General features: G+C 66.1%; 2 protein-coding genes across 4 annotated transcripts; one reads left to right on the plus strand and one right to left on the minus strand.

Annotated features, from left to right (window-relative positions):
• The first annotated feature begins 4,556 nt into the window (after positions 1-4,556).
• On the plus strand, positions 4,557-13,364 carry LFNG (LFNG O-fucosylpeptide 3-beta-N-acetylglucosaminyltransferase). Of its 2 annotated transcripts, none has more exons than XM_060649685.3 (8): positions 4,557-5,101; positions 9,700-9,748; positions 10,236-10,335; positions 10,433-10,586; positions 10,705-10,790; positions 11,257-11,419; positions 11,860-11,945; positions 12,159-13,364. In XM_060649685.3, the coding sequence occupies exons 1-8, from the start codon at positions 4,664-4,666 to the stop codon at positions 12,223-12,225; spliced, it is 1,143 nt and encodes a 380-aa protein (XP_060505668.1). In that variant the 5' UTR covers positions 4,557-4,663; the 3' UTR covers positions 12,226-13,364. The 2 variants fall into 2 exon arrangements, with proteins under 2 accessions (XP_060505668.1, XP_060505667.1); XM_060649684.3 differs by having other exon boundaries at positions 4,558-5,101; positions 11,254-11,419.
• A 6,395-nt stretch (positions 13,365-19,759) lies between these two features.
• On the minus strand, positions 19,760-52,309 carry TTYH3 (tweety family member 3). 2 transcript variants are annotated; one of them, XM_078440071.2, is made up of 15 exons: positions 51,952-52,309; positions 37,898-38,067; positions 37,638-37,749; positions 37,278-37,498; positions 36,913-37,008; positions 35,688-35,760; positions 35,326-35,401; positions 33,166-33,221; positions 32,424-32,516; positions 30,036-30,128; positions 27,593-27,729; positions 25,684-25,857; positions 25,093-25,168; positions 24,346-24,422; positions 19,760-22,912 (listed from the first exon to the last, which is right to left on the minus strand). In XM_078440071.2, exons 1-15 carry the CDS (start codon positions 52,072-52,074, stop codon positions 22,897-22,899), a joined length of 1,593 nt encoding a protein of 530 aa, XP_078296197.1. In that variant the 5' UTR covers positions 52,075-52,309; the 3' UTR covers positions 19,760-22,896. The 2 variants fall into 2 exon arrangements, with proteins under 2 accessions (XP_078296197.1, XP_078296198.1); XM_078440072.2 differs by lacking the exon at positions 24,346-24,422 and having other exon boundaries at positions 51,952-52,307.
• Positions 52,310-52,704: the final 395 nt, after the last annotated feature.

Raw genomic sequence — 52,704 nt, forward strand, 5'->3', positions numbered from 1 at the left:
CACAGTGTTTCTGCCCTCTGGTAGCCCACATCCGGCACCTTCCCAGTCATCCCCACGACCTCTCTCTGCCTTTTTGCCTTTCCGTCCATCTGTCTCTCCTTTCCCTTCCTCATCTGTCCAGCCAGTGTTTGTTTACTGAGCACCTGCTTTGTGGCAGGCACTGCTGAGGAACTCAGCATGGCCCCTGACCTCCCAGGCTAGCTGGGGAGGCAGGCAGGGAAACGGGCAGTTATTATCTCGTGGAGTCAGGACCAGGACGGGGGCAGGTGCCACAGGGGCCGAGGGAGGACTACCTGGGAGAGGTGGCACCCGGCTGGCCTTGAAGGGTGTCCCCTGAAGCCTTACTCAGCCACCTAGGCCAAGTCACCAGGCCACTGTGACCACTCCAGGCCCCAGAGTTCAGGCCAATGGGCCATGTCGCCAGGGCTCATTGTTTCTCTACGCCTGCAGAGTACCAGCCAAGGGTGGGCGGGGAAGGGAAGGCACCGGCCATATCCCTATTACAAAGTCAAGTGAAATCCCGAGATCTGCAGAGGGAGGGAACTGGCCCAAGACCACACAAAGCGAGGCCTGGGGGTGAGGGGTTCCGGGCAGGGCGGGCGTGCGGGCGGGCCGGGCCAGGCTGGTCTGGGGGCTCTATTCACAGCTGTAGACTGTTCATTCTTCCCGTGGGGGCAGCGCCCACCCCAGCTGCAGTAATGGGAATCAGCTGCTGCTGCCCGCTGTGCCCCCTCCCTCCTGCCGTGGAGCCGGCTGCACCGGGCTCCGGAGCCAACCCTCCCCTCCTGCCAGCGGGACTCCCTGTCCAGAAGCTTCCGGGCTGGGGCTTCTGTGACCGTGCCACTCATTGCCTGCTAGGGGCACCTTGGCATCCAGAAGGTTCCCTTCTTGCCAGTTATCCTCTGATGCCCTCACGGCAGCGCGGGGGCAGCGTCCTCACGTCTGCCTGTCCAGGAGCCCCAACTCCATCTTCCTGCCACCAGCTCACGGTGGGGTTGGGACAGGGCCTTCCCTGTTGCAGTGACACGCAGCCTGCCTGCCTCAGATGACTTCCTGCGAGCTAACGGGGCCACTCGCTATGTCTCCTGGATCTTCCCAGGAAAGAAACAATCCAGGGGAAGCCGGCCCCAAGGACCCCGGGAGCCTGTGGAGAAGGGGTTTCCAGTAGCTGGTGGGACAGACCCCCATCCACGGGAGGCCCCGGGCTGAGCCCCAGCAGAGAAAGGAGGCTGAGTTCAGGTGGGGACACAATACTGCCTCTGAGCCTGATGTGGGGGCAGAGTAGAGCCCCGCGGGGCTCTGTGGTCAGGTGGGCCCGCTTTCCGAGGCCACCGCTCTAAATTTCAGGGGCGGCTCTGAGGTCATTCAGCCACGTGGCTGCCCGGGGCCCCAGGCTGGCGGAGACACCACGCTGAGTGGAGGTCTGCTGCCCAGGAGGCACACAGACCCAACGTCCCCAGGCAAGAGAGCCAGGCTGCTCGCTTGTCTGACCTTCCGCCCGGAAGCACCTTATAAAACGGAGGGTAGCGTTATCCTCATGTTATGGGTGGGGAAACTGAGGTTCAGAGAAGGAACATCCCGGGTCCAGGTCTAAAGGTGAGAAGGGGCCCCTGTGGGTTTGCAAGGCCAGCAGTCTGGCTCCAGAGGGCAACCCCCCACCCCCGGGGTGAGTTTGTGCCTGTGCCCAGAGCAGAGCCCTGGTCCAGCCTCCACTCCCAGCCCCCTCCCCCCGGGACCTTAACGCCCCAAGGGGCTTCCCGGCAACCTGGTCAGCACCCCCATCCCTTCTCGAGCTCCCCATTTCCTGTCCTCAGCCCAGCACCCCCACTTCCCCTGCGGCTGTTTGGCTCAGTGGGTCCCTGGTAGGAGCCCGTGGGCCTAGGTCAGGGGCAGGGAGGGGTGCACCTCAGGCTGGGGAAGGGGCGGGGGCAGCTGAGCAGGCCACCCCCCTACAGTTTTTAGACCTCAAGGAGTCACCACGAAATTCCATTCTCCTGACAGCAAAGAAACTGAATCACTCTTGCCAAAGCCCACGGCCCCCACAAGAATGCTATAAGGCTTTGTCCTGCTGTTCCCAGACGGCAGCCGCACCCGGGGGCCCCCCACGCCCCAGCCTGGCTGCGGAGAGGCGCAGGAAACTCCCTCTAGCCCCTGCCAGGCTGGACCAGCTCCTCTCAGTAACCGCGTCTCCTGCCCACCCCCCCGCGTCCTTGCCTTCTGTACAATGGGTACACTGCTCCTGCTGTCTGGTGTGTCCCAGGGCACCAGTCGGAGAAAGCAGGGGTGCTCTGGGGTGCGGGCAGGCAGTGCTATCTCCTCGGCGGGGGGCCACAGGACCTTGTCTGGTGGGAGTATGGGCTGACGTGGCCGTGTGCTGTTCTCTCTCTTCTCTTGCAGAACACTCAGCATCTAGTGGGTATCGCTAAGTATAGAAGCCACTGACCTGAATCCCGGGCACGGCTCACGCAAAGATATGAGGGCTCAGTGGTGCTTGGGCTGTTGGGGAATGGGGAGGATTGCAGGGTGCGGCAAGAAACGGGGCTGGGAATGAGTTCCCAGGGGAGTAGACAGCAGACCAGGATTTGAACTCAGAGGCAATGGGGAGCCGTGGAAGATTCTGATCCATTTGGGGGGGCGGGGAGGGGGAGGGCTAGATCTGTCTGGTCACTGAGTAGAGAATACATAGAGCAGGTAGGGAAGGGAGACCAGGGTGGAGACTGCCCAAGACTTCCTGAGGAGAGATGAGGGGAGTGGAGGGGGCTCCTTCTCAAAATAGCCCAGATATGGGGTCCGTGGGAGTTGGTGGTGAGGCAAGGGCACAGGCACTTCAGACCTGAGGCTGGGCTGGGCTGGGCTGCGGCTCAGCTGACTGTTTGGGGGCAGCCCATGCAGCCATAGGGCCCTTTCCTCCCCTGCCCACCCGGCCTCGCCTCTCGGCTGCCTAGAGGCTCCAAGGCTGGGCTCCGGCTGATGGGGGCGGGGTTTATGGCAGGAGGTGACACCACGGGAGACTTGTCACTTGGGCACAGCCAGCACCATCTGCTCAGGCAACTGTCTGCCTGAGGTGGCGCCTGCTAATTACCTGGGGGGGCGGGGGCAGGAAGAGGCCTGGGAACCACTATCTCACTATCTCCCATCACACGCCATGACACGGGGGCTAGGGCTAGGGCCCCAGAGCTCTGGGAGCAAATGGGCCACAGCCCCCCGGGGGCATTTACCCAGCAAATCCTTAGCGAGCACCCCCTGCGCTCCAGGCCTGTTGGCGACACTCAGGCGGAGGAAGAGGCACGGGCACCCACAGCGCCACCGCAGGCAGGGGGCTAAGCTCTGCGGAAGTAACTGGCCAGCGGGCAGAGTGAGCTGTGACCCGAGCGGGCAGGGGCTGTGGCCCCGGTGGTCGCAGAGGGCCTCCTGAGGAGGGGGTGCCAGAGCCGAGGAGGGACGGGACGGGAAGGAGGCGCAGCCAAGCGGAGAGCCGCCCCCAGCTGAGCTTCCGGAAGATGCTGAGGGCAGAGAACTCGGACCCAGCTCCCGCGCCAGGGGGCCCCTCGGCCACTTCCGGGCCCCTCGCCCCTCGCCGTCAGCCCGGGCTGCTGGCGCGCATTCCTGCCGCCCCTGCTCGTGCGGTGGGCCGGCCCGACCCGTGGGAAGGCCTGGGGGCGGGGGCCGCCGTGTGCCGGGGGAGGCGGGGCGGGGGCACAGCTGGGCCACATCTGGCCGGATCGGAGAGGGACCAAATGGGACAAAAAGCAGCCTTTCATCCCGCGAGGGGAGGGGCGACCTCAGTTCCTTCTCGCCACAGGGCGCCTGGAGGATTTGGGGAACAACCCCACCACCCCCGCCGTCGGGCTGGGACTTGAGGAAATTACCTCGGGTTGGGGGGGGGCGGGGTGGAGCTGAAGGTGGAATTTGATACAGGTGCTTTCTCGCTGCAACCTCGTGGCCCTACCTGCGGCTCGGGCGGCTAAGCCCCTCCTCGGTACTAATAACCGCTGCCCGGGGCAGAGAGGACTTAGACCTTAGTCCGCCCGCACGCCGCCCCACGTTCTCGGCACGCAGCACCCCAAGCGCAGGACGCCGGGCTCGGGGAGGGGCAGCGCCCAGCGAGGAAGTCCGGACGGCTCCGGCGGGACTACCGAGCCCGAAGCCCCCGTGCCAGAACCCCGGTCACCGCGCTGAGGGCGCGCCCTTCCGCGTGCCAGACGCCCCGTGCAGCCCCCGCCGGCGCTGGCCAGCCTGCTTTCCCCTTCGGGGCCACCGGGGCGGGCCCGGCCCCAAGCCCCACGCCCCTCGGCTGCCCGCGGGGGACGACCCGGGCGGGGCGGGGCGTGCACGTGCTCACAAGGGGCGGGGGCGGCGGCGCCCGGCGGGCCTTTCCCAGACCCCCGCCGCGGCCCCACGTGGGCGCTGAGCGTCTCGGGGGGCGACCGGCGCGAGGTCCCGCCCCGGGGCCCGGGAGCCAGTGAGCGCGCGGCGGGGGGCGGGGCCTCGAGGGGCCACGCCCCCCCCGGAGGGCGGAGTCCGGCGGGGAGGTTTAAGAGCGTGGGGCGCGGGCAGTGGACAGCCCAACGCGCCGCGGGACCCGGGATCCTGCGCGTCGGTCCGCGGGGCGGGGCAGGGCAGGGCGCACCGGGCAGGGCGCGCCGGGGGCCGCCACCCCACCATGCTCAAGCGCTGCGGCCGACGCCTGCTGCTGGCGCTGGCGGGCGCGCTGCTCGCCTGCCTGCTGGTGCTCACGGCGGACCCGCCCCCGCCCCCGGTGCCCGCCGAGCGCGGCCGGCGAGCGCTGCGCAGCCTGGCGGGCCCCGCGGGGGCGGCCCCGGCTCGCGGGCTGGAGGCGGCGGCGGCGGCGGCGGCTCCCGCTGCGCTCGCCCGCGAGGTGCACAGTCTGTCCGAGTACTTCAGCCTGCTGACCCGCGCGCGCAGAGACGCGGGCCCGCCGCCCGGGGGCGCCCCCCGCTCCGCCGACGGCCACCCGCCGCCCCCAGCGGAGCCGCTGGCGCCCCACGACGTCTTCATCGCGGTCAAGACCACCAGAAAGTTTCACCGCGCGCGCCTCGACCTGCTGCTGGAGACCTGGATCTCGCGCCACAAGCAGATGGTGAGCCCCCCACGCCTGGGAGGGGTAGGGGTGCCGTCTTGCGCAGCTGGTGGCAGTATCCGAAGGGCGCCAGGCTGCACTCTGTCCAGCCACCTGGGGTATCTGGGGTGGTGACACCAACCCGTCCCTTTCCAGACCAGTCTCCTTGATGGGGTCACTCTCCCCATAGAGTTGTGGAAGCGTCAGATGGGGACGCTACTCCATCCAACTTCCAGAGTCTTGGATGGTATGCGTTGACCCTACACCAGCTGCCAGTGCTTGGGGTTTGGTGCCCTGCGATGCTTCTTAAGCCCTTCTCCTCCCCAAACTTTGGAGCGCATTAGTAAGGTGCTGCTGTCTCCACACCACCCCAAGGCAGATTCTGAGTGGGGCATCCGCCCTGGGCTCAGACCCTTCCCTGGAGAGGACGACGCTTTCGTTAGTGATGGGGTCAGGGTTAGAACCACCTCTGGCGCCCCGCATAGGGCTGGGAGAGTCTTTGCTGTGGAATGAAGACAAGTCTTTGCTAAAGATGATCTGCGTTTGGGGTGGGTGTGAGTGAGTCCTGGAGAATGTATCTGGAAAGAGAGCACCGGGTTTTGGGGGCCTGTGCGGAGACCCTCTCCCCACAGCGTAGGAATCTTTGGAGCCCGGAACCTTGTGCTTTACTGCACCCTAGTTGAGCACCAGCTTCCTCCACACATAATAAAGACACACCCCACTTTGAAAATCTCCCTCGGGGCTGCAGCAGGACGGTTGGGTTGGGGCGGGACGGGGCAGTGCGGGCCCTGCCGGAGGGCGGGAGGGGCAGCGGGGGAACGCCCCTGGGCTGGGAGATTCAAGGGACTAAGTGGGCATTTGGGGTAAAGTTGAGGGACCCTTGCCTGGGACGAGGGCTCAGAGAAGACCCCACACCTGTTCCTCCCTGTTGGAACCTCAAGGCCTGGGATCTTCTGGGGTGGCTGAGCCCTGTTCGGGGACAGGGTTCTGGTGAGGCCGTGATGGGGGCCGGGGTGGGGGGAAGGGTCCTCTCTGGTCCCAGCGTGGCGAGGGGGGCCCTGGGAGTCCCGTGGCAGCCTCCTGGGAAAGCAGCATCCCCTTTCCCAGGGGCTCAGCGGGCCGGCGGGAGGGGGCGGCGGGGGCCGCGGGTTTTGTTTGGCCGCCGGGCCGTTAGGATTCCCAGCGCCCGGCGGCTCTCACGCCGGCCGCTTGGGCAAGGTAACAAAGCCCCTTTCTCCAGCGGAGAAAGGCACCCGGCCTCTTGTGTGCAGCTATGCGCTCCATGGGAACCGCCACTGGCGCGCTGGCCACTCAGGTTGCCTGGCGATGAGGGGGCCTGCGGGCCCCCCCATCCCTGACTGACAGCCCTTGTGGGGCACCATCCCCGAGCCAGGCACCCTACCCCCAGGACTCGGCCTTCCTGCCGTGTGACCTTTGGCAGCATTCGGCCCCCTCTGGCCCGCCCCCGGGTTCTGAGCTCTGCTCGTCTTGGACTTTGGGGGCTTTCTCCAGCAGAGGGGATGTGGTCAGGGGGTCTCAGGTACCAGTCCCAGCGGGGGTGATCTTGGGCAAGGCCCAGGGCCTTTGTGACCCTCAGTCTCCTCATCTCTGAAATGGGGCAACCATCGTCCTTCCAGTATGGTGTTGTGAAAGAGGGCGGCCAAACCTGGAGGCGGAGGGAATGAGCCCAGCAGGTCCTCAGGAATCGGGGCGGGGGGCGGCGTCACTGCCCTGGGCCCTGACGTCCCTGTTTAAGGGCCGCTCAGTTTCCTCTTTGACGGCTGACCCCAACCAGGAGAGGCTGAATCTGCCCCCCCACCCCCGCCCCGGCATCAGTTCTTGTGGCACAGCGAGCGAGAGTTCCTCACCTCCCCCTGTGGGGGAGGGGGGTCCTCGAAACCGTCACAGCTGAGGGTCCTCCTCTCCCGGTCCTGTGCATGGTGATTCAGACCCACTTTGATGTGGAACACCCGAAGAAGTCAGGGCTTTGGTGGCGGAAACCCCGAAAGGCTGTGCAAGCTGAGAGTGGGCATCTGACTCACATGGAGGGTTGGGAGACTTCCTGGAGGAGGTGCCATTTGAGCTAGACTGAGAGCACAAGCATGGGGTATGTGTAAAACACTTCCCGCAATTGGAGTGATAGTGGGGGGTTGGGAGGGGATGGCGGTCAGCAGGGACCACACTACCACAGTCCCTGAAGTCCAGGACGAGGGGCTGGACCTTTGGCCCCCACGTTCCTCCCCCACCCCTCCGAGGAGTGGGCCAGGCTGCCGCGGCTGCCACCACAGCGGCCACAATTGCTGGGGGAGAGCTTGGCATCCTGTGTTTCTTTGAATCGCAGCTCCAGGAACAATGCCGCTTCCTGTGGGTGTCCCCCCCGCCCGCGCTGGGCCAGCCCTGCCGCCCCTGCTGCCCCCCTCTTCCTCCTTCAGCCCCATCGTAGGGAAGTGGGGAGGTGGCCCGGAGGGGGGTGGTCTCAGTCCCTGGGAGGCACTTTGGGCTAGATTAGCACCACCTCTGCCCCCTGGGTGTGACCACAGACTGGAGGCTGCCCCTCTCTGGTCCTCAGTTTCCCCACTGTCCACCCAGGTAGTACAGTGTCTACCTCTCAGGGCCGTTATGGAGACCAAAGAAAGGAGTCAGTCTCCGTGCTTTGCTCTGGGTACATACGTGTGAGTTCTCGTTGTGCCCATTTGACAGAGGGGGAAACTGAGGCTCTGAGCCACCAGGCAGCCTGTCCGTGGCTTTCTCTGCTGGTTGCTCTGATGCTGGGAGACCGGAGGCCTGGCACCCTCACATCCCCCACAGCCCCACCCTTCCCCGAACTCCTCTTCAGGCCGCCCGCCTTGCTCTCCCCGAAGCTGAACAAAGGTGACTTTAATCTCCGTAGCCTTGGGCTGGGTTTTTAGGGCACCACCAAAGCGCGGGAGAACAGGCCTCGCTTGATCTCATTAAGAAAGCATTTTCCTTTTAATCCAGCGACGGCAGTGCGCGTCTGCACTGGCCGGCCTGGGCCTCCCACAGCATTCCTGGGCTGAGATGCTGGGGAGTGGGTGGGGGGCTGGGTGCGAGTCTGTGCGTGCGGGCCGCCTTGGGGTGCCTGCAGGGCCCTGGAAGGAGGGGGTGCGTGCGTGGAGAGGACATACCTGGGGCCTGCCCCTTCTCCAGCTCTAAGCCGGTGCTCAGCAGCTCATGGCCTCACCTGAGTGTGTGCCCGGGTCTGGGGTCAGGCTGGGCAAGGGGCTGGAGCCATCCAAAAGAGGGTGGGGACCCCAGGTGGGACCCCCGGTTCCTGGGTGTCTGCTGTGCTCCGAGCCTCCGCATGCCAGAGCCTCCCTAGGACCCATAAAAGGAAACTGAGGTCTGGTGGGCACGGAGGTGGGGGGTCTCCCGCCGCCTGTGCTCAGAGCCCACCCCCCCCCCCCCCACTTTGGCCACGGGCCCCAGGCTTTGCACTCAGCCATGCCCGGGTGCGCTGGGCGGCACGCGCTGGGCGGGCCAGGCAGAGGAAGGAACATTCCTCCCCGTGTGCTGACGGGCCCAGGCGGGTGCCGGCAGCTCCTGGCCCCGCCCCGCTGCCCGCCCCCTTCCTCGGAGCGCTCCTGGCAGGGGTGGCCCAGTGCTGGCACAGGTGGAGCCTTGATGTGGCCTTGGGCAAGGCCCGTCTGCCAGCCTGGATTTCCTTGCCGGGGCTGCGGGGGGGGGGGGGGGGGGCACATAGTGGGGAGGAGGGGAGCTGCTGGGGGTACTGCTCTGTGGGCTGGGGCACAGGCGGTTTCCTGCCTCAACCCTGCTGACCGTCGGAGTCTCCAGAGAACAGCGGTGGCTTCTTTGGCTCAGAGAAGGTGACCTGCCCGGCCAGTCACACCGCTCGGGGCGAGAGGGGCCAGGCTTCAAGGCCCGGCCCAGAGGACCGCAGTGCTGTGGCCGCACCCCTGCCCGTCGGACCTCTCGCCCAGCCCGGCCCAGTTAAACAGGCCAGCTGTATGGTAATGGGCAGCACGGCCACTCCCGCTTAACGCGGCCGAGTTAAGGCCAGCCCGGCGCCCCTCGCCGCGCGGCCCAGGACAAAGCTGGCGGACAATGCCTGGTGATTCATCCTCCCTCCGGGCCCTTTGTCCGCCAGGGCTTGGCGGCCGTCCAGCAGAGGCCTTTGTCCCTGACTGATTGAGACTTGGCTTCCCGAAGCCGACCTCCTCCGCCTGTCCCCCCACCACGGCCCTCTACCCCCTCCCACAGGCTAGGCACTGTGTCAATAAGGGTGTGTGCCCCGCCAGGTGTGTGGGGTGGGTGGGGAGCCGGTTACCTGGTGGGTGGGCGGGGCGCCCCACCTGGCTCGTGCCGGCACAGCCGCTGGGTGACCTTGGGCCCAGCTGTCGACGGGGATGGTGGGGGGGGGTGTCTGCACGAGTCCCAGCCCTCCTTCTACTTAGGATGGGCACTTGAGACCCACTCCGTGCACCTGGGGAAACTGAGGCCCACAGAAGGGCGGAGAGTGGGTGTGGCTGAGCTCTAGCTGCTGAAGCCCCACGGTGCCCAGGCCTGGACGCCCCCCACAGTGGCCCCGGGGGCGGAGGAGACACAGAACTGCCTATTCAAGACCACGTTTCTCCTTCCAGACGTTTATTTTCACCGACGGGGAGGATGAAGCCCTGGCCAGGCGCACCGGTGAGCCCCGGGCTTGGGGGGGAGGCGTGGGGGGCTCCACGCCTGGGAGGAACGCTTCCCTCCCCTCCGGAGAGGTCACCAAGGCCACGGGCCAGGGAGGGCAGTTTACTCAACTGGTTTGCTCAAGGCTCCGCCCTGCCACTCGGGGGCCCCCCCCCCCACCCAATTCTCATGCAAATGAGGCCCTTTCAGCTCCCGGGGCCCTTTGAGCTGATGTGGCGGCAACAGGTGGCCGGTGCTGGGAAAAAGCCGCCTGAATGGGCAGGGGCGGGATCGGGTTGTCCCGGAGGGGGTGGGGCTGGGGGGGGGGGCGGGCGTGATCTCCAGGCCTTGAGCCTTGTGCGGGGCGGAGGGAGGGGGCCGCTGCAAGGTACAGCTTGAACCCGGGGCGCCCTGGGAGAGTCACCCACTCTGTCCCTCTCTGCTGTGGCCGCCATCCTCCCCGAGCCAGCTCGGACCCGCTTACAGCCCCCTGCCTTGTTCACAGGCAACGTGGTGAACACCAACTGCTCGGCTGCCCACAGCCGCCAGGCCCTGTCCTGCAAGATGGCCGTGGAGTTTGACCACTTCATGGAATCCGGGAGGAAGTGAGTGTTGGCCCCGGTCCCTCAGGTGCCTGCTCCGGAGGTCCTCCCCCCAGCGATGCTCTCTCTTCCTCTCTCTACCGGCCCTGCTTCTCTCCAGGTGGTTTTGTCACGTGGATGATGACAACTACGTCAACGTCAGGGCTTTGCTGCGGCTGCTGGCCAGCTACCCGCACACCCAGGACGTTTACATTGGCAAGCCCAGTCTGGACAGGCCCATCCAGGCCACCGAGAGGGTCAGCGAGAACACGATGGTGAGCGTTCCCCACCCCCCTGCCCCCCACGCACGCCTGAGCGGAGTGGGGAGGAGGCCAGAGGTGTCCCTGTGGCCTGGGGTGAGGGTCTCACGGTCCCCTGCGTTCCCTCCTGCAGCGTCCCGTCCACTTCTGGTTTGCCACCGGTGGGGCTGGCTTCTGCATCAGCCGGGGGCTGGCCCTGAAGATGAGCCCGTGGGCCAGGTGGGTGCCCTGGGACACAGGTGAGGCCGCCCTCGGTCCCAAAGACCCCCCCTGGCTTGCTTTGGTTCACCTTCCCAGCTGCGGGTGCCCCAACCTGACCGGCGCAGGCAGGCCGCGTCACGTGCCCCACCACCGGTCCCCTCCCGCCTGCCAGGCACGAGGGCCGGTGTGAGCACCGGCCCCAGGCACCGTCGGGCGGGACTCCTTTCCTCACCCAGTCGCCCCCGGACTCAGAATTGTCAGGCTGGCGCAGAGGAGGGTGCCGGGCTGGCACGCGAGCCTGTGAGCAACGCAGACGGGGTCTGTACCCTGCTCCACAGGGGCGTGTCCCCCTCCCCTTGGAGCTGGCTCCTTCCTTCTGTGCTGGGTGCTGCCCGGCAGGATCCTGCCGGGCTCCCGGTGGGCGGCTGGCTCCCGCCTCACCTCAGCTCGTCCCCTCTCGTCCTCTCCTCCCTTTCTGCAGCAGGGGCCACTTCATGAACACGGCAGAGCGCATCCGCTTGCCGGACGACTGCACCATCGGCTACATCGTGGAGGCCCTCCTGGGGGTGCCCCTCATCCGCAGCGGGCTCTTCCACTCCCACCTGGAGAACCTGCAGCAGGTGCCGGCCTCGGAGCTCCACGAGCAGGTGCGCCGCCCGCCGCCCGGCCACGAGCGAAGGGGCAAGCGGGCAGGGGACGGAAGCGGGGGGAGGAGGGAGTGCCGGGTGGAGGAGCCATGGTACATAGGGAAGCCGGGAAGGGCCGCCGCTGGGATACCCAGACCCCCCACCGGCGGGACCCCGCTCACATCCCGTGCGACACCCCCACTCTGTGCCGTCTGGGGCTTTTCCTGCACCAGCAGACGACTCTGCTGGCTCTCGCCGAAGCCCCCGCCCTGGACCTCGCTCCCGGCTTGTGCAGAGCAGGTGGGGTGGTTGCAGCTTGACTCACAGACCTTCCTTCTTGGTCCGGGGGAGGCCAGAAGGCGAGGCTGTCCTGGCGCTCCGAACCGAAACGGCCTCGGCTGTGGACAAAGCCGGGGGCGCGGGGGCCGCTCCCGGCTTCACTCTGCCCCTTCCCCCCACAGGTGACCCTCAGCTACGGCATGTTTGAAAATAAGCGGAACGCCATCCACGTGAAGGGGCCCTTCTCCGTGGAGGCCGACCCGTCCAGGTGAGGAAACTGAGGCCCAGAGAGAGAGCTGGTGACCGACGTAGGGTCCCCTAGGGGGTCTGCCAGCGCGGGTGTGGTTGAGCGGCTTGACTCCCAAGAGGGCGCCCCGACGCCCTGCTCATGCCGCGGGGCCCCTCCTGGTGCCGCGGCTCGGAAGATGGGCGCTCGGCACGCCCTCCCCGCACGGACCGGCCCCCTGCTCTGTCCCCACAGGTTCCGCTCCATCCACTGCCACCTGTACCCAGACACGCCCTGGTGTCCTCGCACCAGCATCTTCTAGCCACCACGGCTGAGACCCCGTCCTCGGGCGCCCCTGGTATCCAAAGGGCCCGGGGACCCGTGTTGTGCCGCCCTGGCCTTGGCGTTCGAGGCTCCCCGGGGCTGTGCCTACGTCTGTGTGTGTGCCGTGCGCCGGTCCGTGGAGCAGACTGCTGGGCGGTCCTGTTCTGCCAGGGAGCGGGCAAAAGGGCCACTTGTCTGCGCTCCCACGCGCCTCGGGTCAGCGGGCTCCAGAGCCCCATCCCGGAAGCACGTGCCTGCATCGGAGGTGGCTCCGAGGGCAGTTTTCTTACCATCTCGGAGTCTTAGGGCAACACGGGGATTGGGGGCTGCTCTGCGTGGACGTGCAGGCTCTGTGCTGGGGCACCTGCGCCCTGAGATCCTGGCCCCTCCTCGGAGCCCCCGGGACAACTGAGTGTTGCTCAGTGCAGGGAAGCCGGGTGCTGTAGGGGGCGTCCCGAGCCCCCTTCTCCCACTGAGCTCTGGCCCAGGCACCGGGAAGCAGAGAAACGGCACCTGCCTCCAGCCACTCCCATTAAGCCCCTAGTGGCCGTGTGGCTAGGGGAACAGTGGCTCCCCTCCCGGCCGTCCTGGGTGGGGAGTCTCTCCAGCCCTCTCTGGTGTCTTCTCTTTGTCTCTTCCCACGATGGGGAGACAGAGCTGAGCATTTTATCTCCTCTTTGAAGCAGAGAGAAAGTCGCCCATAGTGGGTGTGTCTGTAAATATTGTGACAGTATTTTTTTACTGTGCTTGTTCCTCATAAGGGGGTGGGTAAAAAGTAGGGTGTTTTGTCGTTTTTTTTGGGGGGGGGCAGGTGTTATTTTATCTTTTCTGTGGATCAGAAAAACCAGAAGCCAAACGTGAGATATCTTTGTCGTTAAAGCTGATGGAAATGTCTAACACTGCACGTATTTATATGTCCCGGGCTCTGGACTCTCCTCCCCCACCTCGTGCATAGTACCTGTCTCCCGCAGGCCCAGCTTGGTGCACCTGGCCCGTGGGATGGGTTTTGTCTTCTGTTTTTCCTTCTGCAAAGACATAGGTAGGAAAGCGACAGATAATGGGAAAGTTCTCAGGGAATTGAAGGGTGGTTGCTATGGTGACGTCCTTTGCTGTGAATAAAAGTGCTCTTTGGGGCAACCCCAGGGGCTCCTGGTTTTCCTGGAAGTTGGGCCTGAGGTGCAGGTCTGTCTGAGGTGGCTCCAGGGGACTGGGGGCTCAGGTACTCATGTGGGGGAGGTGGAAAGAAGGGAATCTGAACAGCTCCTTGCAGGTGCCTGAGAGGCGTGGCCAGCCCTGGGCCCCGTGGATGTGGTGGTGGGGGTGGTGGCTGGGTCCACAGGTCTCATCCAGAGGAGCAGCCCTAAGGCTTTGCAGCTGCAGCCTGTGTTGGCCTGGCTCTAGGGGCTGCAGGGAGCCCAGCCCTCCCTGCACGAGGGCTGGGGGCTTGTTGTGGCCCAGCTCGGACCTCCTTATCTGGCTTCATCCCCATCACAAACCCAGAGACCACGTCCTTGTCCCATTTTGCAGATGGGCGAACTAAGGCTCAGAGCCAGTGACAGCCAAGGTTAGGTAACTGAACTGGGCCGGCAGGGTGGTAGAGACCTCAAACTCAGAGGCCCGGTGGGCCTTGGATCCCGGCCTCCCCTTGTGCCGGGCACCCCACACTCGATAATCTGGGAGCTGGGCCCCCGTGCCCCCCGGACAGGCCGCAGGAGGCTGGGCCAGGATGTCCCCGGGCCTTGTTTCCTACAACGACCAGCTCCCCGATGACCACTGCCCTTTCTTCCTCAAATCCGGTGGAGGGGGGCAGGAGTGGGCAGGGGCTGGTCCAGCCTCAGCTGCAGCTTCCCTCCCCAGTCCCCAGCAGCCTGGGGACGCCCTTGCGCCCTCTTCCTCTTGCTGAGCCCCAGCTGCCTCCGCCCCTCGACTCCAGTTCCCAGACTTCCACGCTCCCCACTCTGCTCCAAGCTTCGCCTTCTCAACATATCAGAATAAAAAGCGTTTGCAAAGTGCTTCCTTTCCCCACCCCTGACCTCCCGGGGGCGGATGCCGGTCCTGTCCCCACTGGACACATGCCCACATACATAGCACCCCCAAATGGAGGGGGTGGCCAGGGATGTCCCCGTTTCTCACAACCCCCTTGCTGGTGGCTACTCTGGCCTGGAGGCGACTGGCCGGGGCCTGACCCCACCTTGCCCTGGCATTGGGGATCAGCCTCCCCTGAGCTGGTGGGGCCCTAGGGCATGGGTGTGTCCGTGCAGCCGCTGCGGGGGCAGGCGGAGCCTGCCACAGAGCTGGTCCAGGCCCTCCCTGAGCCTTGGCCTTCATCTGAGACCGGGGAGCCCCCGTGCTCTGGGTCTGGGAGGTGGCGCAGAGGGCACGGCCCGGGCCTTCCCTCTTCTCGGGGAGAAGCTGAGGGAGGAGGAAGTTCTTGCTCCCCAGAAGGGGAAGCGGGTCTGGGAGGGGGCCTTACAGGAACCGGCAGCCTGATTTCTTCCACGTGCTGCCCTCCTGGGTGTGGGGAAGGGGCCTTCCCCCAAGGAAGGAGTCAGGGAGCGGAGGATAACCTGAGCAGGGTGGCCTGCCTGGCCGGGCTAGTTACCCCCCCTCCCCTGCACCTCCTGAAGTGCCCGTCATTTGTGGGCTTTCAGAATCCGAGGTAAAACTGCCACCCCCGTGCTCCCCACCCCCACCCCCTCCAGCTTCCGCGCTTCTACGCTGCCAGGCGGCAAGCCCTGAGCCGGGTCTGGGAGGAGCCGAGAAGGGTGCGGGGTGCGGGTGGGGCCCCTCCCTGCTCAGTTTAAACAAACTTCCCTTCACCTGGGGCCATCACGGCCAACTTCCCAAAGAGACGCGTGAGAGCTGTGGTCAGGTGCTGGAGACGGAAGGCCTTGCAGAGGTGCGGTGGGGAGAGCAGGCAGGCAGGCGGTCTGGGTCTCGCACGGCCTGGGCAGAGGTGCGGAGGCAGGACTGATCAGGATGCCTGGAACCTGGGAGGGAGGATGGCAGGGGGCTGGGTCTCCACGGCCCTTCCCCACGCCCCTGCAGGCCACCGGGGCTCGCCCTGAGGCTCCCTTCCTTGCTGGCAGCTTCGGCCAGTCCCGCCCTCTCTGGGCCTGGGGTGGGTGGGGGGCAGGTGGGGGGCAGAGGGGAATGAGCAGAGCCAGCCCCGTTCTTTGTCAGACCTGCCAGTCTTGCCGCTGCCTCAGGCCCATCCGCCCAGCCCCAGCCCCGGCCTTGCCAAGCCCTTTCTGAGCCCAGGGCAGGACACAGACACTTGGTACATCACTAGGAGGGACCCAGGGACCTGGGGCTGCTCCTGTCTCACCCCTGGAGGTGGTCCAGTTTACGTGAGGGTACTGAGTGGGGAGTGCAGAGCTGTGGCTGCCCCCCACCCCCGGGCACATGCCCCTTAGCAGCCCTGCCCAGGCTTCTGGGACCCCCCCCCCCCCCACCACCAAATCTGTGTGCAACCCATCTCAGTCCCTGGGTGCCAGCTGGTGGTGAGCGCTGGGGGTTTCTCTCCCTGCCCAAATTGACCTTTCCCAGGACCCACCAGCATCCCGGTGCACAGCCCCGTTCTGGCCCTTAGAGGCTCACAGCACGAACCTGACCGTTGTTACTGATATCTGGTTCACGTAATTGTGTAAGGTCAAGAAGCAAGCTTAAGCAGCTGCTGCAGGTCACTCCTGCTGCCGTCCTGTCCCCTGGGTCCGACACGGGGCTGGCCACCGCATGTCCTCGTGGCTCGTCCCCGTGGGACCTGTGGGCCCTCCACTCAGAGCCCCAGGGAGCCCCAGACAAGCAGCGGGCCGTGAGGGGAAATTGCTGGGAACGCAGAATGTCCCGGGCTCCCGCCCTACGGCTCGGGTCCCCCGAGGGCCCGGCGCCCCCTGCTGGGCGTCTGCCTCACTCCTGGAGATGCTCTCCCCACTTAGACCCTTCTGCATCACGGGATCAGGACTCCTGCTGTCCCCGCCCTCTGTGGGTGTCCCCTCGTTCCTGGAAATGTGGGCTCCTGGCTCACAGGCTAGCTCTCCTGTCCTGGCTCCTGTGTCCACTCCTGGTTACTTCCGTGTCCGTGATCCTTCCCACGCCCTTGGCCTCCCCTCCCCTCCCCTCCCCCTGCGTCCCCACTGCATGGTCACTCACTCCCCAGACCGTGCCTGCCCCACGACCGCACTCTGCCTCCACCTGCTGCCTGTCCCTCTGCTCAGTCCCTCCGGCCCTCCTGAACCCCCCAGCCCCCTCACACCTCACAGGCTTGTCCTCTCCTGGCTGGACCCTTTGAACTCACCTTCACCTCCCTTGGCTTCTTGTTTTCACACCCTCTCCCAGCCAGGCCTCCAGCGGCCACCCTCCTGCAGCCTGTCCCCCCGCACCTGGGCAGCTCCCCGAACTCTGGGGAGTCTCACCCTGAGTTCCAGATGGAGCCTTGGCTCCCTGGGAAGCCCCCTGCCCCGACTTCGCCCCTGCCTGCTCTCCGGCTCTCCTACTTCTCCCCCTCCCCGGCCCCCAACCACTTCCTTCAGCCTCCCTCCTTCATGAGACCCACCCCACCCGGCCCCCAACACTGCCCACAACGCCACTCTGACCTCGGGGCCAGCAGGGGGCTCCACTGTGACCTAGGCCCCACCCTTCTTGGGGACTCAGGAACACCACTCCACCGATGCACACCGGCCCCTCTTCCCCCGCTGCAGCCAAACCCCGTGCCAGGCTTCCAACGCGCCCTTACCTTAAAACATCCTAATCTTCAAACACGCACACTCCTCCGGGCCACGCCCCCCACGCGTGCGCCTCTGGGCCACGCCCCCTCCAGCCGGGGCACCGTTTCCTGCTTTGCAGCTAAACTCCAGGAGTCGCTTCTTGCTGTCCCGAGTCCTCTCCCATGCTCTCCCGAGCCAGCTGTCAGGCTTCATCGCACTGGTTCTTGTCCAAGACTCCAGTGGTGTCCAGCTTCCTGAGTCCACCGGACTCAGTCACCTTCCAGTGCCCACGGGACCCCGTCATCGGCAGCGTGTGACGTGGTCCCTCATCTCTCCTTGACACTGTCTTCGTGTGGCTCCCACGACACTCTCTGTCCCGGGCTCCTCCTGCCCGGCTGGTTGTTCCTCCCCGCTCCCAGACCCCAAACAGGGGTCCTGCCGTCTCCTCTTCCGCACCCACTCCCTGGGGGATGTCATCCAGACTCCTGGCTTTAAACACAGTACCCAAGCCAAAGACTCCAACTGGTCATCGCCGCCCAGTGCTCTCTCCCGATTCCCAGACTCACTGTTCCACCACCTCCCCCCACCTCCCCGGGTGCCTGCTCCCTCCCCGGCCCCCCCACCTCAGTGTATGATAACACATCCCCGGGGACCCACCGCAGCTCAACCCAAGCCCCACACCCACACACAGGGTGCCAGGAAGTGCTGCTTGTGCTCCTTCCAGAACCGAGTCCTGTCTCACCCCTCCTCAGCTGGACATCCTCCCACCCCCACCCCCACCCCGGCCTGCCCTCGGCTCTGGCCTGCAATGTTGCCACAGCCTCCGAGCTGCTCTCCTGCTTCTGCCCTAGCCCCCATCCTGACTCAGCAGCCAGGGCCATCCTGTTAAGATAAATGTTCCGTGGCGTCAGTCTGCTCGGGTTCTCCGTGGCTTCCCCCCCCTCAGAGTCCACCTCCAAGTCCTTATGAGACCCACAGGCCCTCTGCCATCTTCTCAGCTTTGCTTCGTACCAGACCACTCTTCTTTGCCGCTCCACTGCAGTCACCCTCACCTCCTTGCGTGAACACACCAGGCATGTATCTGCCTCAGGACCTTTGCACTGGCTATTCACCCGCCCAGAGCCCTCTTTCCCCAGATATCCTCAACACTGGCTTCCCCTGGTCGGCGGAATGGTAGACCCCAAAGATGTCACATCTCAATCTCCGTAACCTATGAATATGCTACCTTCACGGCAAAGGGGACTTCGTAGATGTGAGTAAATTAAGAACCTCGAGACAGAGAGATGATTATCCTGGATTATCCAGGTGGCTCCAGTGCAATCACAGGTCCTTCTTTTTAAGAGGGAGGCAAGGAGGGTCAGGGTCAGACCGGGATCGGAAGCATCCTACACTGCTGGCTTTGAAGATGGAGGGGCCATGACCCAAGGAAGGTGGCCGCTTCTAGAACTAGGCTACCACTGTGCCCTCCCTGACATGCAGACAGGGAAAGTGAGGTCCAAGTAGGGCAGGAAGTGCCTGGACGCTTTCCCTCATGGGACTCTCTTGCCTTTTGGGTTCCTTGCCCCCACGTCCCCAGTTCTCCCTCCTTACCACACGGCACCCTGGAGGCCTCAGCTGTCTCCTCCACTGCCCTGGGTGCTCTGCGTCCCCTCTTCAGAGCTGACCAGTTCCGGGCGCCCTTCCCTAGGAGCCAGTCAAATTGGAGGCTGCTGGACCAGCCCCTCCCAGCCCCGCCCCCCAGGAGCTCCCAGCAATGCCAGGAGAGCCTGGTGTGTTCCACTGGGCCTTTGCAGGTCCCTCGCCCACCTGTGCCCCAAGCATGGGAGACATGCTTTCCTGGCCAAAAGGTGCGTCCCCCAGTTCCACGGGACACTGAGGCCCCCTGTGAGGTGGGTGGTATTACCTTTAGGGGAGGAAAGTGAGCTCACCAGCAGCCCTCCCACGTTCCCTGCCGGATTATGTGGCACCTTCCAGTGTCCATTTCTCAGCCGAGAACAAGAATGATGGTAACTTTAAGTACAAAGCAGCCAGTCCTCTTCCCAGCAAAACGAGCTTGTTTGGGAGGCGGAGGAACCAAGCTCAACACCACACACCTGAACCACAGACCCGGCTGAGAACAAGCTGCGTCGCTGGCTTATATATAGGGAAGGGGGGACCGTGCGCGTTGTGGGGGGAGGCTGTTCGGGACAGGAGCCAATTGGAGGAGAGCGGAATGGCGGCCTCTCATTGGCTGAGAAGTATGGCTTCTCATTGGCTGGGCTGTTGCTGGGCGAGGAGAAACCACCTCTGCGTGTCGTTCGTTTGGTTGGGTTGGTCGGCAGTAGTGGCCAGGGGGGCAGGGGCGGGGGCAGGGTCAGGGGCACACACCAGGGCTCCTTTCCTCCTTTTCCCACCACCATCCCACCCACCCGAGAGGAAGGACTCGGGCGAGGCCCGTGGCTGGAGATGCCCCCAGGGGAAGTGCCCTGAGCCCCATCTCCGTGGGGCTCAGGAAATGCTCCTCCAAGGGGACCCACCGTTGCTCCCACCTGGCCCCCCTCCAACACCCCTGCCCTGGGCCAGGCCTGTCACCTCTCCAGGTGGCCGGAGGGGCCTCCACACAGGCGTCCCGTCCCCCTGGGCTGCTCCAGTGCACGTCCAGACTGCAGGGTGAGGCTTTTAAGGTGTCAAGACCACCGTTTGTGCCCATCTCATGAAGCCCCACCTGGGTGGGCTCCCCGGCCACGACTGGGCCTCCCCCACCCCCTGGGGGTCTTTTGGCTCCCAGCATGTGACCACACTGCCCACAAACTCCGGCAGGAGCCCAATCAACTCAGGAAGAGAGGCTTGTTTTTTAAAATGTGTTTATTTTAAAACATGAAACCCAAGCTGAATAGAAACCACAGAAATTACATTGACGAGATTTTTAGTTATTTGCCAAGAAAAATAAAGCCCCCAAAGAAATAAAAATCAAACCCCAAACCCAGTTAAAAAAACCAAAACCAAAAATAAAAATAAAAAACACAGCGACAGCACATACAGCCTTGGCCCTATGGAGGTCGGAGGAAGATTCTGGAGGAAGATGCCGAATGGTTCAGGCCTCAGTTCCCCCTTCCCGCTCAGGGCACTAATCACACTGGGGAGAGGGTGCAGGGCCAGGAGAGGGGCCGGGAGGGTCGGAGTCTTAACAAAATCGTATCGAATGACAGGTTATATGTAACAAAGTGGCACAGACGCAACCATCACAGCTAAATAGAACGTCCCTGCCCACCCCGCCTGCCCCCCAGCTGCGCCCCAGGGAGGCCCCCCACCCGTCTGGGGCTGGGCAGGGGTCCCGGGTAGGGAGGGGATGGTACCTGGGCTGGAATTGCATAGTGAGATGGGGTGGGTGACGTGGCAGGGGCCCCAGGGGCAGTGGATGCTGGCACGGGGAGTCCCATCAGCCAGGTGTCCCGGTCGGACCCTGCCTCCCACTTGCCCAGCCTGTCCGGGGCCTGGGAGCCAGCTGGACCCTGCTGGGGGGGGGGGGGGGGGAAGGGGCACGTCAAGGCCCCGGGGGAACCCTCCCTCCCACCTGCTACCCACTTTGTCAAGGGCCTGTGGGAAGCGAGGCCCAGTGGTGCAGGGTTGGGAAGGGATGTGGAGAAGTCACTGGGATGGGGGTGAGGAAGGGGACCCTGAACACTTGGAACGAAAGGAACCCGATGGTAGGACTTGCTCCCCTCCAGAGACTGAGGCTTGGGTGTGAGCCCCTTGGGATCACTCCTTTTCCTTTCTCCAACCTCGGCGAGTAGAAGAACGTGAGGACGTCACAGACGGGGCAGGCACTCACGCACACGACGCACGGAGGGTACTCCCAGGACAGCTGCGGTCCACAGCCTGTCCGGGCAGCGCCCGCCTCTCATGCTATGTACATTCACATTGCGGGCGGCCTCCCAGGGCCGCGGTCAGCCGACTGTGCTTCTGAGCAGCGGTGGAGAGCGGCGGCACCCGGGTGGGGCCGCCGGGGACTCCTCCCGACCCCGGGCCCGGAACGCTCTCGGCACCGGTGGAGCCCGGAGGAAAAGCTGGGCGGGTGTGCCGCGGGCGCCCAGAACAACGGCTGGGCCGGGCCCGGGGCACACCGTGCCCTGCGGTGAGGTTTGCCCATGCCCACGGGCTCAGACGCCAGGACCACCTGGGGCACCCCAGTGTTTGCCTGCTCACTTCCCTCCCTCCCCGGGTCAGGGGTTTGCCCCAGGGGCGGGGCAGATGTGGCCTGGCCTCCAGCCCACCTGCCCTTTTGGTCCCGGACACCAGCACAGAGAGAGGATGGTGGAGGAAGGGCAGGCAGCCCGTCCCCGGGCCTGTCCCGGGGCAGGGCATCGTCCCCGCTCTGGAAGGAAGAGCCCACATGTCTGTAAGCTGCTTGGCCAGCTGCCCACCTCCCACCGCAGGCCCCTGGCCCGGGCCCTCACACGTGCCTGTCGGTGGTACTCTGCTGCCCCTGGCTTGACACGCAGGCCAGAGCCTCTCCGTTTCAGGCTGGCTAGGCCAAGACTGGGACTGGCGGGGGACTTCCCATCCTGATTTGGGGGTGGCCTACCCTCCACGGCAGGAAACACAGCAAACATTGTACACTAAAGCCAAAGCACCTTAGGGAAGCCTTGTTCCCACTTCACAGGTAGGGAGACTGAGGCCGCAGGGACCTCGGTCCTACAGCCTAAGGGACATTCGTTCCCTAGGACACAGTCATCCTGGGGCAGCACCTGCCCAGGGACGGCTCTCGAGGCTCCTGGGCTGCCCGTCAGTCTACAGCCCTTTCCCCAGCAGCACCCCGAGAAGAAACGGCTACTCCAGCTTGGCTCCCAGCCGGCCTCATCTCTGGCCCGGACGCAGGGTGACACTTGCTGGCTCTGGATCGGCCAGGGGTGCCCGCGGAGGCTGGGTGAGGTTAGTGGTTAGTCCCAAGAGGGGCAGCAGGGGCCGAGGGCACGTTCACAGCCAGCTCGGGTCCAGCCCCACGGCCCGGCACGGGACACCGCGCCTGTCCTAGACAGAGAGGGAACCGAGAAGGGAGGGCTGCCCGGCCCGCGGTCCGCCTGCCCTAGGGTGACAAAGGTGGTTAGTGCAAAAACGAACCAGACAAGCTGCCAAGTCTTGGGGTGGGGGAGGGGGTTTGGCACCAAGAAGGTGGCCGGCACTGAGTGCGCGGCCGGGGCTCAGCGCGGCACCTGCCGTCCTCCCGCCGCTGTGGGGGGCTGGGCCCCGCGGGCAGGGTGGGTGCTGTGGGAGAGAGCAGTGCTGGGCCGGAGGCAGAGGAGGCTTCTGGCAGCGACAAGAGGGGCCTGTGTTCAGGTGGAGAGAAAAGGAAGAGCCCCGGGGGCTCTCCGCACAGGAGCCCGGCGGGCAGGTGCGAGCCTAGGCCCCTCCAGGTGCCAGGCACGGTGGGGGCGCCGCGCAGCCTGTGGACAGAAGCCTCGGGAGCACAGAGCTGCGGGAGGGGAGGGGCAGGCTGGGGTGTGAGCCGGAGAACGCGGCGTCCACAGGGTCGGCGTGCTGCAGGGCAGGTGGCAGGGACACAGCACCGGGGCCGGCCCAGGGAAGGGCTCTGCAAACGCAGGTCCTCAGAGGCGGACAGGCGTGGGGGGCGAGGGCCCCGCGTTGGTGGCATCGCTCACAGGCATCCAGGCGCGTGGCCCGAGGAGAGGGCGCGGGCCCGGAGTTCCTCATCTCCATGCCCCTGCGAGGAGGGGAGGGGAGGGGAGGGGAGAGGGGGGGAGGGGAGGGGAGGGGAGGGAAGGGGGGCCGCAAAGGGGCCGGCAGCGGGCCTGGCGTGCGTGCGGAGGGTCCGGCGAGTGGTCGCGGGTGGAAGCGGCAGTGCTGGCACGGGGAGGGCGGGGCGATTGGCACGCGGGTGGGCGGGCGGGCGGCCGGCCGGGCGGTCTAGAGGCCGCTGCCGCTGGAGTCGGGGCGAGGCTGGCTGGTGGCGAGGTATTTGGCTCTCATGCTGGAGGTGTACTGGAGGGAGACAAGGGGAAGAGGGGGTCAGCAGGGCAGCGGACGCAGCCACGCGAGGGCCTTGGCGAGGTGAGCCAGTAGCAACCCGAGGGCGGGACGGGAGGGCGGTGGCCCGGCTGACGGAGCCCCGGTGGGGGGCTCGGGAGTGGCCGGCAGGCTCCACGAGCGGAGGCCAGCCCCCACGCCCCAGGCTCCCCTCCCGGGCACAGGAGCGCACTCAGTCGAGGTTGCCTTCCAGGGCTGGGCTGAGGGGACACGTGGAGACTCCTGCCCCAGCGGGAGACCATCATGCAAGGGTGGAGTCAGGCTTTGAGAGCGGGTCAGGCCCTGGGAAGGAGGAGGCCCCATGGCCACTCTGCCCCATCGCCCCAGGAAAGGAGGCCCCGAATGTCACATGGGCTGTGGGGCTGCGGGCTCCTCCCAGCTCCTAGACGCAGGGACAGAGGCGCCTGGAGGGAGGGCACGGACGGCGTGTCTTGGCCGCCGCTCGTCCAACCTGAAGCGTGTGTGTGTGTGTGTGTGTGTGTGTATGTGTGTGTGCGTGCACGTGCGTGGGGGTCGCTCACGATGAGCACACACACAGGAGGCGTGTACTGCGGCCAGGCAGGGTGCAAAGGGCCACAAGCCCAAGGGGATGCGGACGAAGGCCAGGCCAAGTGCCAAGGGTTGCCGGGGTCAGGGAGCCTGCGCAGGCTGACCCCACGGCCCTGCGCTGACCCCTCCCGAGTCCCCAGATGGGGAGGGACGATGCTCCCTGGTCCCTAGAGCCCTCCTGGCACTCCAGGTGGGGAAGAAGGCGAGAGTGCCGGGCGGCTGGCCAGGACAGAGCATCACGGGGAGGAGCAGTGGGCACCAGGGAGCCGTGTCATCCCCCGGGCAAGCGGCAGGGGAGGGGGATGGCACCCCAGCCCCTGAAGGTGCCCAAGCAGGCCCGCGCAGACGTGTGGGCACGGCCGGGGACAGCTTGCGCGCTTGCCTGCATGCGCCTGTGTGCACTTCTGAACATGCACAGTGGCACCCCAAGGGCACCCCGGGGTGCCACCTCACCCGTGTTCTGCCTCCCTGAGCCCAGGCGCCAGGCGCAGGCGCACCCAGGTGCCTGGTAGATGGTCTCCTTGCTGGGAGGTGACAAGAGGGGCCGGGGCCATCTGCAGCTGGGCCGGGGGCAGGGAGGGGGCTCACTGCCCCTGAGGTGAGGGTCACGGGCCAGAGGCCGGCACGAGGTCTCTGGTTGGGCTGGGGGCTCATGAGCTCACAGGCTTGTAAGGACCCGGAGCTGGCCCGGCAGCTGCTGAGCTGCGACGGCCCTGGGGCACGTCACGTGGGCCCAGGGTCCGCGCTGGTGAGGGGGTAGCAGTGAGCCGACAGCATGAGGCGGAGAGAGGCGCAGTGGGCAGGCGGTGCAGGGCAGGGCACCTGGGGCGGGTCAGTACCTGTCACTCTGAGGGCACGGCCACCACAGCGTTCGGGCACTATCCATGGGCTTAAACTGCCAGCCTGCCAGATAGCGCTAGGAGGGCCCGGGGCAGGAGGGGTGCAGGAGAGAGAGAGAGAGAGGGCGGCCTCAACGCCGGGGTGTAGGCCCCGCCCGCAGCAGGCTGTGGGGGGCCAGAGCACGGTGCCGATGACGAGGGCTACCTGGCCCGCGAGCCCACACGGCCCCGGTCCGGGTCGAGGGCGCCCCGGCGGCTGCAGGGCAGGACGGGGCTACCGCACACGTGCCCACCTCTGAAGGCGGGTGGCCTTCGGCCTCTCTGGCCCTGTCCTCCGCAGCCCACCTCGTCCAGCAAGGCCACCGGGGCCCGTCAGTCTGCAACTTCCTTCTCTTAGGTGCCAAACCACCCTGTCCCCTCTTTTCTGTCTCAGCGAGGCCAGAGGGGACAGCGGCTGGAAGCGCCAGAGGCTGAGTCTCGGGCCGAGCTCAGAGAGTCAACGGAGGAAATGAAAGGAAGCGGGCCCGCGTGAGAAAGGAGAAGCCAGGGCCCCTCAGGGTCGAGCTGGCCCGCCAGGCGGCTGGGGCTCAGGGTACCTTCAAGGCCAGCTTGTGGGCCCACCCGGCCCGCCTCCTCCAGCCCCGGCACTGGAGGCTCCTCGCCACCCCGCCGGGCCCACACTGCCCGCGAGAGCGACATGACCGCCAAGGCAGCCGCGCAGCACCCCCGCCCCGGCCTGAGACTTACTGAGGGCGGCGGGGACTCGCGTCCGATGAGGGGCGTGTTCTCACAGCGGGGGTTCTGGAAGTTGGCATTCTGGCTCCTGCGGTGGTGAGGGGAGAGGGGCTGTGAGCGGCCGCCGGCCGAGCAGAGACCCTTCTAGAGCCAGGCAGACTCTGTGCCCACCTACCTGTGCCCCGCCCTCTCCAGCCCTGTGCGTTCTCGCCACCCTGCACGCGGCCCCCGGCAAGGGCCTGAGGCGCCCGTGACCCTGGCACAGTAACCCAGGGCTCGACCCAAGGCTGCCTCGGCCCGGCCAGAGCCCACCCGGATGCCCGCCCACCACGCGGCCGGCCCCAGGCTGTCGGCCACGGCATCCCCGCACCCTTCGCACACAGCCTCCACCTAACCGAGTAGCCTCATCGTGGCCGCGAGCCTGGTGTGCCTGGGCGACCCCGCCCAGAGCCCGGGCAGCGCCCAGGGAGGCCCCTCTGACTGCCCGGCCGGCCCCTGCTCCGGCCCTCCCAGCTTCTCCCGCAGCGGGGCACACGGAGCTCCGCACGGCCTGCGCCCCCGTCCCCGCCTACCCACCCCCCTCCGGCTCCCGGCGCAACTCACATGTACTCGGTGACCGGGGCGTTGCTGACGGTGTGGGCCGCAGCTGGGATGCTGGTCTCGCTGCCGTAGCTGCTCCCGCAGCTGTACAGGCTGGGCATGTGCACGCGGTAGAGGCTGTCGTGTGCCTGCCTGGGCCCCGGGGCCGCCTCCTCCTCCCCATCTTCGTCGGGGCCTCTGCAGGGAAGGACACCCGGCGCGGGTTCAGACCCGGACCCGAGGTGGCCAGCCGCCAGGCCCGCGTGGGGTCGGCTCGGATGCAGACACACCTCGTTCCGACCCCGGCTTGGTCAGGTACGGACTACGGGACTGTGGGCAGGTCACCCTGGCTTCATCCTCTGAGACGGGGGCGCCGAGGGCCCCGTGCCTCAGCCCGTACACCCGGATGCGGTCTGCCTATGAGCACGAGGGGCCACGGTCCCTCCCGCGGGGCAGAGAGTGGGGTGCCCGGAAGTGGGGGTGGCCTCTCTTGGCCCTGCAGGTCTCTGCCCGCATCTCTGGGTGGCCTGAGCCCACGGGGACTGTGTGTCCCCGGGAGGCCTGAGCCCAGCCCTCTTGCTCTGCTGCATGTTTCCTACCCACTGTGCCCAGGGAGCTGTAGGGTGAGGCGGGGCGGGGCGGGGCGGGGCGGGGCGAGGTGAGGCAAGGCGGGCGGCCGGGGCCAGGCCTCTGACGCACCCGCAGGCCCAGCGCGTCCTGTACGCTCCCAGACTGGACTCGAGGCGGGGCTGCCTGGTGGTGTTGGCCTAGGTCAGCCAGGCCTGCGCTCCTGTCCCGCCTCCTGCCCACCAGCCGGGTGACCGCGAGCGTACGGCGTCCTCTCTGACCCCTTGCAGCCAGAGGAGCAGGACAGTGGTAGCAGCTGGCGAATGTGTCCATTCCCAGCCGTGCCCGGGGCTAAGCCCTTACACGTAGCGGTTCCTCTGGTGCCTACCCGACCCCGAGAGGCGGGCTCTTTACAACCCGCGTTTACAGTCAGGGCGCTGGGGGCCCAGAGTGCTCAAGTGACTTGCCCGGGGTCATCCTATAAGCAAAGGCAGAACCAGGATCTGGATCCACGGAATGTGATTCCAGGTCTGTCTCTCAGCCACTTCCCTACAGCTGCCACCTCTGTCACCACTGCCACCACCACCACCACCACCATCATCACCACCCCCGTTGTCCCCACCACCACCATCGTCACCAACACCACTACTGGCAGGATCACCACAGAAAACAACAGAGTAGAAATCCAGACAGAGGGAAGAGATCTGAGCTAAGCTGCCTGTCCTCTGAGCCAGGCCACCAAGAAGCAGCCACGGCCCAAGTAAGTGGGAAGGGAGGCGGGGAGTCTGGGCGATGAAGTGTGGGGCCCAGGCAAGGCGATGGGCCCGGTTCCTCCGGAGACCACTCAAGCTAGTACTGATCAGGGAGACTAAGGCAGGGGCTCCCGGGAACCCCACTTCAAAGACAAGAGCGTCACGGCCCCGTGGGGAGCAGCGGCCATCCCGGTCACCCGGCTAAACGGGCCACGGAGGCCGTGGCCACCTGGGGCCTTCCCTCGTAGAAGCTCCGAGTCCCCACGGCCAACCAGCTGCTCTTTCCACACGCGAGCCCCGCACATCTACGCCCCGGGGCGGGGAGACGGACAAGATGCCCCGAGGCCAGCCGGTCAGAGGCGGGGAAGGGTGCGGGGCACGGAGCCAGCAGCGGCAGCAAGGACGCCCCGGCTCTCCCCGCCTGCTCTGGACTCGCACGTCACCTGGGCCGGGAGCTCCTCTCTACTCTCAGAGCACCGCGGAGGCTTGCAGAGTGTCCGCAGCAGAGGGGGCGTTTGCTCCTGTCTCCGGGCGCCAGAACACGGGTGTCCAGAGGCGCGTCCCTAAAACACCCTGCACGCGGGATGGCCTGAGGCCAGCTCTGAGCCCCTCACCTTTTCTGCTGCCAGGTGTGTGGCACACTGCAGACAACGGAGCTGAACATGAGGGCTGTGACGAAGGAGAAGAGGGCCAGGTAGATGAGGCCCTCGACGCCGTCATAGCAGAAGCCCGTCAGGGCCTGCACGTAGTCCTGAGGCCAGACGGCCCGGCAACAGCAAGGCCACACGGACCGGGAGGGAGACAGGGAGGGCGGGCTGAGCCGGGACGCGCCAGAGCCTCGGCCCGGCACGTGGCAGCCCGGACCGCCCTGGACTTCACCACCCTCCGGTGAGCTCCCGTTCTCCTGAGGCCCCACACCCCCGGCTGCTCCCGTCTGTTCCCCTGACCCGCAAGCTACTACCCTCTGTTCCCGCTGCCCTTCCAGGTACTCCCTCCTGCCCCCAGCTGCTCCCTCCTGCCCCCCAGCTGCTCCCTCCTGCCCCCCAGCTGCTCCCTCCTGCCCCCCAGATGCTCCCTCCTGCCCCCAGATGCTCCCTCCTGCCCCCCAGCTGCTCCCTCCTGCCCCCTGCTACTCCCTCCTGCCCCCCAGCTGCTCCCTCCTGCCCCCCAGCTGCTCCCTCCTGCCCCCAGCTGCTCCCTCCTGCCCCCAGCTGCTCCCTCCTGCCCCCAGCTGCTCCCTGCTGCTCCATAACCCCAGCTGCTCCCTCCTGCCCCCCAGCTTCTCCCTCCTGCCCCCCAGCTGCTCCCTCCTGCCCCCCAGCTGCTCCCTCCTGCCCCCAAGCTGCTCCCTCCTGCCCCCAGATGCTCCCTCCTGCCCCCAGCTGCTCCTTCCTGCTTCATACCCCCAGCTGCTCCCTCCTGCCCCCAGCTGCTCCCTCCTGCCCCCCAGCTGCTCCCTCCTGCCCCCAGCTGCTCCCTCCTGCCCCCCAGCTGCTCCCTCCTGCCCCCAGCTGCTCCCTCCTGCCCCCAGCTGCTTCTTCCTGCTTCATAACCCCAGCTGCTCCCTCCTGCCCCCCAGCTGCTCCCTCCTGCCCCCCAGCTGCTCCCTGCTGCTCCATAAGCCCAGCTGCTCCCTCCTGCACCCCAGCTGCTCCCTCCTGCTCCATAAACCCAGCTGCTCCCTCCTGCCCCCAGCTGCTCCCTCCTGCCCCCAGCTGCTCCCTCCTGCTCCATAAACCCAGCTGCTCCCTCCTGCCCCCAGCTGCTCCCTCCTGCCCCCAGCTGCTCCCTCCTGCCCCCAGCTGCTCCCTCCTGCCCCCCAGCTGCTCCCTCCTGCCCCCAGCTGCTCCCTCCTGCCCCCCAGCTGCTCCCTCCTGCCCCCAGCTGCTCCCTCCTGCCCCCAGCTGCTTCTTCCTGCTTCATAACCCCAGCTGCTCCCTCCTGCCCCCCAGCTGCTCCCTGCTGCTCCATAAGCCCAGCTGCTCCCTCCTGCACCCCAGCTGCTCCCTCCTGCTCCATAAACCCAGCTGCTCCCTCCTGCCCCCAGCTGCTCCCTCCTGCCCCCAGCTGCTCCCTCCTGCCCCCCAGCTGCTCCCTCCTGCCCCCCAGCTGCTCCCTCCTGCCCCCCAGCTGCTCCCTCCTGCCCCCAAGCTGCTCCCTCCTGCCCCCAGATGCTCCTTCCTGCTTCATACCCCCAGCTGCTCCCTCCTGCCCCCAGCTGCTCCCTCCTGCCCCCCAGCTGCTCCCTCCTGCCCCCCAGCTGCTCCCTCCTGCCCCCAGCTGCTCCCTCCTGCCCCCAGCTGCTTCTTCCTGCTTCATAACCCCAGCTGCTCCCTCCTGCCCCCCAGCTGCTCCCTGCTGCTCCATAACCCCAGCTGCTCCCTCCTGCCCCCCAGCTGCTCCCTCCTGCTCCATAAACCCAGCTGCTCCCTTCTGCCCCCCAGCTGCTCCCTCCTGCCCCCCAGCTGCTCCCTCCTGCCCCCAGCTGCTCCCTCCTGCCCCCCAGCTGCTCCCTCCTGCCCCCAGCTGCTCCCTCCTGCCCCCCAGCTGCTCCCTCCTGCCCCCAGCTGCTTCTTCCTGCTTCATAACCCCAGCTGCTCCCTCCTGCCCCCCAGCTGCTCCCTCCTGCCCCCCAGCTGCTCCTTCCTGCCCCCAGCTGCTTCTTCCTGCTTCATAACCCCAGCTGCTCCCTCCTGCCCCCAGCTGCTCCCTAACCCCAGCTGCTCCCTCCTGCCCCCAGCTGCTCCCTCCTGCACCAACCTGCTCCCTAACCCCAGCTGCTCCCTCCTGCCCCCAGCTGCTCCTTCCTGCTCCATAACCCCAGCTGCTCCCTCCTGCCCCCAGCTGCTTCTTCCTGCTTCATAACCCCAGCTGCTCCCTCCTGCCCCCAGCTGCTCCCTCCTGCACCAACCTGCTCCCTCCTGCTCCCTAACCCCAGCTGCTCCCTCCTGCCCCCAGCTGCTCCTTCCTGCTCCATATCCCCAGCTGCTCCCTCCTATCCCCCCACCCCCCCCTATTGTGGCCCCCGGGGGGCCTGCCCCCCAGGCCGGCCCTCACCAGGTGCAGGCTGCGACAGTCCACCAGGGCGGTGAGGTGCTGCAGATTCACCTCTGTGCCGTTCAGCACCTCCTGGACACGGAGCAGGGGGTCCTGGGGGGACACGTGCCACACAAGGTCAGCACCAGTCAGGAGGACAGGCCCTTGGGAGCCCCCATGTATCTGTCCACCCACACCCGTGGTCTTGGAACAGGCGCTGAGGACCCCGGGCTTCTAGAAACGATGACCCGAGTCTGTGCCCTGGCCTCAGGGGGACTGTTGAGGATTCTAGTGGAGTGGGGAAAGTAGGACCCACCGATGCCTGTCAAAACAGGAGAGGCGGCAAACACCCACGTGTCTTCTGACAGGGGTCTGGTTCTTTTACAAATCTCAGTTTACAGAACGGCGAAAGGGAAAGTGTTCATGGCATTTTAAATGACAAAACGTCATCCGAACCCTCTGTACAGAACGAGCCGGATCCTGTAGCATGTGTGTGCATGTCTGTGCGTGCACGCGTGTGTCTGTGTGTTACGCGGGCACCTCCAGCCACATCTCCGTGGAGAGATGACCTCACAGACACATTTCAGGGTCGACAGCAACTCCTCTACATCGACCACTGGACCTGGCACTGCCTTTTTATTTTTATTTATTTTTTTTTTCAACATTTTTTATTTATTTTTGGGACAGAGAGAGACAGAGCATGAACGGGGGAGGGGCAGAGAGAGAGGGAGACACAGAATTGGAAACAGGCTCCAGGCTCCGAGCCATCAGCCCAGAGCCTGACGCGGGGCTCGAACTCACGGACCGCGAGATCGTGACCTGGCTGAAGTCGGACGCTTAACCGACTGCGCCACCCAGGCGCCCCTGCCTTTTTATTTTTTAATGTTTATTTATTTTTGAGCCAGAGACAGAGCGTGAGCAGGGGAGGGGCAGAGAGAGGGACATAGAATCTGAAACAGGCTCCGGGCTCCCAGCTGTCAGCACAGAGCCCGACGCGGGGCTTGAACTCACAATCTGCGAGATCATGACCTGAGCCAAAGTCAGACGCTCAACCGACTGAGCCACCCCGGCGCCCCCCAGCACTGCCTTTTATAACACATGTGAGGAACGCTCTGTGAGTCGGAAACGGATTTCAGGATGACAAAACTCACTATTTATTAGGGGCTAAATTGTGTCCCCGCTCCCCAAATTCACGTTGCATATGCGTTACTAACCCTCAATACCTCAAAACGCGTATTTGGAGACGGAGCCTTTAAGGAGGTAGTTAGGGTAAACAGAGGTCACGAGGGTGAGCCCCAATCCACTAAGACTGACGTCTTTGTAAGAGGTCGGGGCACAGACACGCGCAGAGGGACGCGGGCGTGAGGACGCGAGAACGTGGTGTCGATACGCCATGGAGAGAGGCCTCAGGAGGTCGCAGCCCTGCCCGTGCCCTGGCCCGTGCCCCTGACCTCCAGCCTCCAGAAGTGTCGGGAAATCCGTCTCTGCTGCCTAAGCCCCCGGCGTGCGGTCTGTTCTGGCGGCCCCGGCACAAGGACGTACCTACCTATCGGCTCAATTGCGTAACACCCAGGGGACGCCCCGGCTATACCAGAAATAGGAAGTAACTTTAACATGCGTGCGCTCTTTTAACTTAAATTTCGTGAGTTTACTACAGAAGATCCAGCTGGTCACACAAAAAAGGCTGAGAGCCGAGCCGTGTCCACTCTGCAGTGGTGCGCACGGGCCGGGCAGGGTTCCCACGGGCTGACCGGCACCTTCGGGGAGCCTGGGATTTGCCAGGAGCTTGGTAGCAAAGGTGTGGGGTGAAGTGCTCAGGCCCCAGAACATCAGCCCTCCAAGTCCCGGAACACCCCTACGGGCTGGGGGGTGGACCTTCCTTTGTTCCCACATCTGTCCCTATTTTCCTTATTATTCCTTATTTCTTTTAACTCAAACAGCACGCATTACTTTAAAAATAAAAAACAGAGGGGCGCCTGGGGGGCTCAGTCGGTCGAGCGTCCGACTTCGGCTCAGGTCATGATCTCACGGCTCGTGGGTTGAAGCCCCGCGTCGGGCTCTGTGCTGACGGCTCGGAGCCTGGAGCCCGCCTCGGATTCTGTGACTCCCTCTCTCTCTCTGCCCCTCCCCTGCGCGCGCTCTTTCTCTCTCTCTCTCTCAAAAATAAACAAACGTCAAGAAACACGTATACACGTACATACGTTAAAAAGAAGTAAGAAACAGACCTGTTTTTAAAAGCCTCCCACGATTGTCCAGGGAGATGAAGGGTGGACGCAGGGGAGAAGGGAGGGCACCGCCGGGAAGGGTGTGGAAGAGGCAGGGACCTCCGCAGGAGCCCGGCAGGGGGCACTGCCCCTCGCAGCATCTAGCCCTCTAGCTGACCAGCTGGCCCGCCGCCCACCCACTCACCTTGGTGGCCGGGTACTCCCGGGGGACGGTCTTCAGCAGCTCGGCCACGACGCCCTGCATCTCCACCAGCGCCTTGTGGCTGCCAGACAGCTTCTGCTCCACAGACAGGCAGCTGACGGGCAGGGGCAGGGGCAGCCCGTCTCTCCCACCCCAGGGCCGCCCCCCACCGACACGGGTCTGCCAGGCCCCCTGCCCCGGGCCTGCGCCAGCCCGTGGGCACTCTGCTCCGTGGGCCCGCGGGACACCCCTCCCTGGCTCCCCGCGAGCCTGCCCACGTACGCAGAGATGAGACAGATCACCAAAAACATGGTGTCTCTGAAACAGGTGGTTTTCGGGACCCCAGAGGGCCAGGTAGTCACGTGGAGTGCCAGGCAGGGGGCCGAAGGGTTTCCCTCCAAACTCCACCCTGACGACACCTGTCCCGTCATTCCAGAGGTGGGCACGGGACCCCTCCCGCAGGGCGACGCTTGCCTTCGCTCTGCAGGGCCACCCAGGGGAACCCAAGAAACGAAAGGAATCCCAGGTATTTCGGGGCGGTAGGCCGTCCACCCCAAAAGGCTTGCGCCGAGGGCATCAGGGCGCTGACCCCAGGGGCAGTTAGTGATGTCAGCGTGGCCTTCATCCGGCTGCTCCTCGGGTCCCAGGGTCCACTCACGTCTGGGAGGGGTTGGGGGCCGTGGGGCTCAGGGCCCGTGTGGCCCCCTCCCGCCCGCACCGGGGCAGGAGCACCCCCGGCACTCACCTGCTGGAAGGGGTTGGAGGCACGGGGCGAGCAGGCCAAGTAGTATTGCAAGATGTCTGCGGAGAGAGGTCGGGTGGCCGAGTGAGGCCGGCCGCCTGCGTGTGCCTTGTGTGCCTACGTGCGCGCGCCAGTGCGTGCGTGTGTCTGCACGGGGTGCCTGGGTGCGTTCGAGCACACGTGAGAGGGGATGTGGCCTCCGAGAGCCCGGGGCCGGCGCCCAGACCCTCCGCCCCGGGCAGTGTCCCTGCAGCACGCACAGCGGTCTCTTGGGTGCGGCCCTTGTCCCTCCCCTCCCTCTGGAGCAGCAGACAGGGCACCGGAGGTAGGCAAGGGGTCAGAAGACGCCCGGGGATGCATCTGCTCGGGGGTCACTTGGGCAGAATAATAGTTCTCAGGCCAGAGCATCGCCCGAAAGAGGAGGTGACACAGCCCATGCGTTGCAGCCTGGAGCACCCAGGACTCGGGGGGCCTGCCTGTCTCATCGCCCTTCAAACAGGTGTCGATTCAGCGTCCGACGTCCGAAGGTGGGAATTCACTTACGGTTCGGATTCAAAAAACCCTAGGAGACCTGAGCCTGGCTGCGGCTGAGGGAGGAGCCCTGGACTCTGCCTGCCCCCGCGCCCCCCACAACGCTCTCTGGCCCCTCAGGACCCTTCCCTGAAGCAGTGGACACTGGCTTTGGAGTTGCAGGTGCCTCCCTTCTGGGGTCCCTCCGGGGCCCAGTGCAAGATGGGGAGGGACCAGGAGCACGGGCTTAGGCGCAGGGCTGGCCGCAGTCTGGGGCAGCTTCCCACGGGGCTCCTACGCTTGACTCCTCGGGCCTGGGCTCCCACCAACCCTAAGTGAAAACCCACTTCACGTGGGCCACCTGGCTCTGCCCGGCCCGCGAGGGGCGGCCTGTGGCTCGCAGGCAGGAGCCTGTACTCATGTGAGGCCGGGGGCTGCTCGCACTTGCCAATGGCCCCAGAGCCCTGAGCAGCGAGGACCCGAAAGGCTGATGGCACCGGGGCCAGGGACAGCGGTGGTAACAGCTGTCACCAGTCCTGCCAGCTCTCCGCTGGGCACATCCACCCTCCCCCACTGTGGGGGCTCCTCTGGCTTAGATGGAAACGGTTCCTTCAACCAAATAAGCTAAAAACCTGACCACAGGCTCCTCTCTGTGGCTTTCGCGGGCAAAGAGAAGAAGACGGTCCCGTGAGGGCCAGTCTTTTAAGGCCACGCAGAACTCCTATCCCTGGGGGGACGGTCCCTCGACTCTTCTCCCAAGGAGCACACGGCATTCACAGCAAGGGCAAACAAGGAGCTTAGCACCGTCCAGCTCTGGCCGTGCCCGAGCCCAGTCCCACATGCACCTGCCTCCTGAGATGGTCAACACGCACCCAGCCCCAGACACGCTCTCTGCCCCCAGCTCAGTCCGTGGCTCCTGTGAGGACAGCTGCTCAGGCAGAGAACAGGGCATCAGTTCCTCCCTCCCTACATCCTGCTTCTTCAGAAGCCCCATCACGTTCCCTCACGGCACGTCCCCATTCACCTCTCGCCCCGCTGGCTCAAGGCACCTGCCCCCTGCCTGGGGAACTTCAACAACCTCCCTGCCTTCCCGCTTGACCTCCGTGTTGCTCCCACAGCCCAAAGAAACTTTGAAAAAGAAACTGAGTCATGGGCCATGTCTTTCCCAGGCTTCCCACTTCCAACGGACTCCCGAGAATTAAGCCCAAGTTCCTTTCCTCGACCTGTCCCTGCTGGCCTCCCCACCCTCTCCTCTCACGGTGGATCTATTTTCTGCCTTACAAACACATTGGGTTTGTCTCTGCCCCGGTGCCTTTGCACAAGACACACAGCCTTCCCTGGCTCAATTTAAATGCTACCTCTTTGGTAGGCCACACTGTCTGCTCTGAAGTAGCCTGTCGTCACTTGCTGCACCCTTGTCACCCACCTCCACCGTCACCCCTCCCCTGTCATCTGGCCTCACACAGCACCTGTCCTCATTCTCAGAGCCCCCCACCCCCCGCCACTCACAGGTGTTCCTGTTCACTCACTAGCTTCCCGATGTGTGTGGGTCCTGCCTCCCCTAGACCAAGGACCCATGAGGGAGAGGATGCCTTGTCCTCGCTCAGTTGGGTCTCCCCAGCCTGGCCGCTGGGGTGCCAGCTTCAGACTCACCCCCACTCAGCACGGAGTGTTCCTCCACCATCCTGGTCACGTAGGTGTCGGGGTCCACACAGAAGTCGCTGGAGCCCTGGGACGGGTGCAGGCAAGGCAGATGGGGTGACCAGGCTAAGCCCCCCCAGCCTTCAGCTCTCAGGGATACAGCCTGACTCCCAGGTTCACTTTTAGCTCCAGAAGGTAAAATAGGGATGTGGGGAGGCACTGACTTGCTGTGTGCCCATGGGAAGGTCCCCACTCCTCGCGGAACCTCGATACCCCAGGGTAGGGCGGGAAGGGAGAAGAGTATGACTTTCCCCAGCCCCCCCCTCATGCTGAGGCCCAGCACAGAGGGATCACGCTTCCCCTCCGCCACTCACCACGGACACGGCCAGCTCCAAACCCAGTGCGCCCCAGCTGATGACCAGGGCCAGGACCCCCAGCAGGCAGACCCTTGGGGCAAAGGACGCCAATCAGCGACCCCCAGGCTGCTGGGGTGGCTGCAGGCCAGAGGGCCGGGTCCCCAGGGAACATCTGGGGGGGGGGGGGTCTGCCCTCACGGGGGCTGTGGCTCCTCCGTGGTCTGGCCTTAGCCAGAGCCACCTGAAGACTGGGCACAGATGCGTCTCCCTCCCACCTGGGGCGGGCTGGGGTGGGGCTCAGGGGAGGGCCAGGAAGGAAGGTCTCCCTGCTTCCCCTCCCGCCAGCAGGTGACGCGTCTCAGCCCTCACCCTGCTCTCCACAGCGTGGCCGGAGGGGCCCGTTAGCCTGGGCCAGACCCACGGGGCTCACACCTGCCTCGCCCAAGGCCCAGCCTCACCTGCCTCCCCGGTCCCTGCGGTCCATGCACTCAGGCCTCCCTGCTGCTGCTCACACCCCTCACTGCAGGCCCACGTGCTGGTGGTCAGACGTCCAGTCCCCTCCCTGCCAGGGCTGCTCGCGGAGCACGCGTGCCACAGACTGGCCTGCCCGCCTGCACGTCCCCCCACCCCCACCTGCTCTCCTCTCCTCCACAGCAGCGCCCCCCCCCCCCGCCCCCGCCGCCCCGGACACAAGGCGCTACAGGGGCCCGCCTGTTCACTGGTCTCTCCCCGTGCCCGGCCCGGGGAGGGCGCAGGACACGGCTGTTCAACTGTTCAGTGAGGAAGCGACAGCTGTTACCCGCAGACAGCTAGCACTGTCGCGTCTTTCGGAGGACGAGACAGAGTTATCAGTGCCAAAAAGCCACCGGCCCAAGGTGGCCAGGTGAGTGGGCGGCACAGCAGGGCGACGAGCCCAGACTGCCTCCAGGCCGGGGACGTGGCCAGCTTGACTTTCCGGTGTCCCCATGACTTGGTGACCTGGACAGGTCTTCAGGTGTCTGGGTTACGATACGCAGGCTCAGTGGGGAGGGAGCCCAGCAGGAACCAAGGACGGACAGGGCAGATGTGCCCACCACAGGGGCACGGGTCAAGGGCCCCAGGAGAACTGCCGGAGCGGGCTTCCGTGGTGGGAAACCCGTGGCCAGACCCACAGATGGGGGTGGGGAGGGAAGGGCCGCCTCAGGGAAGAAGGTGCTGCGGGCGCCTCACCCCTGCCCTCCGCCCCTCCACCCCACAGACTCACCCGACGAGAATGCCCTTGGAGCTGCGGATGAGGCCGACCAGCGCCAGCAGGCAGATGGCCACGTCGAGCAGCAGTAAGCCCAAGTAGCCCAGCCACCTGTGGGCACACGGTGGGTGTGGGTGTGCGTGGGGTGCAGGGACGGGGGCGTTGCTCGGGGGGCCTGGCAGAGCTGAGGGAACGGCCTGGGGCCCAGAGGGGCATCCGCAGGCAGCTCTGGGATATGGGGCTGGCATCAGTTCTGGTAAAAAGTCCCGGGGAACACGGCGGCCCCACCCGTAACAACTCAGACACCGGGCCGTGGAGGGTGACTAGCACCCAGGCACCAGGGGCCAGGCGGGGCGGACAGAAAAGAGGGCCAGCCGCACCTGTACCAGTCGTAGAGATCCACCTGCTCGGCCAGCACCTCCAGGGACACAGCCGGGTTCCTCCAGAAGGGGATGGCCGCGGTGTGGCCCAGCAGCGTCTCGAGAAGGCCCTGCAGCCGCTGGACTGCGCGCAGGGGCTCTGGGCGCGCGGCCAGCTGCCGCTCCAGGCTCTGCAGGCTGGGCTCTGCCGTGCGGTTCAACGCGGCCGCGGTGTCCCACACCTGCGCCGGGCCGGGGGGCCGGTGAGCCCGGGCGCAGACCCGCTCCCGGCACGCTCCGCGCACACGCCCACCCCTCGGGCACGCACGCAGACACGGGGCGCAGGCACAGAGCCCCCCTCCCCGTCGGACGGCCACTCACGCGGTCCTGGACCCCTGCCACCGTGCGGTTGGCGTGGCGGAGCGAGTAGGTGGCCCGATGGATGCCGTCGCTGGTCTCCCCGTTGCCGTAGAACCCCACGGCGATGCCGGCGCTGGGACGGGGCGGGGCTCTTGAGGGCGCGGCCGGGCCCCTCGCTGGCCCGCCCCGGCCCCGCCCCTCCCGGTCAGGCCCCGCCTCCATCGGGCCGCCCCTCCCTGCCGCCCCCCCCCCACCCCAGCCCGGCCCCGCCCCGCGCTCACCTGCAGACCAGCGTGGCGATGATGACGCACCAGGCGGTGCAGCAGCAGTCGGCGTCCAGGTGCTCCTCGCTCTTGCGCCGCCGGCAGCACAGCCAGAAAGAGTAGAAGAGCAGGAAGAGGAGGTCCAGGGCGAGGCAGGCCAGCGCGGCGGCCCCCAGCAGCAGCAGCGCCTGTGGGAGGCCGGGAGGTGGCGCTGGAGGTGCGGACGCCGGCACCCGGGCTCGCTCCCACCCGCCCGTCCGTCCGTCCTCCAGCTCGGGGGACGGAGGCTCCCAACACTCGAGTGACCCCCGTCCTTAGCCCTGTCCGGGACCCAAGCCACATTCGGAGAAGCCAGACGGGCACGGCCATGGGGTCCTCCCAGGCCCTGTGCCCCTCCCTGCGGGGGCCCCTCACCTCCTGGGCCCCAGGGCCCAAGGCAGGACATAGGACAGGTCCAAACAGGGGTCCCTGACCAAGTCCAGTAAGGAGGTGCTGGGTGGGCAGGGGCCCCTGGGAAGGGCCAGCACAGCTGCTGATGGCCATGTCGCCGAGGAAGGCCCCTCATCTCCCAGAGCCTCGGTCTTCTCTTTAGTAAAAGGGGGCAGTGCTCTCCCCAGAAGAGGCTGGCGGAGGGTCTCGGTGAAGGCCCGCAAGAGGCTGAGTTGGACCTGGCCACCTTTGCAAGCCCCTGGGGCCGGGGCAGCCTGAGGGGCCCAGAATTATCCAGCCATGTCCAGGAGTCACCAGGGGAGGAGGAAGTGCCCCCTCGGGCCCTCTCCCGGCACCGAGGTCAGCATCCCCCACGGGAAGCAGGGACACATGCCGTAGGCCCAGCGCTGTCTCCCCTGGGTGCCACACTCGTCATTCTACCTGGCCCAGCGCCCCCCCTCCCCATTTTACTGGTAAAGAAACCGGCTTCAGAGAAGATACGGAGGAAGGACCGGCGTCATGGCACCTCTGGGGCCTCAGCACACGTCCCTTGTTGGGGTGGGAGTCGTGGCCTGTTAGCGCTGTAGGCCGGGCCTGACCACGTGCACCTCATGGGGGGGGGGGACAAGTAAGTCCCACACAGAAGGTTCACCACTGCACACTGGCTCTCAGTCCACACTGGAAGTGCCATAGAGACGCTGGGCCCCGGGGGGCCTGGAAACACCCTCCCTCCCCAGGCCTGAACACTGGGGTGCTGCTGGGGGAGAATGCCCACCTGCCCCCGTCAGGGCCCCCTTGGGAAGAGAGGCTGAGCCGCAGACGCCCTGGCGCCCAGCGGCTGTCTCCCTGCCCTCGCAGGAGCCCGCTGGCCCCGAAGGTCTCCCACCAGGCTCACCATCCCTGGCCACCCCCACACCTGGGGGGGGCCCCTCCCGCCTGACCAGGGAGGCACCGAGCAGCCACACTTCAGAGCAACACCGGGGCCCAGGGAGCCAGGAGCTGTTTGGAGGCTGGGCCTCTGGCCTCCCCCACGAGGCACAGGAGGCAGGCACCATCCAGGGGCAGACCGGGGTGACGCCATGAAGCTGGAGTCACAGGCCGCGGCCTTGCCCTGCCGGGGCGCCACGGGCGTTGGGGGCTGGCACCCTCCGGTGCTCCTCCAGGCTGAGGGTGCCTACCATCTCTGCCCTGGCAGGACGGCCCGTTGGGTCCCAACCGCTCCTGCTCACAAGCTGCGGGTGGGAGGGAAGCAGGCCCCCGGGGGGCCGGTACCAGGGCCACCTCGTCAGCCGCGCTCAAGTCACAGAGGGTGTTCCCAAGACCCGGGTCGCGGCCAGGGGCGTCCGGGCAGGAATCAGGGCATGTCGCAGGCCGGGGGCCGCCACGGAGGGGGCTCACCTTAAGGGTCCTGGAACCCGGCACCGCCCTCGACCCGCCCCACCCCGCCCTGCGTGTCAATACACATCCCAGTGCTTGCAACAGCACTCTTCCGGGCTCCCCGGGTCTGCCCTCACAGGCACAGGCCGGACATTGGCCCCGGTGCCACAGGCCCTGCCCATCCCCTCCTCACAGGCAAAGGGCAGAACACAGCACCACCCCTGGGACCTCTGTGCTTCCATAACAAAGGCCACCCTCCAGCCCCTGTCACCGGTCCTGCCTGCAGGTTCCTCCCCTCCCCCAAACCCCCAGAGGCCCACCACACCCCCACCTGGAAGCCTTCACCCAGAATGAGCCCCTGCCCATCCCCATCCTGTGCAGATGGTCCCCCTGGAGGCCACCCTCTGCTCTGACTGACCTCCCTTGGCCTTGGCTGGAGTAGCCCCACCCCTCCCACGGTGCCACCTCCTCTCCTGCCTGATTCCCCCCTCCCCCAATTGGACACAATCCAGGAAAGCCCAGGACATGGATGGCTCGGTGCTGGTGTTTAAATACATGCACCAACACACATTCTCTTGAGGAACCCCTGCCCCGAGGCAGGGCAGTTGGGACCAGGGCAGGCGGAACCCAAACAGGCCCCCAGCTGGGGGCCCTGAGCCCACCCAGCCTGGCCAAGGGGACATCACGACTCATCAAAGTGCTCACAGGCCCAGATCGCTGCCTCAGTGGTGCCGGGACCACCCACTCCCGTTTGCCAGATGAGAAACCCAAGGTAAGATCCGCACTGCCGGCCAATCGGGGGGGGGGGGGGGGGGCCCTAGCGCCTGGGGGGAGCCTGGGGGCAGGGGGAGGCATGCCAGGGCCCCGGGGTGCCTGGAGCTGCTGGACCCCAGCTGGGCCACGGAGGCCAGAAAGAGCCGGACGGGTGGGAGCACCCGGGCCGCCTCCCTGGCGGAAGAGCAGCATGGGCAGAGGCCACCACAGGCTGAGTCTGGAAGGTGCTGTGCCCCTGTGGGCGGGAGTCACGCTGTACCTTTCTTGGGTGTCCTCCTACGGCTTTGATTTGGTTTGTTTTGTTTGTTGTTGTGTGTCTTTTTCGGGGTTTTTCTTTTTTTTTTTTTTAAACCACCAAGTTGTACCAACGTTGTAATTAAAACAGAACCAGAATCCTGTTAGTCGCTCCTTTCAGCTGAGCGTGGGAGGCCCCTGGTCTGAGCCCGGCTCTGCCACCACGTAAGAGGCCCCGTGCGGTCTCCGGTCAGGCCCTGCTGCTCTCCGCACCCCATTTCTGCCTTTGTGCAGGGTGTGAGCCTTCCCCAACCCCCCTGTGGGAGCGGGGTCCCCGGCAGCCGTGCCAGACCCCTCTCAGTTGATGACTGGGTCACATGGGCCCCGGGAGGCCGAGAACCTGGACCGAGGTGCGACGGAGGCGTGTTCTGCCCTTCCCCCACAGCCACCCTGAAACCGCTGCCCAAGCGGGACAGCCCAGGGAGCCAAAGCAGCAAGGTTCAAATGCTGCCCAGCCTGGCTCAGAGATGTGACCTTGAGTCAGGGACCGCACCCCCATGCCTCAGTTTCCCCACCTATAAAGTGGAGATGGGTGCGTCACTGTCCTGACCGGGTGACTGAGGACTACACAAGCGAATCCTTGTAAACGCTCAGAAGAGCATCCCCGTGGGGGTCCCCCAGGAAAGGTGAGGGTCCCCAGGGGTTGCTACCCCCAGGGCTCTCTCTGTCACCACACAGCCTGGTGGGCTGGGGGCAGAGAGTGGGCACCTTGGCTGCTGGGGGGGGGGGGGGGGGCGGTGTTCCAGGGCTGCTCACGCACAAGGTGAGCACGTACACGTCTGTGCCCCTACGCGCACACGCACAAGCACGTCCTCGTGCACACACACGCCTACACCCGTATATTCACACACATGCTCGCCCACGTGCACATGAAGGTGTCACCCTGTGATCACAGCAGCCCGTGGCTGGAAGCTCCCGGGGGCCGTGGGCAGGGGAGGGCATCCCAAGCACCTGGCTGCTGGAGCAGACTGGGAAGCGGGGAGGGCAGCCAGCCAGCCAGGGGCAGCCTCGCACACAGGTAGGGCCGCCTGCCTGGGGGCGGAGGATGCTCCCGTCCCATCCCTGCCTCTCGCAGGGCAGGGGCTAGGGGAGGACCACTCACTGCCCCAGGAACCCCAGGGCCAGGCTTGATGGTGATCGTGTGTCCTGGGTACCAAAGGGGTGAGTTACTTTCCAGAAGCTTCTCTGGAGGCAATGGCAGACAGAAGCACGGGTGCCCACCTCACTCCCACCTCACCCCTGTAACCCTACATGCTGGGAGCCAGGCATCCAAGGTTCCACCTCATCCCCTCCTGGTCTGTCTGCCCAGCTCCAGGAAGCCTCCTTCCTATGAGGAAGGGACCCTATTTCTACCATCTCTGTGCTGGGTCTGTCTGCCCACACCTCCCCCAGGAAGGCAAGGCCTTGCTGAGCTCATCGATTTAGCTGGGGCAGTGCCCCCTCTGGCACTGAGGCCTGGCACACAGTGGGTGTGCAGAAACATGGCCCCCCGGCTCCCCACCCCAAGGTCTGAGAAGCTGGGGAGCTCTCTCTCTGGCAGGACATCAGGCTACGGGGCCTGTACCACAGCAGCTTCCCACAGCCCCCATGGAAGGTGCCAGCACCCTCCCGGTTCACACAGGAGGGCACCGGAGCTGGGCAGGGCGCAGCCCATCACGGTGAACATGCAGAGCCCGTCGCCATCTGGGTGCACGAGCCAGGCATGGGGGTGCCTGGCGTGCCCTCTGCCCCCGCCTCCCGATGCCAGATTCCAGGGGACAGCCCCGCCCCCCCCCCCCGCCCGCGGCTGCGTGGGCTGCCGTCCCCTTCACCGCCCCGGGGTCCATTCTCCATTCAAAAAGAGAATGGGAAATGCCTGATCAGCATCTGGGCTCCGACCAAATGGAATTTTCCGTCTGTGATGGAAGTGATGTCAGCAGTCGGTCAGGCGAGGCGAGATGCTTGGGCCCGTGTCCTGACCGTTGGCCACAGTGCTGGCTGCCAGCCACCTGAGGCGCTAAGAACGCACCGGGCTCCGTGCGGGCGCCCGCAGTGAGGCCTCGGCGGGGCCCACCCCCCGCTCCTGGCCCCACGGCTCACCTCATCTCTCGGCCCCGGACCACCCCCTCCTTCTCGAGGCCCCTGCAGCCCTGGCCTGTGCCCACACACTCTCTTCCACGCCTCATGGTCCCCCAAAGCCCCTATCTGCTCTGGAAATACCCGATGAGCCAGAGCTTGGAGTCTAAAGCTTTTCCCTGTCCCCGTTCAGGCCCCGGCCCAGGCAGGAGGCCTGCTGAGGGACCCAGGACCCCAGCCGTCCTCCATGTGAGCCCAAGCTCCCTGCACAGGGCGGGGCGGGGGCGGGGGTCCCTGGCTCAGCCCCAGGCTTGCCGGCAGTCAGAGTACAGGGGGCCCCAAGCCAGCCCCATAAGGGGAGGGCCCACAGCGTGCCACGAAGCCTTACGGAAGAGCTTTGCAGCAGGAGGCTTGGCCCCGTCCAGAGACAGAGACCACGGTGTGAGGGCTCGAGGCTCCAGCGTCCCACCACGGCCAGTCAGCGCACGGGCACGTGCACCCCACCCGTGCGCGACGCCGGGCTCAGTTTCAGCACAGGCCACGCTGATGTGCCCGAGGCCACCCGGCCAGGGTGGCCACACGGGACCCTGGGACGGCCCATCCGTGCACCCGCTGCACCCAGGAGCACACCGCACGTGCAGCACAGGTCAGAACCCCCGACGGACCGTCTCCTTGGAGACGCGGCCCCACAGGGGGCCCTCAGTGCCCTCAGCAACTGCCCCTGAGCGCCGCCCACACGCTCAACCCCTCTGTGGGCCACCACAGCCTTCAGCCAGGCTGGGGAGCCCCTGCCCCGCCGGAGTCCCTCACGGGGGCTCCGAAGCTGCCCACCCCAACCCCAGCCCCAAAGGCCACAGCGGCACACCCCCTGGGCCAGCCTCCTGGCAGAAGTCACGGACACCCAGGCCCCGGCGCTCACGGGCGAGGAGGACGTGGGGGCCAGACGTCCAGGGCCGACGCCGCTATTCTCGGGGCATCGGGGACTTCCGCCCGGTCACACGGCAGGAGGTGTGGGGCCAGGCCCCCAGGCCCAGCTGCCGTAACTGAGGTCCCGCCACTGCCCGTGGCGTGAGGCCCACGGCCTGCGGAGGTGGGCGTCCCTGGAGAAGGCCATCCCATCCCTGGCAGGCCTGTCCCTTCAGCTCGTCCTCACCCCTCCCTGCACCAGCCGTCCCTTCGAGGCAGCTCCACCAGCTTTCAAGGGCGAGGCTCCAAACAGAAGGCGAGTCCAAATTCCTCCAGGGGCCTGGGCCCTCCCTGCCCTGCACCCCACCATCCTTGAGGTGGTCACACCTGCCTCACTGGAGCGGGGAGGCCCGAGTCACTACACAAAGGGCCCCTCGGCCCAGGGCCAGCCCGAGACGGAGGCACATCAGCACCAGGCCTGACACGGGGGCCACGGGGCACGCGTCTCCGGGACCCCAGCAGCGCACACCCGGAGCCTCGGAAGACTGGGGGGCGTGACGACAGGTGTCAGAGGGCGCCAGCAGGGCACCGTGAGAGGAGGGCACGTTCCCAGAGAGGGATGGCCCGGGCGAAGGCCCGGCACGAGGTCCAGGCTGCACACCCGTGTCCCGAGGGGCTCTGGAGGGTGGGGTGGGGGCAGGCAGGACCCTCCACCGCTTCCCAATGGGGAAGTCCCACCCCAGCCCCAGAACTGCCGAGGGTCTTTCTCCACAGGAAGAGACCAGGTCGGGTCTTCCAGGAGGCTGGCGGGATCCCAACCCCCAAAGCACCATCTGGGAACCCACACGCGTCTCGGCCGGAGCCCTGGGCCTGGACTGAGGGCTGGGCCGCTGTCGAAGCTCCTGTGCCCGGGGCCCCTCACTGGGAAGGGCTCACGCCGCACGGCGCTGCCCGCTCCCCTGGGGCTGGCTCTTGGCCTCGGCACCCACCCAGCCTCACACTGGGCTTCGCGGGTCCCCAGACCACCTGGGAAAGGGGTGGCACCCACCTTCCAGGCCGGGGGCCTGAGGCCAGAAGGGACGCTGGAGCCCCACACACTGAAGTACAGAGGAAGCGGGGGTCTGAGCCCACACGGGCCTCCTGAGGAAAGCTCCGGAAAAGGCCCCCTCACCCCCCGGGCCAGGCTGAGCGGGTGCCGAGGGCCCTGGCCGTGGAGCAGAGTTGGGCGCCTGGCTGGCTGTTCGGCCCACAGCCCCCCACCCCTCTAACACACTTGGCTGCGGCTCCCACGTGCCGACCAGAAATTAAAAACAGATTTTCCACTGAGCTGGGCTTGGGTTTCACGAATTCCATGACGGTGAGCTCGTGGCCATCCTGGAGAAAGCACAGCCAGCGGCCGGCCGAGCAGGAGCCCAGGAGGGGCCCGGCTGTCAGTCCACGTCCTCCCACCGGAGGTCTGAGACCCAGAGCACCAGGCCGCACGTGGACACACACCGGCTGCAGGCTGATGCCCTCACGGCGTGTGCACCCTACTCGCCCTTGCCCTCCAGGAACCAGCGGGATGGAGGCCTGGCGAGGCTGGACTTGGGCTCAAGGCCCCGGGACGAGCTCTGGTGGCTCACCCCCCAAGGCAGCCCCCACCCCGCCGCCCTCCGGGTCTGGGGGCCAGCCCGCTGTCCTGCTGCCCACGCCACACCCGCTCGCGGAGGGAACGGACCCCGGAGGACACGGCACAGGAGCTGCCCTCCCCGCGGCGAGGGGGTCTATCCGGCCCCAGTGCCCTAACGCATTTCCCAGCACGGCGCCCAGAACAGCCCTCCGCTCTTCCCCAGGCTTGACCGCACACACCTCTCCTCTGGCCACCCCTAGGGACCCAGGCCACAGGCCTCGGATGCAGCCAGGAGCCAGCCGACGGGCCCGGTCACATCGTCGGGCCAGCCGGAGCCCTGTCCCAGGACTCAAGGGGGGATGTGGCCCGGGGAGGGCAGCCTAACCAGCCTCCAGGACCGGGCTGGACGAGACACCACAACTTCTGCGGTGACCCTCACGACAGTCGGGAGCCCAGCTGGAGTGCACGCGGCCGGAGCGGGCGGCACCCCAGGCCGGGACCCTCCTCGGAGCGAGAAGGAAGCGGTCGCTCAGGTTTTGGGCAGGCCGGCCTCGCCCCACGCCCTCAGCCAATACAGGAGAGGCCCGACCACAGCGGGTGCCTGTGGTACAAAACAGAGCCCTCTCTGAGACCCCTACGTCTCGTAGCCCACCCGCCCCTCCTGTGGGGACCCAGGCCTCAGCCAGGCTCCTCTGGGGAGCAGAAGCAGCACGCCGACTGAGGCCCGCGGGAGGGCCACACGCGCAGGCCGGTGGGTGTGCGTGAGCCCGACCCAGGCCTCGGGCAGGGGGCAGGGGACAGGGAGGCTCCGGAGGGGCCCCGCACATCCCCCCTCCCACAGCCCACCCGGCCACAGCCTGGGTCCTCAGCCCGGTTCTGCGGGCACACCCCACACCCAGGCCCCCCACACCCAGGCCCCTCCTCTGCAGCCCCCATCCTGCGCCTGCTATTGGCCTGGAGGCCTGGCCTTGACCGAGGCCCGCCAGAGCCCTCACAGCCCCCTCCACGGCCCGGAGCATCCTCGCTGCCTCAGCACGTCTGCTGTGTGGCCCCCAGGGGTCCTGCTGGACAGGCAGCAGACCCCATTCTGGGCACGTGCCGTCCCGCCTCGGGCAGGGACCCCAGCTCAGGGGTACCCTCTGGAAAGCAGCCCCCTGTTCTGGGCAACGGCGCCCAGTGTGTGCCCATCAGACCCTCCCCAAGAGCACGAGGAGCCCCTCAGAGCCATGGGAGAGCCATGTGTGTGTCCTGGCCCAGCGCCAAGCTGAGGGCAGACCCCAGGAGGCAGGCGCGGGCACAGCCAGGTCCTGCCACACCCACCACCGGCCCTGTCACATGCCCCAATTCCTGTGGGGCCACAGGGGGCCACTTCCCATATCTGTGACCCGGTCCCTGGGCTGCAGATTCCGTTCCTCCCGTGCAGCCAAAGCAGAACTGCCCGTGGGGGGGAGAGGACCCGGTCCCCACACCCGCTGAGCTTCCCCGAACCAGGCCCCGCTAGGGGACCAGGGAGCCTCTGCACGGGGACTGTGTCCACCGAAGGGGAGTACCGCGCTGGAGCAGGAGCCTGCCCACACTTCCAGCCCACCGATGCTGGCCGGCCAGCGGCCTCAATTCTGCCTCCAGAGCAGTGACAATGCCCACCCCCGAGGGCCACTGTGTGGCTGCCCGGGGAAATGTTTATGAGCCTCTCTGGTACAGCGGCTGTGGCCTGGGGTGAGAGCCACAGCACACCCTGCCCAGAGCCTGACCAAGACTCCCTGGCCAGGGCCGGAAAGGCCGATGTCCCTTCCTGCATATCCTCTGGGCAGAGGAGTAGAGTGTCGGGGACACGGCTCGTCACCACATCCACAGACCCTTGAAAACCAGGGGCCGCCAAAAGGCAGAACAATGGGGCCTGGTGACAGAGACCCCACACCAACGCCAAGCAGGGGATGTGCCAGGTTTCCCATTAACCACCCCCATGACCGCCGCAGCGTAGACCTCGTGGCCGAGGCAACCAGAGGCTTCACCCTGCCCCCGTCGGAAAGGAAAGAGCCGGTCGATCCGTCCCAGCAGGCACTTCCCTGTTCACCCACCACTACGTCCCCCAAATCCAGCTCATCGGCTCTGTCCGTGCAGGGGGTACTCTAGAAGCTCCCGCCCACTCCTCAGTGAGCTTTGTCACGTTCGGTACGTTTCTGTCACTTGCACCCCAGCATCCCGACTGTTACCATGGGACGCTGGCCACACATCAAGAACCCAGGGCCAACAACATTGTCCAGAAGTCGGTGACAATAAGGGCGTGCGGCGTGATTCTGGTTCCGAGTGACGCGCACCCCACGGGTCTGCGTGCGGGGATGAAATCCAGCCAGAGGCGCTTTTTGGTTTTTTCTTCATGCTTTTTCCTATTTTCCAAATGTTCCGCCAACATCTGTTATTTTTGTAGATGAGAAGCCAGGCGATCACCCCAGGTTTTAACCTGCCGATCAGTGATGGAAGGAAGATGACAACGGGGCCCGGGGGCTCGGCCGGGGGCCCACAAGACCCGGGGGCTCGGCCAACACCAGCCTGCAGTCAGGTACTCGGCAGACCTTTCTTGAGTCATAGCTTTTAGCCAAGGCGCTGCGGTCTTAGCTAGGAGACCCCTGGGCCCTGACAGTCATACAACCTAGACCTCAAACGCCCTCTAAGGGGCCACCCAGTCAGGGTTCACACATCTCCGAGCACAGAGGCAGCACATTCAGACCAGAAGGACTCCCTTATTTTGGGCTGAGGCTCGGGCCTCTCTCTGTCTCAGGGCCTTTGCATGTGCCGTTCCAGCGGCCAGGAACCGTCTCCGCCAAGGTCTGTGCATGGCTACCTCTGTCCTATCTTTAGGGTCTCGAATGAACCATCCCAGCACTCAGGGTTCTAACAAGAAACAGGCCTCACAGGCTACGCAAGCCTGAGCCAAATGCTACCATCTGACCGGAAGAGAAGCCAGTGTGCCCGCTTAATGCCAGGTTCCAGGCAAGTCCCAGCCCTCCGGGAGTTCGCAGCCTGGCTGGCGCCCTTCGTGGCAGGCCAGGAAGCACCTCTTCCAGGAAGACTTCCCTGACCACTGCGCTCCTGCAGGCCCTGTCCTGACACCTCACAGCTTCCCGCCGCCCTGAACTAGCAGAGATAATGAACAAAGAGAGTGAATTTGGCCTCGGCCTCCGGGCACGGCGGTGTGAAAAGGCTTGGCAGGGGAGTCATTAGGGTGGGTAGGGATGGATGGGGCACACTCCCCAAGGGGCAGCCCAGAGAGGGAGATGATCCCCCCCCCCCAAGGTCACACAGATAGGAAGCAACAGAGCTGGGGCCCAGGCCCCTATTCTCCAGCCTGAAAAGGCTGTGGGACCCCTGCCCGAAGCCAGGGCAGGCCCTACCATCACCCCAGAGCACATCAGGCCCTCAGACATTGGGCCCAGCCCGCCAGCTCAGCAGTGCGACCCCCAGAGTCTCCTCCTTTCTCTGGGCCTGCGATCCTCCGGGCAGCTCCCCTAAAATGACAGTCCCCACCCATCCAGCTGCCCCTTGTGTGGGGAACTCTGGGCCCAGCCCCAGGGGAGTCAGACCAGCAGCCCCTCCTGGCAGGCAGGTGTGGGGTGAAGTAGCACAGAGCAAACTCCAGAAGCTTCTCTGCCTCCTTCCATTCCCCGTCCACCCACAGACCCCACTGGCACCCTCCCTATGATCTGTCCATCCGGCAAACAGCCCGGGCCCCCAAGAGATGCATCAATGGCCAGGGAGCCCCTCCCCTCAGAATGGAGGCCTCGGGAACACGGAAACCCGAGACCTTCCGCCCCAAGAGAAATGCCAGCCCTGCTCCTGCAGGGGCTCCAAAGCCCCAAGTACGGCCGGCCAGGGCTCTGGGAGCCCTCGGAAGTGCCCCGCATCTGCTCCTGACCCCTGCAGGGGGCCGGCAGAGGGGGGCCCGGGAGGCTGACTCTGGCTCCCACCACCTCGTCATCATGTGACTCTGAGCCACTTCCCTCTCTGAGCCTCGGTTTGCTAATCTGTACAAGGGAGGCAATCATCCTCATTTCCCGGTCTGTGAGAGAAAGGGCCAGTGACGGACAGCCCTGCACAGTGCCCCAAAACAGGGCCGGGCCATGGGGGTTTCCAGCGGGTTTCACCAGGGCACCCGGCAGTGGAAGGCGGGGGCCGGAAACGGCAAAGGACAAAGCCTGGTCTCCTCACGCCATACACGTCCCCTACTCCCCCGACCCAGGCCCCACTCGTCCCCTGGACAGTCCAGGAGGCAGAAGCCCTCCTCCCACGCTGGGCCCAGGCCACATGGGGGTGGGGGCATCGCCAGACCCTGCAGCTCAGGCAGAAGCCGGCCAAGAGGGGGCGCCTGGGGCAAGAGGACGAGGGGACCCCCGCCCCCTAGCTGCCCCCTCCACAGCCAGGAATACTAAACCAGGGGAGGCAGGAAGGGGCCCTAGGCCATGGGGTCCACGCTGACCCACTGCCCAGCCACCCAGGAAGGGAGCTCTGTCTGCTGCCACCGAGCACGAAGCAAAAGCACGGGGCCTCTGCATCCCCCACTGTGGCCCCGCAGAAGTGCGCCAGCCCGGATTTCAGGATGTGGCCCTGAAGGATCAGAGAGGTCCAGTGTTCACCCAAAAGCACCAACCCCGGGAGGGCAGGGGCAGGACGCATGTCCGGATCTGGCTCATTCTACTAGCCCCCAGCCAGGAGCGGAGGTGGCAGGGGATGGAGACAGGCTGGTTTCCACGCCGTGAATTATTCAGTGGCTAATTCTGCTCCGCAGAGAGGAGGCAGGAGAGTGAGTCAGAGCCCTCCCACAGCGGAGGAGGGGGCAGTGCTCACAGAAGCTGGGGGCACACACCCGCAGGGGCACAGGGCCCCGCAGGAGGTCGGGCTGAGCCAGGGGGGCCGGTCCCCGCTCTGGAGACCTCCACAGGCTGCAGACGTCGGGCCCTCACTCACACCCCACGATGTGTCCCGAGAGCCCCAGGGGGCGAGGGGCCACAGCCAGTCCAACCGAGGGTGGTGGGATGGCAGGTGCAGCCTGCAGGCAAGCTCTGCGCGGGTCCAGCTGCCCCAGGCGCCCCAGGGGCAGTCCCAGAGCTTCCGAACCCATAAATGGCAGAGAACTTCCTAAAGTAAAGCACGGTTCCTGGCCGGGGACAGCCAGGGGCCTGATGTGACGGAGCCGTGACACGTGGAAGCCCCTGGGGAGCAGAGAAGGGTGCTGCTCCCACACCGGTCGGCACCCCACGGCTGGGCTTCTGAAACGTGGGCGTTGAGTTTTATAAAAACCTTGCTGTCTCTGGGCATGCCTGGACCAATCCCCGGCCCCCTTTCTAATCTGCTTAGAAGCAGATCAGCAGGCCCAAGGTGACCACTGAGGCCGGGAGTGGTGGGCTGCCCCGCAGAGCTGAGAGGCCCGCGGTGCCCTCGCTCTCTGCTTCCGGTCTCATCCTCTAGCTGAGGGTGCCCACAGGAGACAGTTCTACACAGGCCAGGTGCGATAATGTCCACGGAATACCGGACTCCCAGGCCATCTTGACGAGGAACGCTGTTCCACTCCACCCGGGGCTCTGTAATGACCACTGGAGAGAACCCCAGAGGAGTTCCGGGTGACCAGGCATCCGGGTCATGGGGCTTCTGGAATCCGGATCCCCAAGCAGGAAGGAAATGCCCACGGCCCAGTCCCCTGCCCTGCACTCAAATGACAGTGGATCAGTGCTGGGGGTGGTGCTTGGGCTTGGCATGACCCGAGGACTAGGGTTCTACCGGGAGAGGCTGATCCCTTGGGGAGAAGGCTGCAGACCTCCACTGCCCCCCATTCTGCCCAGGCTCAGCCCCTTTCCAGCCTCCCAGACTGAGGCCCACCTTGAGTGTCTGTGGCCAGGCCTCCCTCCCTCAGGGGCAGCCGGGTCTCCGGGCAGTCCAGGTGTCACCACAGCACACACCGCACTGTGTGCATCCCACAGCCTGGCCACCCGACAGGGAGTCACTGCCGGCCAGAGAGGGCTGGCATCCGCCCAGCTCACTCACCTACCAAAATCTTGGCAGTGAGTGGGATTCCCCAGCTGGGGGTGAGGGGGGCGAGGAATCCCCCCCTCCTGGCTGGACCCAGTGCTCTCAGGTATGGGCTTGGGATCCTCTGGGTAGGGGGCTCTGCGGGGCCACAGTTCAGGGCTGCCCCAGGAGATGGACAAGGGCCTGGGTTGGAGCTGACAGCTGGCAGAGGGGGCTCCAGGGAGAAACGCGTGAAGGCTCCACATGACCCTAAAAAGGTGGGCCTAAGCGACACCAGGGAAAAAAGCTAGAATCTGCAGGAGGGCCGCGGACCCTCCATGCAGGATGGGGGTCTTTAGACGCTCAAGGAGGGGAGCCCCCAGGACGCAGAGGGGAGACCCTAGAGAAGAAAGGGGCTGTGACTCACGAAAAGGTGGAGGCCGTGACCCTCGAGGAGGACGGGGGCAGCGACCCTCGGGGAGGGAGACATCCCCCCCCCCCCCCCCAGCCAGACCCTCGATGGGCGGTTCGGGAATCTTCAGATCTTCGAAAGGACGGGACCCTGACCCTCGGCATGGAGGGGCCGTGACCCAGGGCCCTGACCCTCGACCCAGGGGGGCCGCCTCACCTGCTGGTAGTCGGTATCCTCGGGCCGGAACTGGCTGCTGGTGGTCTCCCAGCTCAGGTCGAAGTGGGGCAGCCGGTGCAGGAGGTTCACCCACCAGGGCGCCGCGTAGCTGACCCCGGCCATGGCGGGCCGGCTGCCTCGGGCGCGCCGCCGCGGGGCTCCCTCGTTGGCCCGTGGGGCGCGGGGTTCAGGGGCCGGCTAACCCCCGCCCGGCCACCCGCATCGCCCGCTCGCTCCTGGGCCCGGCCCGGCCCGGCTCGGCCCGGCTCGGCTGCGCTCGGCTCTGCTCGGCCGCCCGCGCCCGCCGCCTCTTTGTTCGCCGCCGCCGCCGCCGCCGCCGCCTCCGCGCGCCCCCCGCCCGCGGCCCGACGCCCCGCCCCCGCGCCGCCATTGGCCCACAGCCCGCCGCCCCCGCCCCGGTAGCCGGCCCCGCCCCCTGCCGTCATTGGTCCGTAGCTCGCCGGCCCCGCCCCCACCCGCCCGTCCGCCGTCCTTGGCCCTCTGGCCCCGCCCATCCGCGCGCTCCCGCCCGCCGGCCCCGCCCCCGCGCCGCCATTGGCACGCGGGACGAGGCTCCGCCCAGCAGGGCCCCCTTCCCGCGCCGAAGGGCGCCGGGCGGTGGTGTCTCCACCAGCGGGTCGTGGCGGGGGCCAAAACCCTGTCCTCACGTCCACACGTCTGGCCGCCCTTCCCCCGGGCGCTCGCTCGTGGGCTCGACCGTTGCACGTTCCTTGAGCTTCTGTGGCGGTCGGC

This window comes from Panthera onca, chromosome E3 (assembly GCF_046562875.1).
Source record: "Panthera onca isolate mPanOnc1 chromosome E3, mPanOnc1 haplotype 2, whole genome shotgun sequence".
Lineage (NCBI taxonomy): Eukaryota > Metazoa > Chordata > Mammalia > Carnivora > Felidae > Panthera > Panthera onca.

Excerpts from the sequence above, each read along its gene's own strand:
- LFNG (XM_060649684.3), top strand. The coding sequence starts at position 4,664 with ATGCTCAAGCGCTGCGGCCGACGCCTGCTGCTGGCGCTGGCGGGCGCG. Across the intron at positions 5,102-9,699 it reads TCTCGCGCCACAAGCAGATG|ACGTTTATTTTCACCGACGG; the intron begins GTGAGCCCCCCA and ends TTCTCCTTCCAG. Across the intron at positions 11,946-12,158 it reads GTGGAGGCCGACCCGTCCAG|GTTCCGCTCCATCCACTGCC; the intron begins GTGAGGAAACTG and ends CTGTCCCCACAG.
- TTYH3 (XM_078440071.2), bottom strand. The coding sequence starts at position 52,074 with ATGGCCGGGGTCAGCTACGCGGCGCCCTGGTGGGTGAACCTCCTGCAC. Across the intron at positions 37,499-37,637 it reads TGGCAGGGGTCCAGGACCGC|GTGTGGGACACCGCGGCCGC; the intron begins GTGAGTGGCCGT and ends GGCCCGGCGCAG. Across the intron at positions 30,129-32,423 it reads GGGAGTACCCGGCCACCAAG|GACCCCCTGCTCCGTGTCCA; the intron begins GTGAGTGGGTGG and ends GTGTCCCCCCAG.